Genomic DNA, 71,763 nt, shown 5'->3' with positions numbered 1-71,763 from the left:
GCCCCAAAGGCAACCTTTCATCTGACACCCAGACGCTGGGGAAAGGACTTCATTTTCCCCATGGAAAATGGGGTCAGTTTGAGGCCAATCGCCCTGGCCATCTGCATCGTTCCCGGTGTGAAATTTGCTATCATGGCTGATTTTCTCCAAAAGTAAAGCTGCTGGCAAGGAGGACCCTGCAACTCCTTAGGGCCCCAGATGCCACCTTTCATCTGACACCCAGACCCTGGGCCAATGACTTCATTATCCCCATGGAAAATGGCTTCCATTTGCGGCCATTTGCCCTGGCCAACAGGGCTGTGCCCAGCAAGAAATTTGCAATCTTTGCTGGATTGCTCCAAATCGAAAGCTGCCAATCAGTAGTACCCTGCAAGTCCTTAGAGCCCCAAAGGCCACCTTTCATCTGACACCCAGACCCTGGGGAAAGGACTTCATTTTCCCCATGGAAAATGGGGTCAGTTTGAGGCCATTTGCCCTGGCCATCAGCAGCGTTCCCGGTGTGAAATTTGCAAACTTGGCTGATTTTCTCCAAAAGTAAAGCTGCTGGCAAGGAGGACCCTGCAACTCCTTAGGGCCCCAAAGGCCACCTTTCATCTGATACGCAGACCCTGGGCCAATGACTTCATTTTCCCCATGGAAAATGGCCTCCATTTCTGGCCTCTCGCCCTGACCAAGAGGGTGGTGCCCAGCAAGAAATTTGCAATCTTTGCTGGATTGCTCCAAATCTAAAGCTGCCAATCAGTAGTACCCTGCAAGTCCTTAGAGCCCCAAAGGCCACCTTTCATCTGACACCCAGACCCCGGGGAAAGGACTTCTTTTTCCAATGGGAAATGGCCTCCGTTTGCAGCCACTCACCCTGGCACAAAGAGGGGAGCCAAGCTGGAATTACCAACTCTTTGCTGGATTTTTCCTAAAGTAAAGCTGGCAGCGACTAGGATCCTGTAAGTCCTTAGAGCCTCCAAGGCCACCTAGAACATAGTACTGAGACACTGAGGAAAGACATTTTTCCCATGGAAAAATCTGCATCGTTCCCGGTGTGAAATTTGCAAACGTGGCTGATTTTCTCCAAAAGTAAAGCTGCTGGTAACGAGGACCCTGTAAGTACTTAGGGCCCCAGATGCCACCTTTCATCTGACACCCAGACCCTGGGCCAATGACTTCATTATCCCCATGGAAAATGGCCTCCATTTGCAGCCATTTGCCCTGGCCAACAGGGCTGTGCCCAGTGAGAAATTTACAAACTTTGCTGGATTCCTCCACAACTAAAGCTGCCAGCAAGTAGGAGCTTGCAAGTCCTTAGAGCCCCAAAGGCCACCTTTCATCTGACACCCAGACCCTGGGGACATGACTTCATTTTCCCCATGGAAAATGGGGTCAGTTTGAGGCCACTAGCCCTGGCCATCTGCATCGTTCCCGGTGTGAAATTTGCAATCATGGCTGATTTTCTCAAAAACTAAAGCTGCTGGCAACGAGCACACTGGAAGTCCTTAGAGCCCCAAAGGCCACCTTTCATCTGATACGCAGACCCTGGGCCAATGACTTCATTATCCCCATGGAAAATGGCCTCCATTTGCAGCCATTTGCCCTGGCCAACAGGGCAGTGCCCAGTGAGAAATTTTTACACTTTGCTGGATTCCTGCTGAACTAACGCTGTTGGCAACTAGGAGCTTGCAAGTCCTTAGAGCCCCAAAGGCCACCTTTCATCTGACACCCAGACCCTGGGCCAATGACTTCATATTCCCCATGGAAAATGGCCTCCATTTCTGGCCTCTCGCCCTGACCAAGAGGGTGGTGCCCAGCAAGAAATTTGCAATCTTTGCTGGATTGCTCCAAATCTAAAGCTGCCAATAAGTAGTACCCTGCAAGTCCTTAGAGCCCCAAAGGCCACCTTTCATCTGACACCCAGACCCTGGGGAAAGGACATCTTTTTCCCATGCAAAATGGCCTCCATTTGCAGCCATTTGCCCTGGCCAACAGGGCTGTGCCCAGTGAGAAATTTTTACACTTTGCTGGATTCCTCCACAACTAATGCTGCCGGCAACTAGGAGCTTGAAAGTCCTTAGTTCCTCAAAGGCCAGCTTTCATCTGATAACCAGACCCTGGGGACATGGCGTCATTTACCCCAGGGAAATTGAGGTCAGTTTGAGGCCACTAGCCCTGGCCATCTGCATCGTTCCCGGTGGGAAATTTGCAAACGTGGCTGATTTTCTCCAAAAGTAAAGCTGCTGGCAAGGAGGACCCTGCAACTCCTTAAGGCCCCAGATGCCACCTTTCATCTGACACCCAGACCCCGGGGAAAGGACTTCTTTTTCCCATGGGAAATGGCCTCCATTTGCAGCCACTCACCCTGGCAGAAAGAGGGGAGCCAAGCAGGAATTACCAACTCTTTGCTGGATTTTTCCAAAAGTAAAGCTGGCAGCGACTAGGATCCTGTAAGTCCTTTGAGCCTCCAAGGCCACCTAGAACATAGTACTGAGACACTGAGGAAAGACATTTTTCCCATGGAAAAATCTGCATCGTTCCCGGTGTGAAATTTGCAAACTTGGCTGATTTTCTCCAAAAGTAAAGCTGCTGGCAACGAGGACCCTGTAAGTCCTTAGGGCCCCAGATGCCACCTTTCATCTGATACGCAGACCCTGGGCCAATGACTTCATTATCCCCATGGAAAATGGCCTCCATTTGCAGCCATTTGCCCTGGCCAACAGGGCTGTGCCCAGTGAGAAATTTGCAATCTTTGCTGGATTCCTCCACAACTAAAGCTGCCGGCAACTAGGATCTTGCGAGTCCATAGAGCCCCAAAGGCCACCTTTCATCTGACACCCAGACCCTGGGGACATGACTTCATTTTCCCCGTGGAAAATGGAGTCAGTTTGAGGCCACTAGCCCTGGCCATCTGCATCGTTCCCGGTGTGAAATTTGCAATCATGGCTGATTTTCTCAAAAACTAAAGCTGCTGGCAACGAGCACACTGGATGTCCTTAGAGCCCCAAAGGCCACCTTTCATCTGATACGCCGAACCTGGGGAAAGGACTTCATTTTCCCATGGGAAATGGCCTCCGTTTGCAGCCACTCACCCTGGCAGAACGAGGATCCCGGAAGTCCTTAGAGCCCTGTCATGGTTTGACACTGGCACAATGCCAGTGCCCCCATGAAAATACCTTCTCCCTGGTTTCTGCTGTGAGATGTGACCAGGAATAAGCAAAGCAGGCTCTTACTTAGGGAAAAAAGAACCAGAACTTTATTAACTACTCTACATAAAAAGGAACACACACACAGGGAAAATGAGAACCTCACAAATGCATTTCCTCCTCCCCCCACCAAATTTCCAACACAATACTTTTGTTTCTCAAATCACCAACTCTCGGTCCAGCACCACCCTTCAAACAATCAATCTTCAGTTCCTCAAGAGGAGAGGAGTCCTTCTTGTGCCATGGGCTTCCCCTGGAAACACAATCGAAGCCTCATGTGTTCCTGTGTCACTTGTGGCACCGCCCGGAGTACATCTGCCGTCGTGACCTCTTCCTTTTCATGTCCAGTGCTCTCACCACTGAAGACGGACCAGAACTGCTTCTAGGGTTGTCTTTTAAGGATGCTCTGTCCCGATCCACAAAAGGCACAGTCTCTCCTTTGGGACACCTGTCCCCACAATCTCTCCTTTGGGACACCTGTCCCCCCCATATTTTTTCACCCCCTGGGGCCGAGGGGCATCAACACTGAACCCTCTTGGTTCTGAGGCCATTGCCTCCCCCTAGAATGCAGTCTCTGTGTCACAAGGAACTTGGGTCTGTCCATCTCTCTGTTGGGACACCTGTCCCCACAATCCCTCCTTTGGGACACCTGTCCCCCCCATATTTTTCACCCCCTGGGGCCGAGGGGCATCAACACTGAACCCTCTTGGTTCTGAGGCCGTCATCTCTCTTCTGGGACACCTGTCCCCACAATCTCTCCTTTGGGACACCTGTCCCCCCCATATTTTTCACCCCCTGGGGCCGAGGGGCATCAACACTGAACCCTCTTGGTTCTGTCCATGGCTATACAAAAAGAGTCCAGCAAAAGCTACTCCATCATCTCTTCCCACTAGGATTCTTCTCTATTCTTCTACTATCTCTCACTCGCCCAGACCTCTCTCACACTGGCCCATTTTCTTCCTCATCTTCCACTCTATCTTCTAGGAAAGGTCAATGTTCTGTGAAGTTCTCATTTTCCAAAAAGGGGTTAAAAGCTCCTACAAGCAGCCGGCTGAACCCCACCCTCTTCTCTGTCCCAGCCGTGCTGCCGGCACAGGCCCATGTTTATCAAGCTTCAAGGTTACAGTCTCAGGCAGCGGCTCTTTCTCTCTCTCTCTCTGTCTCTCAGGGGGGGCTGCCCAATGGCTCCCGGTGTCTCTCTCTCTCTTTCTGTCTTCCACCCTTCCACCCCGGGGCTCAGGCCTACCTCTCTCGGCCACATAGCTTTCCCCTCCCCCTGCCCAGCCAGCAGCTGGGCCGGGGGAGAGACCCGAACACTTTCCCGCCGGAAACCCAAAAGGACCCTCCCAGGGGAGAGCTCTGCTTTTAACCCCGTGTTCTCAGAGGCGTGTCCATGTCCCAATGGCCAGGTTAAATGCCAATATTAAAGTCTGGATATACATTGGCCAAAAACACAGCATCCCAAAAAACACATTTCCTGTCAAACCACCACAAGCCCCAAAGTCCACCTTTCACTGATAGCCAGACCCTGGGGACATGACTTCATTTTCCCCATGGAAAATCGGATCAGTTTGAGGCCACTTGGCCTGGATATCTGCATCGTTCCCGGTGGGAAATTTGCTATCATGGCTGATTTTCTCCAAAAGTAAAGCTGCTGGTAACGAGGACCCTGCAACTCCTTAGAGCTCCAAAGGCTACCTTTCATCTGATACGCAGACCCTGGGGAAAGGACTTCATTTTCCCATGGGAAATGGCCTCCATTTGCAGCCATTTGCCCTGGCCAACAGGGCAGTGCCCAGTGAGAAATTTTTACACTTTGCTGGATTCCTGCTGAACTAACGCTCATGGCAACTAGGAGCTTGCAGGTCCATAGAGCCCCAAAGGCCACCTTTCATCTGACACCCAGACGCTGGGGAAAGGACTTCATTTTCCCCATGGAAAATGGAGTCAGTTTGAGGCCACTAGCCCTGGCCATCTGCATCGTTCCCGGTGTGAAATTTGCTATCATGGCTGATTTTCTCCAAAAGTAAAGCTGCTGGCAAGGAGGACCCTGCAACTCCTTAGGGCCCCAAAGGCCACCTTTCATCTGATACGCAGACCCTGGGCCAATGACTTCTTTTTCCCCATGGAAAATGGCCTCCATTTCTGGCCTCTCGCCCTGACCAAGAGGGTGGTGCCCAGCAAGAAATTTGCAATCTTTGCTGGATTGCTCCAAATCTAAAGCTGCCAATCAGAAGTACCCTGCAAGTCCTTTGAGCCCCAAAGGCCACCTTTCATCTGACACCCAGACCCTGGGCCAATGACTTCATTATCCCCATGGAAAATGGCCTCCATTTGCAGCCATTTGCCCTGGCCAACAGGGCTGTGCCCAGTGAGAAATTTGCAAACTTTGCTGGATTCCTCCACAACTAAAGCTGCCAGCAAGTAGGAGCTTGCAAGTCCTTAGAGCCCCAAAGGCCACCTTTCATCTGACACCCAGACCCTGGGGACATGACTTCATTTTCCCCATGGAAAATGGAGTCAGTTTGAGGCCACTAGCCCTGGCCATCTGCATCGTTCCCGGTGTGAAATTTGCAATCATGGCTGATTTTCTCAAAAACTAAAGCTGCTGGCAACGAGCACACTGGAAGTCCTTAGAGCCCCAAAGGCCACCTTTCATCTGATACGCAGAACCTGGGGAAAGGACTTCATTTTCCGATGGGAAATGGCCTCTGTTTGCAGCCACTCACCCTGGCAGAACGAGGACCCCGGAAGTCCTTAGAGCCCCAAAGTCCACCTTTCACTGATAGCCAGACCCTGGAGACATGACTTCATTTTCGCCATGGAAAATCGGATCAGTTTGAGGCCACTTGCCCTGGATATCTGCATCGTTCCCGGTGGGAAATTTGCTATCATGGCTGATTTTCTCCAAAAGTAAAGCTGCTGGTAACAAGGACCCTGGAAGTCCTTAGAGCCCCAAAGGCTACCTTTCATCTGATACGCAGACCCTGGGGAAAGGACTTCTTTTTCCCATGCAAAATGGCCTCCATTTGCAGCCATTTGCCCTGGCCAACAGGGCAGTGCCCAGTGAGAAATTTTTACACTTTGCTGGATTCCTGCTGAACTAACGCTGTTGGCAACGAGGAGCTTTCAAGTCCATAGAGCCCCAAAGGCCACCTTTCATCTGACACCCAGACCCTGGGGACATGACTTCATATTCCCCATGGAAAATGGCCTCCATTTCTGGCCTCTCGCCCTGACCAAGAGGGTGGTGCCCAGCAAGAAATTTGCAATCTTTGCTGGATTGCTCCAAATCTAAAGCTGCCAATAAGTAGTACCCTGCAAGTCCTTAGAGCCCCAAAGGCCACCTTTCATCTGACACCCAGACCCTGGGGAAAGGACATCTTTTTCTCATGCAAAATGGCCTCCATTTGTAGCTATTTACCCTGGCCAAGAGGGCAGTGCCCAGTGAGAAATTTTTACACTTTGCTGGATTCCTCAACAACTAATGCTGCCGGCAACTAGGAGCTTGAAAGTCCTTAGTTCCCCAAAGGCCAGCTTTCATCTGACAACCAGACCCTGGGGACATGACTTCATTTTCCCCAGGGAAATTGGGGTCAGTTTGAGGCTACTCGTCCTGGCCATCTGCATCGTTCCCGGTGTGAAATTTGCAAACGTGGCTGATTTTCTCCAAAAGTAAAGCTGCTGGCAAGGAGGACCCTGCAACTCCTTAAGGCCCCAGATGCCACCTTTCATCTGACACCCAGACCCTGGGCCAATGATTCATTTTCCCCATGGAAAATGGCCTCCATTTCTGGCCTCTTGCCCTGACCAAGAGGGTGGTGCCCAGCAAGAAATTTGCAATCTTTGCTGGATTGCTCCAAATCTAAAGCTGCCAATCAGTAGTACCCTGCAAGTCCTTAGAGCCCCAAAGGCCACCTTTCATCTGACACCCAGACCCTGGGCCAATGACTTCATTTTCCCTATGGAAAATGGGGTCAGTTTGAGGCCACTCGCCCTGGCCATCTGCATCGTTCCCGGTGTGAAATTTGCTATCATGGCTGATTTTCTCCAAAAGTAAAGCTGCTGGCAAGGAGGACGCTGCAACTCCTTAGGGCCCCAGATGCCACCTTTCATCTGACACCCAAACCCTGGGCCAATGACTTCATTTTCCCCATGGAAAATGGCCTCCATTTCTGGCCTCTCGCCCTGACAAATAGGGTGGTGCCCAGCAAGAAATTTGCAATCTTTGCTTGATGGCTCCAAATCTAAAGCTGCCAATAAGTAGTACCCTGCAAGTCCTTAGAGCCCCAAAGGCCACCTTTCATCTGACACCCAGACCCCGGGGAAAGGACTTCTTTTTCCCATGGGAAATGGCCTCCGTTTGCAGCCACTCACCCTGGCAAAAAGAGGGGAGCCAAGCTGGAATTACCAACTCTTTGCTGGATTTTTCCAAAAGTAAAGCTGGCAGCGACTAGGATCCCTAAGTCCTTAGAGCCTCAAAGGCCACCTAGAACATAGTACTGAGACACTGAGGAAAGACATTTTTCCCATGGAAAAATCTGCATCGTTCCCGGTGTGAAATTTGCAAACTTGGCTGATTTTCTCCAAAAGTAAAGCTGCTGGCAAGGAGGACCCTGCAACTCCTTAGGGCCCCAGATGCCACCTTTCATCTGACACCCAGACCCTGGGCCAATGACTTCATTATCCCCATGGAAAATGGCCTCCATTTGCAGCCATTTGCCCTGGCCAACAGGGCTGTGCCCAGTGAGAAATTTGCAATCTTTGCTGGATTCCTCCACAACTAAAGCTGCCAGCAAGTAGGAGCTTGCAAGTCCTTAGAGCCCCAAAGTCCACCTTTCATTGATACCCAGACCCTGGAGGCATGACTTCATTTTCCCCATGGAAAATTGGATCAGTTTGAGGCCACTTGCCCTGGATATCTGCATCGTTCCCGGTGGGAAATTTGCTATCATGGCTCATTTTCTCCAAAAGTAAAGCTGCTGGTAACGAGGACCCTGGAAGTCCTTAGAGCCCCAAAGGCTACCTTTCATCTGATACGCAGACCCTGGGGAAAGGACTTCTTTTTCCCATGCAAAATGGCCTCCATTTGCAGCCATTTGCCCTGGCCAACAGGGCAGTGCCCAGTGAGAAATTTTTACACTTTGCTGGATTCCTGCTGAACTAACGCTGTTGGCAACGAGGAGCTTTCAAGTCCATAGAGCCCCAAAGGCCACCTTTCATCTGACACCCAGACCCTGGGGACATGACTTCATATTCCCCATGGAAAATGACCTCCATTTCTGGCCTCCCGCCCTGACCAAGAGGGTGGTGCCCAGCAAGAAATTTGCAATCTTTGCTGGATTGATCCAAATCTAAAGCTGCCAATAAGTAGTACCCTGCAAGTCCTTAGAGCCCCAAAGGCCACCTTTCATCTGACACCCAGACCCTGGGCCAATGACTTCATTATCCCCATGGAAAATGGCCTCCATTTGCAGCCATTTGCCCTGGCCAACAGGGCAGTGCCCAGTGAGAAATTTTTACACTTTGCTGGATTCCTGCTGAACTAACGCTGTTGGCAACTAGGAGCTTGCAAGTCCATAGAGCCCCAAAGGCCACCTTTCATCTGACACCCAGACGCTGGGGAAAGGACTTCATTTTCCCCATGGAAAATCGAGTCAGTTTGAGGCCACTAGCCCTGGCCATCTGCATCGTTCCCGGTGTGAAATTTGCTATCATGGCTGATTTTCTCCAAAAGTAAAGCTGCTGGCAAGGAGGACCCTGCAACTCCTTAGGGCCCCAGATGCCACCTTTCATCTGATACGCAGACCCTGGGCCAATGACTTCATTACCCCCATGGAAAATGGCCTCCATTTGCAGCCATTTGCCCTGGCCAACAGGGCTGTGCCCAGTGAGAAATTTGCAAACTTTGCTGGATTCCTCCACAACTAAAGCTGCCAGCAAGTAGGAGCTTGCAAGTCCTTAGAGCCCCAAAGGCCACCTTTCATCTGACAACCAGACGCTGGGGACATGACTTCATTTTCCCCAGGGAAATTGGGGTCAGTTTGAGGCCACTCGCCCTGGCCATCTGCATCGTTCCCGGTGTGAAATTTGCTAACGTGGCTGATTTTCTCCAAAAGTAAAGCTGCTGGCAAGGAGGACGCTGCAACTCCTTAGGGCCCCAGATGCCACCTTTCATCTGACACCCAGACCCTGGGCCAATGACTTCATTATCCCCATGGAAAATGGCCTCCATTTGCAGCCATTTGCCCTGGCCAACAGGGCTGTGCCCAGTGAGAAATTTGCAATCTTTGCTGGATTCCTCCACAACTAAAGCTGCCAGCAAGTAGGAGCTTGCAAGTCCTTAGAGCCCCAAAGGCCACCTTTCATCTGACACCCAGACGCTGGGGAAAGGACTTCATTTTCCCCATGGAAAATGGAGTCAGTTTGAGCCACTAGCCCTGGCCATCTGCATCGTTCCCAGTGTGAAATTTGCAATCATGGCTGATTTTCTCAAAAACTAAAGCTGCTGGCAACGAGCACACTGGATGTCCTTAGAGCCCCAAAGGCCACCTTTCATCTGATACGCCGAACCTGGGGAAAGGACTTCATTTTCCCATGGGAAATGGCCTCCGTTTGCAGCCACTCACCCTGGCAGAACGAGGACCCCGGAAGTCCTTAGAGCCCCAAAGTCCACCTTTCACTGATAGCCAGACCCTGGAGACATGACTTCATTTTCCCCATGGAAAATCGGATCAGTTTGAGGCCACTTGCCCTGGATATCTGCATCGTTCCCGGTGGGAAATTTGCTATCATGGCTGATTTTCTCCAAAAGTAAAGCTGCTGGTAACGAGGACCCTGGAAGTCCTTAGAGCCCCAAAGGCTACCTTTCATCTGATACGCAGACCCTGGGGAAAGGACTTCTTTTTCCCATGCAAAATGGCCTCCATTTGCAGCCATTTGCCCTGGCCAACAGGGCAGTGCCCAGTGAGAAATTTGCAATCTTTGCTGGATTCCTGCTGAACTAACGCTGTTGGCAACTAGGAGCTTGCAAGTCCATAGAACCCCAAAGGCCACCTTTCATCTGGCACCCAGACCCTGGGGACATGACTTCATTTTCCCCATGGAAAATGGCCTCCATTTCTGGCCTCTCGCCCTGACCAAGAGGGTGGGTCCCAGGAAGAAATTTGCAATCTTTGCTGGATTGCTCCAAATCTAAAGCTGCCAATAAGTAGTACCCTGCAAATCCTTAGAGCCCCAAAGGCCACCTTTCATCTGACACCCAGACCCTGGGGAAAGGACATCTTTTTCCCATGCAAAATGGCCTCCATTTGTAGCTATTTGCCCTGGCCAACAGGGCAGTGCCCAGTGAGAAATTTTTACACTTTGCTGGATTCCTCCACAACTAAAGCTGCCGGCAACTAGGAGCTTGAAAGTCCTTAGTTCCCCAAAGGCCAGCTTTCATCTGACAACCAGACCCTGGGGACATGACTTCATTTTCCCCATGGAAATTGGGGTCAGTTTGAGGCCACTCGCCCTGGCCATCTGCATCGTTCCCCGTGTGAAATTTGCAAACGTGGCTGATTTTCTCCAAAAGTAAAGCTGCTGGCAAGGAGGACGCTGCAACTCCTTAGGGCCCCAGATGCCACCTTTCATCTGACACCCAGACCCTGGGCCAATGACTTCATTATCCCCATGGAAAATGGCCTCCATTTGCAGCCATTTGCCCTGGCCAACAGGGCTGTGCCCAGTGAGAAATTTTTACACTTTGCTGGATTCCTGCTGAACTAACGCTGTTGGCAACTAGGAGCTTGCAAGTCCATAGAGCCCCAAAGGCCACCTTTCATCTGACACCCAGACGCTGGGGAAAGGACTTCATTTTCCCCATGGAAAATCGAGTCAGTTTGAGGCCACTAGCCCTGGCCATCTGCATCGTTCCCGGTGTGAAATTTGCTATCATGGCTGATTTTCTCCAAAAGTAAAGCTGCTGGCAAGGAGGACCCTGCAACTCCTTAGGGCCCCAGATGCCACCTTTCATCTGATACGCAGACCCTGGGCCAATGACTTCATTACCCCCATGGAAAATGGCCTCCATTTGCAGCCATTTGCCCTGGCCAACAGGGCTGTGCCCAGTGAGAAATTTGCAAACTTTGCTGGATTCCTCCACAACTAAAGCTGCCAGCAAGTAGGAGCTTGCAAGTCCTTAGAGCCCCAAAGGCCACCTTTCATCTGACAACCAGACGCTGGGGACATGACTTCATTTTCCCCAGGGAAATTGGGGTCAGTTTGAGGCCACTCGCCCTGGCCATCTGCATCGTTCCCGGTGTGAAATTTGCTAACGTGGCTGATTTTCTCCAAAAGTAAAGCTGCTGGCAAGGAGGACGCTGCAACTCCTTAGGGCCCCAGATGCCACCTTTCATCTGACACCCAGACCCTGGGCCAATGACTTCATTATCCCCATGGAAAATGGCCTCCATTTGCAGCCATTTGCCCTGGCCAACAGGGCTGTGCCCAGTGAGAAATTTGCAATCTTTGCTGGATTCCTCCACAACTAAAGCTGCCAGCAAGTAGGAGCTTGCAAGTCCTTAGAGCCCCAAAGGCCACCTTTCATCTGACACCCAGACGCTGGGGAAAGGACTTCATTTTCCCCATGGAAAATGGAGTCAGTTTGAGCCACTAGCCCTGGCCATCTGCATCGTTCCCAGTGTGAAATTTGCAATCATGGCTGATTTTCTCAAAAACTAAAGCTGCTGGCAACGAGCACACTGGATGTCCTTAGAGCCCCAAAGGCCACCTTTCATCTGATACCCAGAACCTGGGGAAAGGACTTCATTTTCCCATGGGAAATGGCCTCCGTTTGCAGCCACTCACCCTGGCAGAACGAGGACCCCGGAAGTCCTTAGAGCCCAAAAGTCCACCTTTCACTGATAGCCAGACCCTGGAGACATGACTTCATTTTCCCCATGGAAAATCGGATCAGTTTGAGGCCACTTGCCCTGGATATCTGCATCGTTCCCGGTGGGAAATTTGCTATCATGGCTGATTTTCTCCAAAAGTAAAGCTGCTGGTAACGAGGACCCTGGAAGTCCTTAGAGCCCCAAAGGCTACCTTTCATCTGATACGCAGACCCTGGGGAAAGGACTTCTTTTTCCCATGCAAAATGGCCTCCATTTGCAGCCATTTGCCCTGGCCAACAGGGCAGTGCCCAGTGAGAAATTTGCAATCTTTGCTGGATTCCTGCTGAACTAACGCTGTTGGCAACTAGGAGCTTGCAAGTCCATAGAACCCCAAAGGCCACCTTTCATCTGGCACCCAGACCCTGGGGACATGACTTCATTTTCCCCATGGAAAATGGCCTCCATTTCTGGCCTCTCGCCCTGACCAAGAGGGTGGGTCCCAGGAAGAAATTTGCAATCTTTGCTGGATTGCTCCAAATCTAAAGCTGCCAATAAGTAGTACCCTGCAAATCCTTAGAGCCCCAAAGGCCACCTTTCATCTGACACCCAGACCCTGGGGAAAGGACATCTTTTTCCCATGCAAAATGGCCTCCATTTGTAGCTATTTGCCCTGGCCAACAGGGCAGTGCCCAGTGAGAAATTTTTACACTTTGCTGGATTCCTCCACAACTAAAGCTGCCGGCAACTAGGAGCTTGAAAGTCCTTAGTTCCCCAAAGGCCAGCTTTCATCTGACAACCAGACCCTGGGGACATGACTTCATTTTCCCCATGGAAATTGGGGTCAGTTTGAGGCCACTCGCCCTGGCCATCTGCATCGTTCCCCGTGTGAAATTTGCAAACGTGGCTGATTTTCTCCAAAAGTAAAGCTGCTGGCAAGGAGGACGCTGCAACTCCTTAGGGCCCCAGATGCCACCTTTCATCTGACACCCAGACCCTGGGCCAATGACTTCATTATCCCCATGGAAAATGGCCTCCATTTGCAGCCATTTGCCCTGGCCAACAGGGCTGTGCCCAGTGAGAAATTTGCAATCTTTGCTGGATTCCTCCACAACTAAAGCTGCCAGCAAGTAGGAGCTTGCAAGTCCTTAGAGCCCCAAAGGCCACCTTTCATCTGACACCCAGACCCTGGGGACATGACTTCATTTTCCCCATGGAAAATGGAGTCAGTTTGAGGCCACTAGACCTGGCCATCTGCATCGTTCCCGGTGTGAAATTTGCAATCATGGCTGATTTTCTCCAAAACTAAAGCTGCTGGCAACGAGCACACTGGAAGTCCTTAGAGCCCCAAAGGCCACCTTTCATCTGATACGCAGAACCTGGTGAAAGGACTTCATTTTCCCATGGGAAATGGCCTCCGTTTGCAGCCACTCACCCAGGCAGAACGAGGACCCTGCAAGTCCTTAGAGCCCCAAAGGCCACCTTTCATCTGACACCCAGACCCTGGGGAAAGGACATCTTTTTCCCATGCAAAATGGCCTCCATTTGTAGCTATTTGCCCTGGCCAACAGGGCAGTGCCCAGTGAGAAAGTTTTACACTTTGCTGGATTCCTCCACAACTAATGCTGCCGGCAACTAGGAGCTTGAAAGTCCTTAGTTCCCCAAAGGCCACCTTTCATCTGACAACCAGACCCTGGGGACATGACTTCATTTTCCCCAGGGAAATTGGGGTCAGTTTGAGGCCACTCGCCCTGGCCATCTGCATTGTTCCCGGTGTGAAATTTGCAAACGTGGCTGATTTTCTCCAAAAGTAAAGCTGCTGGCAAGGAGGACGCTGCAAATCCTTAGGGCCCCAGATGCCACCTTTCATCTAACACCCAGACCCTGGGGAAAGGACTTCTTTTTCCAATGGGAAATGGCCTCCGTTTGAAGCCACTCACCCTGGCAGAAAGAGGGGAGCCAAGCTAGAATTACCAACTCTTTGCTGGATTTTTCCAAAAGTAAAGCTGGCAGCGACTAGGATCCTGTAAGTACTTAGAGCCTCCAAGGCCACCTAGAACATAGTACTGAGACACTGAGGAAAGACATTTTTCCCATGGAAAAATCTGCATCGTTCCCGGTGTGAAATTTGCAAACTTGGCTGATTTTCTCCAAAAGTAAAGCTGCTGGCAAGGAGGACGCTGCAACTCCTTAGGGCCCCAGATGCCACCTTTCATCTGACACCCAGACCCTGGGCCAATGACTTCATTATCCCCATGGAAAATGGCCTCCATTTGCAGCCATTTGCCCTGGCCAACAGGGCTGTGCCCAGTGAGAAATTTGCAATCTTTGCTGGATTCCTCCACAACTAAAGCTGCCAGCAAGTAGGAGCTTGCAAGTCCTTAGAGCCCCAAAGGCCACCTTTCATCTGACAACCAGACCCTGGGGACATGACTTCATTTTCCCCATGGAAAATGGGGTCAGTTTGAGGCCACTAGCCCTGGCCATCTGCATCGTTCCCGGTGTGAAATTTGCAATCATGGCTGATTTTCTCAAAAACTAAAGCTGCTGGCAACGAGCACACTGGAAGTCCTTAGAGCCCCAAAGGCCACCTTTCATCTGATACGCAGAACCTGGGGAAAGGACTTCATTTTCCCATGGGAAATGGCCTCCGTTTGCAGCCACTCACCCTGGCAGAACGAGGACCCTGGAAGACCTTAGAGCCCCAAAGGCTACCTTTCATCTGACACCCAGACCCTGGGGAAAGGACTTCTTTTTCCCATGCAAAATGGCCTCCATTTGCAGCCATTTGCCCTGGCCAACAGGGCAGTGCCCAGTGAGAAATTTGCAATCTTTGCTGGATTCCTGCTGAACTAACGCTGTTGGCAACTAGGAGCTTGCAAGTCCATAGAGCCCCAAAGGCCACCTTTCATCTGGCACCCAGACCCTGGGCCAATGACTTCATTTTCCCCATGGAAAATGGCCTCCATTTCTGGCCTCTCGCCCTGACCAAGAGGGTGGTGCCCAGCAAGAAATTTGCAATCTTTGCTGGATTTCTCCAAATCGAAAGCTGCCAATAAGTAGTACCCTGCAAGTCCTTAGAGCCCCAAAGGCCACCTTTCATCTGACACCCAGACCCTGGGGAAAGGACATCTTTTTCCCATGCAAAATGGCCTCCATTTGTAGCTATTTGCCCTGGCCAACAGGGCTGTGCCCAGTGAGAAAGTTTTACACTTTGCTGGATTCCTCCACAACTAATGCTGCCGGCAACTAGGAGCTTGAAAGTCCTTAGTTCCCCAAAGGCCACCTTTCATCTGACAACCAGACCCTGGGGACATGACTTCATTTTCCCCAGGGAAATTGGGGTCAGTTTGAGGCCACTAGCCCTGGCCATCTGCATCGTTCCCGGTGTGAAATTTGCAATCATGGCTGATTTTCTCAAAAACTAAAGCTGCTGGCAACAAGCACACTGGATGTCCTTAGAGCCCCAAAGGCCACCTTTCGTCTGATACGCAGAACCTGGGGAAAGGACTTCATTTTCCCATGGGAAATGGCCTCCGTTTGCAGCCACTCACCCTGGCAGAACGAGGACCCCGGAAGTCCTTAGAGCCCCAAAGTCCACCTTTCACTGATAGCCAGACCCTGGAGACATGACTTCATTTTCCCCATGGAAAATCGGATCAGTTTGAGGCCACTTGCCCTGGATATCTGCATCCTTCCCGGTGGGAAATTTGCTATCATGGCTCATTTTCTCCAAAAGTAAAGCTGCTGGTAACGAGGACCCTGGAAGTCCTTAGAGCCCCAAAGGCTACCTTTCATCTGATACGCAGACCCTGGGGAAAGGACTTCTTTTTCCCATGCAAAATGGCCTCCATTTGCAGCCATTTGCCCTGGCCAACAGGGCAGTGCCCAGTGAGAAATTTTTACACTTTGCTGGATTCCTGCTGAACTAACGCTGTTGGCAACTAGGAGCTTGCAAGTCCATAGAGCCCCAAAGGCCACCTTTCATCTGACACCCAGACCCTGGGCCAATGACTTCATTTTCCCCATGGAAAATGGCCTCCATTTCTGGCCTCTCGCCCTGACCAAGAGGGTGGTGCCCAGCAAGAAATTTGCAATCTTTGCTGGATTGCTCCAAATCTAAAGCTGCCAATAAGTAGTACCCTGCAAGTCCTTAGAGCCCCAAAGGCCACCTTTCATCTGACACCCAGACCCTGGGGAAAGGACATCTTTTTCCCATGCAAAATGGCCTCCATTTGTAGCTATTTGCCCTGGCCAACAGGGCTGTGCCCAGTGAGAAATTTTTACACTTTGCTGGATTCCTCCACAACTAATGCTGCCGGCAACTAGGAGCTTGAAAGTCCTTAGTTCCCCAAAGGCCACCTTTCATCTGACAACCAGACCCTGGGGACATGACTTCATTTTCCCCAGGGAAATTGGGGTCAGTTTGAGGCCACTCGCCCTGGCCATCTGCATCGTTCCCGGTGTGAAATTTGCAAACGTGGCTGATTTTCTTAAAAGTAAACCTGCTGGCAAGGAGGACGCTGCAACTCCTTAGGGCCCCAGATGCCACCTTTCATCTGACACCCAGACCCTGGGCCAATGACTTCATTATCCCCATGGAAAATGGCCTCCATTTGCAGCCATTTGCCCTGGCCAACAGGGCTGTGCCCAGTGAGAAATTTGCAATCTTTGCTGGATTCCTCCACAACTAAAGCTGCCAGCAAGTAGGAGCTTGCAAGTCCTTAGAGCCCCAAAGGCCACCTTTCATCTGACACCCAGACGCTGGGGAAAGGACTTCATTTTCCCCATGGAAAATGGGGTCAGTTTGAGGCCACTAGCCCTGGCCATCTGCATCGTTCCCGGTGTGAAATTTGCAATCATGGCTGATTTTCTCAAAAACTAAAGCTGCTGGCAACGAACACACTGGATGTCCTTAGAGCCCCAAAGGCCATCTTTCGTCTGATACGCAGAACCTGGGGAAAGGACTTCATTTTCCCATGGGAAATGGCCTCCGTTTGCAGCCACTCACCCTGGCAGAACGAGGACCCTGGAAGTCCTTAGAGCCCCAAAGTCCACCTTTCACTGATAGCCAGACCCTGGAGACATGACTTCATTTTCCCTATGGAAAATCGGATCAGTTTGAGGCCACTTGCCCTGGATATCTGCATCGTTCCCGGTGGGAAATTTGCTATCATGGCTGATTTTCTCCAAAAGTAAAGCTGCTGGGAACAAGGACCCTGGAAGTCCTTAGAGCCCCAAAGGCTACCTTTCATCTGATACGCAGACCCTGGGGAAAGGACTTCTTTTTCCCATGCAAAATGGCCTCCATTTGCAGCCATTTGCCCTGGCCAACAGGGCAGTGCCCAGTGAGAAATTTTTACACTTTGCTGGATTCCTGCTGAACTAACGCTGTTGGCAACTAGGAGCTTGCAAGTCCATAGAGCCCCAAAGGCCACCTTTCATCTGACACCCAGACGCTGGGGAAAGGACTTCATTTTCCCCATGGAAAATGGATCAGTTTGAGGCCACTTGCCCTGGATATCTGCATCGTTCCCGGTGTGAAATTTGCAAATGTGGCTGATTTTCTCCAAAAGTAAAGCTGCTGGCAAGGAGGACCCTGAAACTCCTTAGGGGCCCCAAAGGCCACCTTTCATCTGATACGCAGACCCTGGGCCAATGACTTCATATTCCCCATGGAGAATGGCCTCCATTTCTGGCCTCTCGCCCTGACCAAGAGGGTGGTGCCCAGCAAGAAATTTGCAATCTTTGCTGGATTGCTCCAAATCTAAAGCCGCCAATAAGTAGTACCCTGCAAGTCCTTAGAGCCCCAAAGGCCACCTTTCATCTGACACCCAGACCCTGGGGAAAGGACATCTTTTTCCCATGCAAAATGGCCTCCATTTGCAGTCATTTGCCCTGGCCAACAGGGCTGTGCCCAGTGAGAAATTTTTACACTTTGCTGGATTCCTCCACAACTAATGCTGCCGGCAACTAGGAGCTTGAAAGTCCTTAGTTCCCCAAAGGCCAGCTTTCATCTGACAAGCAGACGCTGGGGAAAGGACTTCATTTTCCCCAGGGAAATTGGGGTCAGTTTGAGGCCACTAGCCCTGGCCATCTGCATCGTTCCCGGTGTGAAATTTGCAATCATAGCTGATTTTCTCAAAAACTAAAGCTGCTGGCAACGAACACACTGGAAGTCCTTAGAGCCCCAAAGGCCATCTTTCGTCTGATACGCAGAACCTGGGGAAAGGACTTCATTTTCCCATGGGAAATGGCCTCCGTTTGCAGCCACTCACCCTGGCAGAACGAGGACCCCGGAAGTCCTTAGAGCCCCAAAGTCCACCTTTCACTGATAGCCAGACCCTGGAGACATGACTTCATTTTCCCTATGGAAAATCGGATCAGTTTGAGGCCACTTGCCCTGGATATCTGCATCGTTCCCGGTGGGAAATTTGCTATCATGGCTGATTTTCTCCAAAAGTAAAGCTGCTGGGAACAAGGACCCTGGAAGTCCTTAGAGCCCCAAAGGCTACCTTTCATCTGATACGCAGACCCTGGGGAAAGGACTTCTTTTTCCCATGCAAAATGGCCTCCATTTGCAGCCATTTGCCCTGGCCAACAGGGCAGTGCCCAGTGAGAAATTTTTACACTTTGCTGGATTCCTGCTGAACTAACGCTCATGGCAACTAGGAGCTTGCAAGTCCATAGAGCCCCAAAGGCCACCTTTCATCTGACACCCAGACGCTGGGGAAAGGACTTCATTTTCCCCATGGAAAATCGAGTCAGTTTGAGGCCACTAGCCCTGGGCATCTGCATCGTTCCCGGTGAGAAATTCGCAAATGTGGCTGATTTTCTCCAAAAGTAAAGCTGCTGGCAACGAGGACCCTGCAACTCCTTAGGGCCCCAGATGCCACCTTTCATCTGATACGCAGACCCTGGGCCAATGACTTCATATTCCCCATGGAAAATGGCCTCCATTTCTGGCCTCTCGCCCTGACCAAGAGGGTGGTGCCCAGCAAGAAATTTGCAATCTTTGCTGGATTGCTCCAAATCTAAAGCTGCCAATCAGTAGTACCCTGCAAGTCCTTAGAGCCCCAAAGGCCACCTTTCATCTGACACCCAGACGCTGGGGAAAGGACTTCATTTTCCCTATGGAAAATGGGGTCAGTTTGAGGCCACTCGCCCTGGCCATCTGCATCGTTCCCGGTGTGAAATTTGCTATCATGGCTGATTTTCTCCAAAAGTAAAGCTGCTGGCAAGGAGGACGCTGCAACTCCTTAGGGCCCCAGATGCCACCTTTCATCTGACACCCAGACCCTGGGCCAATGACTTCATTATCCCCATGGAAAATGGCCTCCATTTGCAGCCATTTGCCCTGGCCAACAGGGCTGTGCCCAGTGAGAAATTTGCAATCTTTGCTGGATTCCTCCACAACTAAAGCTGCCAGCAAGTAGGAGCTTGCAAGTCCTTAGAGCCCCAAAGGCCACCTTTCATCTGACACCCAGACGCTGGGGAAAGGACTTCATTTTCCCCATGGAAAATGGATCAGTTTGAGGCCACTTGCCCTGGATATCTGCATCGTTCCCGGTGTGAAATTTGCAAATGTGGCTGATTTTCTCCAAAAGTAAAGCTGCTGGCAAGGAGGACCCTGAAACTCCTTAGGGGCCCCAAAGGCCACCTTTCATCTGATACGCAGACCCTGGGCCAATGACTTCATATTCCCCATGGAGAATGGCCTCCATTTCTGGCCTCTCGCCCTGACCAAGAGGGTGGTGCCCAGCAAGAAATTTGCAATCTTTGCTGGATTGCTCCAAATCTAAAGCCGCCAATAAGTAGTACCCTGCAAGTCCTTAGAGCCCCAAAGGCCACCTTTCATCTGACACCCAGACCCTGGGGAAAGGACTTCATTTTCCCATGGGAAATGGCCTCCATTTGCAGCCATTTGCCCTGGCCAACAGGGCAGTGCCCAGTGAGAAATTTTTACACTTTGCTGGATTCCTGCTGAACTAACGCTGTTGGCAACTAGGAGCTTGCAAGTCCATAGAGCCCCAAAGGCCACCTTTCATCTGACACCCAGACCCTGGGCCAATGACTTCATATTCCCCATGGAAAATGGCCTCCATTTCTGGCCTCTCGCCCTGACCAAGAGGGTGGTGCCCAGCAAGAAATTTTTACACTTTGCTGGATTGCTCCAAATCTAAAGCTGCCAATAAGTAGTACCCTACAAGTCCTTAGAGCCCCAAAGGCCACCTTTCATCTGACAGCCAGACCCTGGGGAAAGGACATCTTTTTCCCATGCAAAATGGCCTCCATTTGCAGCCATTTGACCTGGCCAACAGGGCTGTGCCCAGTGAGAAATTTTTACACTTTGCTGGATTCCTCCACAACTAATGATGTGGGCAACTAGGAGCTTGAAAGTCCTTAGTTCCCCAAAGGCCAGCTTTCATCTGATAACCAGACCCTGGGGACATGGCGTCATTTACCCCAGGGAAATTGGGGTCAGTTTGAGGCCACTAGCCCTGGCCATCTGCATCGTTCCCGGTGGGAAATTTGCAAACGTGGCTGATTTTCTCCAAAAGTAAAGCTGCTGGCAAGGAGGACGCTGCAACTCCTTAAGGCCCCAGATGCCACCTTTCATCTGACACCCAGACCCTGGGCCAATGACTTCATTATCCCCATGGAAAATGGCCTCCATTTCCGGCCATTTGCCCTGGCCAACAGGGCTGTGCCCAGCAAGAAATTTGCAATCTTTGCTGGATTGCTCCAAATCGAAAGCTGCCAATCAGTAGTACCCTACAAGTCCTTTGAGCCCCAAAGGCCACCTTTCATCTGACACCCAGACCCTGGGGAAAGGACTTCATTTTCCCCATGGAAAATGGGGTCAGTTTGAGGCCACTCGCCCTGGCCATCTGCATCGTTCCCGGTGTGAAATTTGCAAACTTGGCTGATTTTCTCCAAAAGTAAAGCTGCTGGCAAGGAGGACCCTGCAACTCCTTAGGGCCCCAGATGCCACCTTTCATCTGACACCCAGACCCTGGGCCAATGACTTCATTATCCCCATGGAAAATGGCCTCCATTTGCAGCCATTTGCCCTGGCCAACAGGGCTGTGCCCAGTGAGAAATTTGCAATCTTTGCTGGATTCCTCCACAACTAAAGCTGCCAGCAAGTAGGAGCTTGCAAGTACTTAGAGCCCCAAAGGCCACCTTTCATCTGACACCCAGACGCTGGGGAAAGAACTTCATTTTCCCCATGGAAAATGGGGTCAGTTTGAGGCCACTCGCCCTGGCCATCTGCATCGTTCCCGGTGTGAAATTTGCAAATGTGGCTGATTTTCTCCAAAAGTAAAGCTGCTGGTAACGAGGACGCTGCAACTCCTTAGGGCCCCAGATGCCACCTTTCATCTGACACCCAGACCCTGGGCCAATGACTTCATTATCCCCATGGAAAATGGCCTCCATTTGCAGCCATTTGCCCTGGCCAACAGGGCTGTGCCCAGTGAGAAATTTGCAATCTTTGCTGGATTCCTCCACAACTAAAGCTGCCAGCAAGTAGGAGCTTGCAAGTCCTTAGAGCCCAAAAGGCCACCTTTCATCTGACACCCAGACCCTGGGGACATGACTTCATTTTCCCCATGGAAAATGGAGTCAGTTTGAGGCCACTAGCCCTGGCCATCTGCATCGTTCCCGGTGGGAAATTTGCTATCATGGCTGATTTTCTCCAAAAGTAAAGTTGCTGGCAACGAGGACCCTGCAACTCCTTAGGGCCCCAGATGCCACCTTTCATCTGATACGCAGACCCTGGGCCAATGACTTCTTTTTCCCCATGGAAAATGGCCTCCATTTCTGGCCTCTCGCCCTGACCAAGAGGGTGGTGCCCAGCAAGAAATTTGCAATCTTTGCTGGATTGCTCCAAATCGAAAGCTGCCAATAAGTAGTACCCTACAAGTCCTTAGAGCCCCAAAGGCCACCTTTCATCTGACACCCAGACGCTGGGGAAAGGGCTTCATTTTCCCCGTGGAAAATGGGGTCAGTTTGAGGCCACTAGCCCTGGCCATCTGCATCGTTCCCGGTGGGAAATTTGAAACTTGGCTGATTTTCTCCAAAAGTAAAGCTGCTGGCAAGGAGCACACTGGATGTCCTTTGAGCCCCAAAGTCCACCTTTCATCTGATACCCAGAACCTGGTGAAAGGACTTCATTTTCCCATGGGAAATGGCCTCCGTTTGCAGCCACTCACCCTGGCAGAACGAGGACTCCGGAAGTCCTTAGAGCCCCAAAGTCCACCTTTCACTGATAGCCAGACCCTGGAGACCTGACTTCATTTTCCCCATGGAAAATCGGATCAGTTTGAGGCCACTTGCCCTGGATATCTGCATCGTTCCTGGTGGGAAATTTGCTATCATGGCTGATTTTCTCCAAAAGTAAAGCTGCTGGCAACGAGGACCCTGGAAGTCCTTAGAGCCCCAAAGGCCACCTTTCATCTGATAGGCAGACCCTGGGGAAAGGACTTCTTTTTCCCATGCAAAATGGCCTCCATTTGCAGCCATTTGCCCTGGCCAACAGGGCAGTGCCCAGTGAGAAATTTTTAAACATTGCTAGATTCCTCCACAACTAAAGCTGCCGGCAACTAGGAGCTTGCAAGTCCTAAGAGCCCCAAAGGCAACCTTTCATCTGACACCCAGACGCTGGGGAAAGGACTTCATTTTCCCCATGGAAAATGGGGTCAGTTTGAGGCCAATCGCCCTGGCCATCTGCATCGTTCCCGGTGTGAAATTTGCTATCATGGCTGATTTTCTCCAAAAGTAAAGCTGCTGGCAAGGAGGACCCTGCAACTCCTTAGGGCCCCAGATGCCACCTTTCATCTGACACCCAGACCCTGGGCCAATGACTTCATTATCCCCATGGAAAATGGCTTCCATTTGCGGCCATTTGCCCTGGCCAACAGGGCTGTGCCCAGCAAGAAATTTGCAATCTTTGCTGGATTGCTCCAAATCGAAAGCTGCCAATCAGTAGTACCCTGCAAGTCCTTAGAGCCCCAAAGGCCACCTTTCATCTGACACCCAGACCCTGGGGAAAGGACTTCATTTTCCCCATGGAAAATGGGGTCAGTTTGAGGCCACTTGCCCTGGCCATCAGCAGCGTTCCCGGTGTGAAATTTGCAAACTTGGCTGATTTTCTCCAAAAGTAAAGCTGCTGGCAAGGAGGACCCTGCAACTCCTTAGGGCCCCAAAGGCCACCTTTCATCTGATACGCAGACCCTGGGCCAATGACTTCATATTCCCCATGGAAAATGGCCTCCATTTCTGGCCTCTCGCCCTGACCAAGAGGGTGGTGCCCAGCAAGAAATTTGCAATCTTTGCTGGATTGCTCCAAATCTAAAGCTGCCAATCAGTAGTACCCTGCAAGTCCTTAGAGCCCCAAAGGCCACCTTTCATCTGACACCCAGACCCCGGGGAAAGGACTTCTTTTTCCAATGGGAAATGGCCTCCGTTTGCAGCCACTCACCCTGGCACAAAGAGGGGAGCCAAGTAGGAATTACCAACTCTTTGCTGGATTTTTCCTAAAGTAAAGCTGGCAGCGACTAGGATCCTGTAAGTCCTTAGAGCCTCCAAGGCCACCTAGAACATAGTACTGAGACACTGAGGAAAGACATTTTTCCCATGGAAAAATCTGCATCGTTCCCGGTGTGAAATTTGCAAACGTGGCTGATTTTCTCCAAAAGTAAAGCTGCTGGTAACGAGGACCCTGTAAGTCCTTAGGGCCCCAGATGCCACCTTTCATCTGACACCCAGACCCTGGGCCAATGACTTCATTATCCCCATGGAAAATGGCCTCCATTTGCAGCCATTTGCCCTGGCCAACAGGGCTGTGCCCAGTGAGAAATTTACAAACTTTGCTGGATTCCTCCACAACTAAAGCTGCCAGCAAGTAGGAGCTTGCAAGTCCTTAGAGCCCCAAAGGCCACCTTTCATCTGACACCCAGACCCTGGGGACATGACTTCATTTTCCCCGTGGAAAATGGGGTCAGTTTGAGGCCACTAGGCCTGGCCATCTGCATCGTTCCCGGTGTGAAATTTGCAATCATGGCTGATTTTCTCAAAAACTAAAGCTGCTGGCAACGAGCACACTGGCAGTCCTTAGAGCCCCAAAGGCCACCTTTCATCTGATACGCAGACCCTGGGCCAATGACTTCATTATCCCCATGGAAAATGGCCTCCATTTGCAGCCATTTGCCCTGGCCAACAGGGCTGTGCCCAGTGAGAAATTTACAAACTTTGCTGGATTCCTCCACAACTAAAGCTGCCAGCAAGTAGGAGCTTGCAAGTCCTTAGAGCCCCAAAGGCCACCTTTCATCTGACACCCAGACCCTGGGGACATGACTTCATTTTCCCCATGGAAAATGGGGTCAGTTTGAGGCCACTAGCCCTGGCCATCTGCATCGTTCCCGGTGTGAAATTTGCAATCATGGCTGATTTTCTCAAAAACTAAAGCTGCTGGCAACGAGCACACTGGAAGTCCTTAGAGCCCCAAAGGCCACCTTTCATCTGATACGCAGACCCTGGGCCAATGACTTCATTATCCCCATGGAAAATGGCCTCCATTTGCAGCCATTTGCCCTGGCCAACAGGGCAGTGCCCAGTGAGAAATTTTTACACTTTGCTGGATTCCTGCTGAACTAACGCTGTTGGCAACTAGGAGCTTGCAAGTCCTTAGAGCCCCAAAGGCCACCTTTCATCTGACACCCAGACCCTGGGCCAATGACTTCATATTCCCCATGGAAAATGGCCTCCATTTCTGGCCTCTCGCCCTGACCAAGAGGGTGGTGCCCAGCAAGAAATTTGCAATCTTTGCTGGATTGCTCCAAATCTAAAGCTGCCAATAAGTAGTACCCTGCAAGTCCTTAGAGCCCCAAAGGCCACCTTTCATCTGACACCCAGACCCTGGGGAAAGGACATCTTTTTCCCATGCAAAATGGCCTCCATTTGCAGCCATTTGCCCTGGCCAACAGGGCTGTGCCCAGTGAGAAATTTTTACACTTTGCTGGATTCCTCCACAACTAATGCTGCCGGCAACTAGGAGCTTGAAAGTCCTTAGTTCCTCAAAGGCCAGCTTTCATCTGATAACCAGACCCTGGGGACATGGCGTCATTTACCCCAGGGAAATTGAGGTCAGTTTGAGGCCACTAGCCCTGGCCATCTGCATCGTTCCCGGTGGGAAATTTGCAAACGTGGCTGATTTTCTCCAAAAGTAAAGCTGCTGGCAAGGAGGACCCTGCAACTCCTTAAGGCCCCAGATGCCACCTTTCATCTGACACCCAGACCCCGGGGAAAGGACTTCTTTTTCCCATGGGAAATGGCCTCCATTTGCAGCCACTCACCCTGGCAGAAAGAGGGGAGCCAAGCAGGAATTACCAACTCTTTGCTGGATTTTTCCAAAAGTAAAGCTGGCAGCGACTAGGATCCTGTAAGTCCTTTGAGCCTCCAAGGCCACCTAGAACATAGTACTGAGACACTGAGGAAAGACATTTTTCCCATGGAAAAATCTGCATCGTTCCCGGTGTGAAATTTGCAAACTTGGCTGATTTTCTCCAAAAGTAAAGCTGCTGGCAACGAGGACCCTGTAAGTCCTTAGGGCCCCAGATGCCACCTTTCATCTGATACGCAGACCCTGGGCCAATGACTTCATTATCCCCATGGAAAATGGCCTCCATTTGCAGCCATTTGCCCTGGCCAACAGGGCTGTGCCCAGTGAGAAATTTGCAATCTTTGCTGGATTCCTCCACAACTAAAGCTGCCGGCAACTAGGATCTTGCGAGTCCATAGAGCCCCAAAGGCCACCTTTCATCTGACACCCAGACCCTGGGGACATGACTTCATTTTCCCCGTGGAAAATGGAGTCAGTTTGAGGCCACTAGCCCTGGCCATCTGCATCGTTCCCGGTGTGAAATTTGCAATCATGGCTGATTTTCTCAAAAACTAAAGCTGCTGGCAACGAGCACACTGGATGTCCTTAGAGCCCCAAAGGCCACCTTTCATCTGATACGCAGAACCTGGGGAAAGGACTTCATTTTCCCATGGGAAATGGCCTCCGTTTGCAGCCACTCACCCTGGCAGAACGAGGATCCCGGAAGTCCTTAGAGCCCTGTCATGGTTTGACACTGGCACAATGCCAGTGCCCCCATGAAAATACCTTCTCCCTGGTTTCTGCTGTGAGATGTGACCAGGAATAAGCAAAGCAGGCTCTTACTTAGGGAAAAAAGAACCAGAACTTTATTAACTACTCTACATAAAAAGGAACACACACACAGGGAAAATGAGAACCTCACAAATGCATTTCCTCCTCCCCCCACCAAATTTCCAACACAATACTTTTGTTTCTCAAATCACCAACTCTCGGTCCAGCACCACCCTTCAAACAATCAATCTTCAGTTCATCAAGAGGAGAGGAGTCCTTCTTGTGCCATGGGCTTCCCCTGGAAACACAATCGAAGCCTCATGTGTTCCTGTGTCACTTGTGGCACCGCCCGGAGTACATCTGCCGTCGTGACCTCTTCCTTTTCATGTCCAGTGCTCTCACCACTGAAGACGGACCAGAACTGCTTCTAGGGTTGTCTTTTAAGGATGCTCTGTCCCGATCCACAAAAGGCACAGTCTCTCCTTTGGGACACCTGTCCCCACAATCTCTCCTTTGGGACACCTGTCCCCCCCATATTTTTTCACCCCCTGGGGCCGAGGGGCATCAACACTGAACCCTCTTGGTTCTGAGGCCATTGCCTCCCCCTAGAATGCAGTCTCTGTGTCACAAGGAACTTGGGTCTGTCCATCTCTCTGTTGGGACACCTGTCCCCACAATCCCTCCTTTGGGACACCTGTCCCCCCCATATTTTTCACCCCCTGGGGCCGAGGGGCATCAACACTGAACCCTCTTGGTTCTGAGGCCGTCATCTCTCTTCTGGGACACCTGTCCCCACAATCTCTCCTTTGGGACACCTGTCCCCCCCATATTTTTCACCCCCTGGGGCCGAGGGGCATCAACACTGAACCCTCTTGGTTCTGTCCATGGCTATACAAAAAGAGTCCAGCAAAAGCTACTCCATCATCTCTTCCCACTAGGATTCTTCTCTATTCTTCTACTATCTCTCACTCGCCCAGACCTCTCTCACACTGGCCCATTTTCTTCCTCATCTTCCACTCTATCTTCTAGGAAAGGTCAATGTTCTGTGAAGTTCTCATTTTCCAAAAAGGGGTTAAAAGCTCCTACAAGCAGCCGGCTGAACCCCACCCTCTTCTCTGTCCCAGCCGTGCTGCCGGCACAGGCCCATGTTTATCAAGCTTCAAGGTTACAGTCTCAGGCAGCGGCTCTTTCTCTCTCTCTCTCTGTCTCTCAGGGGGGGCTGCCCAATGGCTCCCGGTGTCTCTCTCTCTCTTTCTGTCTTCCACCCTTCCACCCCGGGGCTCAGGCCTACCTCTCTCGGCCACATAGCTTTCCCCTCCCCCTGCCCAGCCAGCAGCTGGGCCGGGGGAGAGACCCGAACACTTTCCCGCCGGAAACCCAAAAGGACCCTCCCAGGGGAGAGCTCTGCTTTTAACCCCGTGTTCTCAGAGGCGTGTCCATGTCCCAATGGCCAGGTTAAATGCCAATATTAAAGTCTGGATATACATTGGCCAAAAACACAGCATCCCAAAAAACACATTTCCTGTCAAACCACCACAAGCCCCAAAGTCCACCTTTCACTGATAGCCAGACCCTGGGGACATGACTTCATTTTCCCCATGGAAAATCGGATCAGTTTGAGGCCACTTGGCCTGGATATCTGCATCGTTCCCGGTGGGAAATTTGCTATCATGGCTGATTTTCTCCAAAAGTAAAGCTGCTGGTAACGAGGACCCTGCAACTCCTTAGAGCTCCAAAGGCTACCTTTCATCTGATACGCAGACCCTGGGGAAAGGACTTCATTTTCCCATGGGAAATGGCCTCCATTTGCAGCCATTTGCCCTGGCCAACAGGGCAGTGCCCAGTGAGAAATTTTTACACTTTGCTGGATTCCTGCTGAACTAACGCTCATGGCAACTAGGAGCTTGCAGGTCCATAGAGCCCCAAAGGCCACCTTTCATCTGACACCCAGACGCTGGGGAAAGGACTTCATTTTCCCCATGGAAAATGGAGTCAGTTTGAGGCCACTAGCCCTGGCCATCTGCATCGTTCCCGGTGTGAAATTTGCTATCATGGCTGATTTTCTCCAAAAGTAAAGCTGCTGGCAAGGAGGACCCTGCAACTCCTTAGGGCCCCAAAGGCCACCTTTCATCTGATACGCAGACCCTGGGCCAATGACTTCTTTTTCCCCATGGAAAATGGCCTCCATTTCTGGCCTCTCGCCCTGACCAAGAGGGTGGTGCCCAGCAAGAAATTTGCAATCTTTGCTGGATTGCTCCAAATCTAAAGCTGCCAATCAGAAGTACCCTGCAAGTCCTTTGAGCCCCAAAGGCCACCTTTCATCTGACACCCAGACCCTGGGCCAATGACTTCATTATCCCCATGGAAAATGGCCTCCATTTGCAGCCATTTGCCCTGGCCAACAGGGCTGTGCCCAGTGAGAAATTTGCAAACTTTGCTGGATTCCTCCACAACTAAAGCTGCCAGCAAGTAGGAGCTTGCAAGTCCTTAGAGCCCCAAAGGCCACCTTTCATCTGACACCCAGACCCTGGGGACATGACTTCATTTTCCCCATGGAAAATGGAGTCAGTTTGAGGCCACTAGCCCTGGCCATCTGCATCGTTCCCGGTGTGAAATTTGCAATCATGGCTGATTTTCTCAAAAACTAAAGCTGCTGGCAACGAGCACACTGGAAGTCCTTAGAGCCCCAAAGGCCACCTTTCATCTGATACGCAGAACCTGGGGAAAGGACTTCATTTTCCGATGGGAAATGGCCTCTGTTTGCAGCCACTCACCCTGGCAGAACGAGGACCCCGGAAGTCCTTAGAGCCCCAAAGTCCACCTTTCACTGATAGCCAGACCCTGGAGACATGACTTCATTTTCGCCATGGAAAATCGGATCAGTTTGAGGCCACTTGCCCTGGATATCTGCATCGTTCCCGGTGGGAAATTTGCTATCATGGCTGATTTTCTCCAAAAGTAAAGCTGCTGGTAACAAGGACCCTGGAAGTCCTTAGAGCCCCAAAGGCTACCTTTCATCTGATACGCAGACCCTGGGGAAAGGACTTCTTTTTCCCATGCAAAATGGCCTCCATTTGCAGCCATTTGCCCTGGCCAACAGGGCAGTGCCCAGTGAGAAATTTTTACACTTTGCTGGATTCCTGCTGAACTAACGCTGTTGGCAACGAGGAGCTTTCAAGTCCATAGAGCCCCAAAGGCCACCTTTCATCTGACACCCAGACCCTGGGGACATGACTTCATATTCCCCATGGAAAATGGCCTCCATTTCTGGCCTCTCGCCCTGACCAAGAGGGTGGTGCCCAGCAAGAAATTTGCAATCTTTGCTGGATTGCTCCAAATCTAAAGCTGCCAATAAGTAGTACCCTGCAAGTCCTTAGAGCCCCAAAGGCCACCTTTCATCTGACACCCAGACCCTGGGGAAAGGACATCTTTTTCTCATGCAAAATGGCCTCCATTTGTAGCTATTTACCCTGGCCAAGAGGGCAGTGCCCAGTGAGAAATTTTTACACTTTGCTGGATTCCTCAACAACTAATGCTGCCGGCAACTAGGAGCTTGAAAGTCCTTAGTTCCCCAAAGGCCACCTTTCATCTGACAACCAGACCCTGGGGACATGACTTCATTTTCCCCAGGGAAATTGGGGTCAGTTTGAGGCTACTCGTCCTGGCCATCTGCATCGTTCCCGGTGTGAAATTTGCAAACGTGGCTGATTTTCTCCAAAAGTAAAGCTGCTGGCAAGGAGGACCCTGCAACTCCTTAAGGCCCCAGATGCCACCTTTCATCTGACACCCAGACCCTGGGCCAATGATTCATTTTCCCCATGGAAAATGGCCTCCATTTCTGGCCTCTTGCCCTGACCAAGAGGGTGGTGCCCAGCAAGAAATTTGCAATCTTTGCTGGATTGCTCCAAATCTAAAGCTGCCAATCAGTAGTACCCTGCAAGTCCTTAGAGCCCCAAAGGCCACCTTTCATCTGACACCCAGACCCTGGGCCAATGACTTCATTTTCCCTATGGAAAATGGGGTCAGTTTGAGGCCACTCGCCCTGGCCATCTGCATCGTTCCCGGTGTGAAATTTGCTATCATGGCTGATTTTCTCCAAAAGTAAAGCTGCTGGCAAGGAGGACGCTGCAACTCCTTAGGGCCCCAGATGCCACCTTTCATCTGACACCCAAACCCTGGGCCAATGACTTCATTTTCCCCATGGAAAATGGCCTCCATTTCTGGCCTCTCGCCCTGACAAATAGGGTGGTGCCCAGCAAGAAATTTGCAATCTTTGCTGGATGGCTCCAAATCTAAAGCTGCCAATAAGTAGTACCCTGCAAGTCCTTAGAGCCCCAAAGGCCACCTTTCATCTGACACCCAGACCCCGGGGAAAGGACTTCTTTTTCCCATGGGAAATGGCCTCCGTTTGCAGCCACTCACCCTGGCAAAAAGAGGGGAGCCAAGCTGGAATTACCAACTCTTTGCTGGATTTTTCCAAAAGTAAAGCTGGCAGCGACTAGGATCCCTAAGTCCTTAGAGCCTCAAAGGCCACCTAGAACATAGTACTGAGACACTGAGGAAAGACATTTTTCCCATGGAAAAATCTGCATCGTTCCCGGTGTGAAATTTGCAAACTTGGCTGATTTTCTCCAAAAGTAAAGCTGCTGGCAAGGAGGACCCTGCAACTCCTTAGGGCCCCAGATGCCACCTTTCATCTGACACCCAGACCCTGGGCCAATGACTTCATTATCCCCATGGAAAATGGCCTCCATTTGCAGCCATTTGCCCTGGCCAACAGGGCTGTGCCCAGTGAGAAATTTGCAATCTTTGCTGGATTCCTCCACAACTAAAGCTGCCAGCAAGTAGGAGCTTGCAAGTCCTTAGAGCCCCAAAGTCCACCTTTCATTGATACCCAGACCCTGGAGGCATGACTTCATTTTCCCCATGGAAAATTGGATCAGTTTGAGGCCACTTGCCCTGGATATCTGCATCGTTCCCGGTGGGAAATTTGCTATCATGGCTCATTTTCTCCAAAAGTAAAGCTGCTGGTAACGAGGACCCTGGAAGTCCTTAGAGCCCCAAAGGCTACCTTTCATCTGATACGCAGACCCTGGGGAAAGGACTTCTTTTTCCCATGCAAAATGGCCTCCATTTGCAGCCATTTGCCCTGGCAGCCAGGGCAGTGCCCAGTGAGAAATTTTTACACTTTGCTGGATTCCTGCTGAACTAACGCTGTTGGCAACGAGGAGCTTTCAAGTCCATAGAGCCCCAAAGGCCACCTTTCATCTGACACCCAGACCCTGGGGACATGACTTCATATTCCCCATGGAAAATGACCTCCATTTCTGGCCTCCCGCCCTGACCAAGAGGGTGGTGCCCAGCAAGAAATTTGCAATCTTTGCTGGATTGATCCAAATCTAAAGCTGCCAATAAGTAGTACCCTGCAAGTCCTTAGAGCCCCAAAGGCCACCTTTCATCTGACACCCAGACCCTGGGCCAATGACTTCATTATCCCCATGGAAAATGGCCTCCATTTGCAGCCATTTGCCCTGGCCAACAGGGCAGTGCCCAGTGAGAAATTTTTACACTTTGCTGGATTCCTGCTGAACTAACGCTGTTGGCAACTAGGAGCTTGCAAGTCCATAGAGCCCCAAAGGCCACCTTTCATCTGACACCCAGACGCTGGGGAAAGGACTTCATTTTCCCCATGGAAAATCGAGTCAGTTTGAGGCCACTAGCCCTGGCCATCTGCATCGTTCCCGGTGTGAAATTTGCTATCATGGCTGATTTTCTCCAAAAGTAAAGCTGCTGGCAAGGAGGACCCTGCAACTCCTTAGGGCCCCAGATGCCACCTTTCATCTGATACGCAGACCCTGGGCCAATGACTTCATTACCCCCATGGAAAATGGCCTCCATTTGCAGCCATTTGCCCTGGCCAACAGGGCTGTGCCCAGTGAGAAATTTGCAAACTTTGCTGGATTCCTCCACAACTAAAGCTGCCAGCAAGCAGGAGCTTGCAAGTCCTTAGAGCCCCAAAGGCCACCTTTCATCTGACAACCAGACGCTGGGGACATGACTTCATTTTCCCCAGGGAAATTGGGGTCAGTTTGAGGCCACTCGCCCTGGCCATCTGCATCGTTCCCGGTGTGAAATTTGCTAACGTGGCTGATTTTCTCCAAAAGTAAAGCTGCTGGCAAGGAGGACGCTGCAACTCCTTAGGGCCCCAGATGCCACCTTTCATCTGACACCCAGACCCTGGGCCAATGACTTCATTATCCCCATGGAAAATGGCCTCCATTTGCAGCCATTTGCCCTGGCCAACAGGGCTGTGCCCAGTGAGAAATTTGCAATCTTTGCTGGATTCCTCCACAACTAAAGCTGCCAGCAAGTAGGAGCTTGCAAGTCCTTAGAGCCCCAAAGGCCACCTTTCATCTGACACCCAGACGCTGGGGAAAGGACTTCATTTTCCCCATGGAAAATGGAGTCAGTTTGAGCCACTAGCCCTGGCCATCTGCATCGTTCCCAGTGTGAAATTTGCAATCATGGCTGATTTTCTCAAAAACTAAAGCTGCTGGCAACGAGCACACTGGATGTCCTTAGAGCCCCAAAGGCCACCTTTCATCTGATACGCCGAACCTGGGGAAAGGACTTCATTTTCCCATGGGAAATGGCCTCCGTTTGCAGCCACTCACCCTGGCAGAACGAGGACCCCGGAAGTCCTTAGAGCCCCAAAGTCCACCTTTCACTGATAGCCAGACCCTGGAGACATGACTTCATTTTCCCCATGGAAAATCGGATCAGTTTGAGGCCACTTGCCCTGGATATCTGCATCGTTCCCGGTGGGAAATTTGCTATCATGGCTGATTTTCTCCAAAAGTAAAGCTGCTGGTAACGAGGACCCTGGAAGTCCTTAGAGCCCCAAAGGCTACCTTTCATCTGATACGCAGACCCTGGGGAAAGGACTTCTTTTTCCCATGCAAAATGGCCTCCATTTGCAGCCATTTGCCCTGGCCAACAGGGCAGTGCCCAGTGAGAAATTTGCAATCTTTGCTGGATTCCTGCTGAACTAACGCTGTTGGCAACTAGGAGCTTGCAAGTCCATAGAACCCCAAAGGCCACCTTTCATCTGGCACCCAGACCCTGGGGACATGACTTCATTTTCCCCATGGAAAATGGCCTCCATTTCTGGCCTCTCGCCCTGACCAAGAGGGTGGGTCCCAGGAAGAAATTTGCAATCTTTGCTGGATTGCTCCAAATCTAAAGCTGCCAATAAGTAGTACCCTGCAAATCCTTAGAGCCCCAAAGGCCACCTTTCATCTGACACCCAGACCCTGGGGAAAGGACATCTTTTTCCCATGCAAAATGGCCTCCATTTGTAGCTATTTGCCCTGGCCAACAGGGCAGTGCCCAGTGAGAAATTTTTACACTTTGCTGGATTCCTCCACAACTAAAGCTGCCGGCAACTAGGAGCTTGAAAGTCCTTAGTTCCCCAAAGGCCAGCTTTCATCTGACAACCAGACCCTGGGGACATGACTTCATTTTCCCCATGGAAATTGGGGTCAGTTTGAGGCCACTCGCCCTGGCCATCTGCATCGTTCCCCGTGTGAAATTTGCAAACGTGGCTGATTTTCTCCAAAAGTAAAGCTGCTGGCAAGGAGGACGCTGCAACTCCTTAGGGCCCCAGATGCCACCTTTCATCTGACACCCAGACCCTGGGCCAATGACTTCATTATCCCCATGGAAAATGGCCTCCATTTGCAGCCATTTGCCCTGGCCAACAGGGCTGTGCCCAGTGAGAAATTTTTACACTTTGCTGGATTCCTGCTGAACTAACGCTGTTGGCAACTAGGAGCTTGCAAGTCCATAGAGCCCCAAAGGCCACCTTTCATCTGACACCCAGACGCTGGGGAAAGGACTTCATTTTCCCCATGGAAAATCGAGTCAGTTTGAGGCCACTAGCCCTGGCCATCTGCATCGTTCCCGGTGTGAAATTTGCTATCATGGCTGATTTTCTCCAAAAGTAAAGCTGCTGGCAAGGAGGACCCTGCAACTCCTTAGGGCCCCAGATGCCACCTTTCATCTGATACGCAGACCCTGGGCCAATGACTTCATTACCCCCATGGAAAATGGCCTCCATTTGCAGCCATTTGCCCTGGCCAACAGGGCTGTGCCCAGTGAGAAATTTGCAAACTTTGCTGGATTCCTCCACAACTAAAGCTGCCAGCAAGTAGGAGCTTGCAAGTCCTTAGAGCCCCAAAGGCCACCTTTCATCTGACAACCAGACGCTGGGGACATGACTTCATTTTCCCCAGGGAAATTGGGGTCAGTTTGAGGCCACTCGCCCTGGCCATCTGCATCGTTCCCGGTGTGAAATTTGCTAACGTGGCTGATTTTCTCCAAAAGTAAAGCTGCTGGCAAGGAGGACGCTGCAACTCCTTAGGGCCCCAGATGCCACCTTTCATCTGACACCCAGACCCTGGGCCAATGACTTCATTATCCCCATGGAAAATGGCCTCCATTTGCAGCCATTTGCCCTGGCCAACAGGGCTGTGCCCAGTGAGAAATTTGCAATCTTTGCTGGATTCCTCCACAACTAAAGCTGCCAGCAAGTAGGAGCTTGCAAGTCCTTAGAGCCCCAAAGGCCACCTTTCATCTGACACCCAGACGCTGGGGAAAGGACTTCATTTTCCCCATGGAAAATGGAGTCAGTTTGAGCCACTAGCCCTGGCCATCTGCATCGTTCCCAGTGTGAAATTTGCAATCATGGCTGATTTTCTCAAAAACTAAAGCTGCTGGCAACGAGCACACTGGATGTCCTTAGAGCCCCAAAGGCCACCTTTCATCTGATACGCCGAACCTGGGGAAAGGACTTCATTTTCCCATGGGAAATGGCCTCCGTTTGCAGCCACTCACCCTGGCAGAACGAGGACCCCGGAAGTCCTTAGAGCCCCAAAGTCCACCTTTCACTGATAGCCAGACCCTGGAGACATGACTTCATTTTCCCCATGGAAAATCGGATCAGTTTGAGGCCACTTGCCCTGGATATCTGCATCGTTCCCGGTGGGAAATTTGCTATCATGGCTGATTTTCTCCAAAAGTAAAGCTGCTGGTAACGAGGACCCTGGAAGTCCTTAGAGCCCCAAAGGCTACCTTTCATCTGATACGCAGACCCTGGGGAAAGGACTTCTTTTTCCCATGCAAAATGGCCTCCATTTGCAGCCATTTGCCCTGGCAGCCAGGGCAGTGCCCAGTGAGAAATTTGCAATCTTTGCTGGATTCCTGCTGAACTAACGCTGTTGGCAACTAGGAGCTTGCAAGTCCATAGAACCCCAAAGGCCACCTTTCATCTGGCACCCAGACCCTGGGGACATGACTTCATTTTCCCCATGGAAAATGGCCTCCATTTCTGGCCTCTCGCCCTGACCAAGAGGGTGGGTCCCAGGAAGAAATTTGCAATCTTTGCTGGATTGCTCCAAATCTAAAGCTGCCAATAAGTAGTACCCTGCAAATCCTTAGAGCCCCAAAGGCCACCTTTCATCTGACACCCAGACCCTGGGGAAAGGACATCTTTTTCCCATGCAAAATGGCCTCCATTTGTAGCTATTTGCCCTGGCCAACAGGGCAGTGCCCAGTGAGAAATTTTTACACTTTGCTGGATTCCTCCACAACTAAAGCTGCCGGCAACTAGGAGCTTGAAAGTCCTTAGTTCCCCAAAGGCCAGCTTTCATCTGACAACCAGACCCTGGGGACATGACTTCATTTTCCCCATGGAAATTGGGGTCAGTTTGAGGCCACTCGCCCTGGCCATCTGCATCGTTCCCCGTGTGAAATTTGCAAACGTGGCTGATTTTCTCCAAAAGTAAAGCTGCTGGCAAGGAGGACGCTGCAACTCCTTAGGGCCCCAGATGCCACCTTTCATCTGACACCCAGACCCTGGGCCAATGACTTCATTATCCCCATGGAAAATGGCCTCCATTTGCAGCCATTTGCCCTGGCCAACAGGGCTGTGCCCAGTGAGAAATTTGCAATCTTTGCTGGATTCCTCCACAACTAAAGCTGCCAGCAAGTAGGAGCTTGCAAGTCCTTAGAGCCCCAAAGGCCACCTTTCATCTGACACCCAGACCCTGGGGACATGACTTCATTTTCCCCATGGAAAATGGAGTCAGTTTGAGGCCACTAGACCTGGCCATCTGCATCGTTCCCGGTGTGAAATTTGCAATCATGGCTGATTTTCTCCAAAACTAAAGCTGCTGGCAACGAGCACACTGGAAGTCCTTAGAGCCCCAAAGGCCACCTTTCATCTGATACGCAGAACCTGGTGAAAGGACTTCATTTTCCCATGGGAAATGGCCTCCGTTTGCAGCCACTCACCCTGGCAGAACGAGGACCCTGCAAGTCCTTAGAGCCCCAAAGGCCACCTTTCATCTGACACCCAGACCCTGGGGAAAGGACATCTTTTTCCCATGCAAAATGGCCTCCATTTGTAGCTATGTGCCCTGGCCAACAGGGCAGTGCCCAGTGAGAAAGTTTTACACTTTGCTGGATTCCTCCACAACTAATGCTGCCGGCAACTAGGAGCTTGAAAGTCCTTAGTTCCCCAAAGGCCACCTTTCATCTGACAACCAGACCCTGGGGACATGACTTCATTTTCCCCAGGGAAATTGGGGTCAGTTTGAGGCCACTCGCCCTGGCCATCTGCATTGTTCCCGGTGTGAAATTTGCAAACGTGGCTGATTTTCTCCAAAAGTAAAGCTGCTGGCAAGGAGGACGCTGCAAATCCTTAGGGCCCCAGATGCCACCTTTCATCTTACACCCAGACCCTGGGGAAAGGACTTCTTTTTCCAATGGGAAATGGCCTCCGTTTGAAGCCACTCACCCTGGCAGAAAGAGGGGAGCCAAGCTAGAATTACCAACTCTTTGCTGGATTTTTCCAAAAGTAAAGCTGGCAGCGACTAGGATCCTGTAAGTACTTAGAGCCTCCAAGGCCACCTAGAACATAGTACTGAGACACTGAGGAAAGACATTTTTCCCATGGAAAAATCTGCATCGTTCCCGGTGTGAAATTTGCAAACTTGGCTGATTTTCTCCAAAAGTAAAGCTGCTGGCAAGGAGGGCGGTGCAACTCCTTAGGGCCCCAGATGCCACCTTTCATCTGACACCCAGACCCTGGGCCAATGACTTCATTATCCCCATGGAAAATGGCCTCCATTTGCAGCCATTTGCCCTGGCCAACAGGGCTGTGCCCAGTGAGAAATTTGCAATCTTTGCTGGATTCCTCCACAACTAAAGCTGCCAGCAAGTAGGAGCTTGCAAGTCCTTAGAGCCCCAAAGGCCACCTTTCATCTGACAACCAGACCCTGGGGACATGACTTCATTTTCCCCATGGAAAATGGGGTCAGTTTGAGGCCACTAGCCCTGGCCATCTGCATCGTTCCCGGTGTGAAATTTGCAATCATGGCTGATTTTCTCAAAAACTAAAGCTGCTGGCAACGAGCACACTGGAAGTCCTTAGAGCCCCAAAGGCCACCTTTCATCTGATACGCAGAACCTGGGGAAAGGACTTCATTTTCCCATGGGAAATGGCCTCCGTTTGCAGCCACTCACCCTGGCAGAACGAGGACCCTGGAAGACCTTAGAGCCCCAAAGGCTACCTTTCATCTGACACCCAGACCCTGGGGAAAGGACTTCTTTTTCCCATGCAAAATGGCCTCCATTTGCAGCCATTTGCCCTGGCCAACAGGGCAGTGCCCAGTGAGAAATTTGCAATCTTTGCTGGATTCCTGCTGAACTAACGCTGTTGGCAACTAGGAGCTTGCAAGTCCATAGAGCCCCAAAGGCCACCTTTCATCTGGCACCCAGACCCTGGGCCAATGACTTCATTTTCCCCATGGAAAATGGCCTCCATTTCTGGCCTCTCGCCCTGACCAAGAGGGTGGTGCCCAGCAAGAAATTTGCAATCTTTGCTGGATTTCTCCAAATCGAAAGCTGCCAATAAGTAGTACCCTGCAAGTCCTTAGAGCCCCAAAGGCCACCTTTCATCTGACACCCAGACCCTGGGGAAAGGACATCTTTTTCCCATGCAAAATGGCCTCCATTTGTAGCTATTTGCCCTGGCCAACAGGGCTGTGCCCAGTGAGAAAGTTTTACACTTTGCTGGATTCCTCCACAACTAATGCTGCCGGCAACTAGGAGCTTGAAAGTCCTTAGTTCCCCAAAGGCCACCTTTCATCTGACAACCAGACCCTGGGGACATGACTTCATTTTCCCCAGGGAAATTGGGGTCAGTTTGAGGCCACTAGCCCTGGCCATCTGCATCGTTCCCGGTGTGAAATTTGCAATCATGGCTGATTTTCTCAAAAACTAAAGCTGCTGGCAACAAGCACACTGGATGTCCTTAGAGCCCCAAAGGCCACCTTTCGTCTGATACGCAGAACCTGGGGAAAGGACTTCATTTTCCCATGGGAAATGGCCTCCGTTTGCAGCCACTCACCCTGGCAGAACGAGGACCCCGGAAGTCCTTAGAGCCCCAAAGTCCACCTTTCACTGATAGCCAGACCCTGGAGACATGACTTCATTTTCCCCATGGAAAATCGGATCAGTTTGAGGCCACTTGCCCTGGATATCTGCATCCTTCCCGGTGGGAAATTTGCTATCATGGCTCATTTTCTCCAAAAGTAAAGCTGCTGGTAACGAGGACCCTGGAAGTCCTTAGAGCCCCAAAGGCTACCTTTCATCTGATACGCAGACCCTGGGGAAAGGACTTCTTTTTCCCATGCAAAATGGCCTCCATTTGCAGCCATTTGCCCTGGCCAACAGGGCAGTGCCCAGTGAGAAATTTTTACACTTTGCTGGATTCCTGCTGAACTAACGCTGTTGGCAACTAGGAGCTTGCAAGTCCATAGAGCCCCAAAGGCCACCTTTCATCTGACACCCAGACCCTGGGCCAATGACTTCATTTTCCCCATGGAAAATGGCCTCCATTTCTGGCCTCTCGCCCTGACCAAGAGGGTGGTGCCCAGCAAGAAATTTGCAATCTTTGCTGGATTGCTCCAAATCTAAAGCTGCCAATAAGTAGTACCCTGCAAGTCCTTAGAGCCCCAAAGGCCACCTTTCATCTGACACCCAGACCCTGGGGAAAGGACATCTTTTTCCCATGCAAAATGGCCTCCATTTGTAGCTATTTGCCCTGGCCAACAGGGCAGTGCCCAGTGAGAAATTTTTACACTTTGCTGGGTTCCTCCACAACTAATGCTGCCGGCAACTAGGAGCTTGAAAGTCCTTAGTTCCCCAAAGGCCACCTTTCATCTGACAACCAGACCCTGGGGACATGACTTCATTTTCCCCAGGGAAATTGGGGTCAGTTTGAGGCCACTCGCCCTGGCCATCTGCATCGTTCCCGGTGTGAAATTTGCAAACGTGGCTGATTTTCTTAAAAGTAAACCTGCTGGCAAGGAGGACGCTGCAACTCCTTAGGGCCCCAGATGCCACCTTTCATCTGACACCCAGACCCTGGGCCAATGACTTCATTATCCCCATGGAAAATGGCCTCCATTTGCAGCCATTTGCCCTGGCCAACAGGGCTGTGCCCAGTGAGAAATTTGCAATCTTTGCTGGATTCCTCCACAACTAAAGCTGCCAGCAAGTAGGAGCTTGCAAGTCCTTAGAGCCCCAAAGGCCACCTTTCATCTGACACCCAGACGCTGGGGAAAGGACTTCATTTTCCCCATGGAAAATGGGGTCAGTTTGAGGCCACTAGCCCTGGCCATCTGCATCGTTCCCGGTGTGAAATTTGCAATCATGGCTGATTTTCTCAAAAACTAAAGCTGCTGGCAACGAACACACTGGATGTCCTTAGAGCCCCAAAGGCCATCTTTCGTCTGATACGCAGAACCTGGGGAAAGGACTTCATTTTCCCATGGGAAATGGCCTCCGTTTGCAGCCACTCACCCTGGCAGAACGAGGACCCTGGAAGTCCTTAGAGCCCCAAAGTCCACCTTTCACTGATAGCCAGACCCTGGAGACATGACTTCATTTTCCCTATGGAAAATCGGATCAGTTTGAGGCCACTTGCCCTGGATATCTGCATCGTTCCCGGTGGGAAATTTGCTATCATGGCTGATTTTCTCCAAAAGTAAAGCTGCTGGGAACAAGGACCCTGGAAGTCCTTAGAGCCCCAAAGGCTACCTTTCATCTGATACGCAGACCCTGGGGAAAGGACTTCTTTTTCCCATGCAAAATGGCCTCCATTTGCAGCCATTTGCCCTGGCCAACAGGGCAGTGCCCAGTGAGAAATTTTTACACTTTGCTGGATTCCTGCTGAACTAACGCTGTTGGCAACTAGGAGCTTGCAAGTCCATAGAGCCCCAAAGGCCACCTTTCATCTGACACCCAGACGCTGGGGAAAGGACTTCATTTTCCCCATGGAAAATGGATCAGTTTGAGGCCACTTGCCCTGGATATCTGCATCGTTCCCGGTGTGAAATTTGCAAATGTGGCTGATTTTCTCCAAAAGTAAAGCTGCTGGCAAGGAGGACCCTGAAACTCCTTAGGGGCCCCAAAGGCCACCTTTCATCTGATACGCAGACCCTGGGCCAATGACTTCATATTCCCCATGGAGAATGGCCTCCATTTCTGGCCTCTCGCCCTGACCAAGAGGGTGGTGCCCAGCAAGAAATTTGCAATCTTTGCTGGATTGCTCCAAATCTAAAGCCGCCAATAAGTAGTACCCTGCAAGTCCTTAGAGCCCCAAAGGCCACCTTTCATCTGACACCCAGACCCTGGGGAAAGGACATCTTTTTCCCATGCAAAATGGCCTCCATTTGCAGTCATTTGCCCTGGCCAACAGGGCTGTGCCCAGTGAGAAATTTTTACACTTTGCTGGATTCCTCCACAACTAATGCTGCCGGCAACTAGGAGCTTGAAAGTCCTTAGTTCCCCAAAGGCCAGCTTTCATCTGACAAGCAGACGCTGGGGAAAGGACTTCATTTTCCCCAGGGAAATTGGGGTCAGTTTGAGGCCACTAGCCCTGGCCATCTGCATCGTTCCCGGTGTGAAATTTGCAATCATAGCTGATTTTCTCAAAAACTAAAGCTGCTGGCAACGAACACACTGGAAGTCCTTAGAGCCCCAAAGGCCATCTTTCGTCTGATACGCAGAACCTGGGGAAAGGACTTCATTTTCCCATGGGAAATGGCCTCCGTTTGCAGCCACTCACCCTGGCAGAACGAGGACCCCGGAAGTCCTTAGAGCCCCAAAGTCCACCTTTCACTGATAGCCAGACCCTGGAGACATGACTTCATTTTCCCTATGGAAAATCGGATCAGTTTGAGGCCACTTGCCCTGGATATCTGCATCGTTCCCGGTGGGAAATTTGCTATCATGGCTGATTTTCTCCAAAAGTAAAGCTGCTGGGAACAAGGACCCTGGAAGACCTTAGAGCCCCAAAGGCTACCTTTCATCTGATACGCAGACCCTGGGGAAAGGACTTCTTTTTCCCATGCAAAATGGCCTCCATTTGCAGCCATTTGCCCTGGCCAACAGGGCAGTGCCCAGTGAGAAATTTTTACACTTTGCTGGATTCCTGCTGAACTAACGCTCATGGCAACTAGGAGCTTGCAAGTCCATAGAGCCCCAAAGGCCACCTTTCATCTGACACCCAGACCCTGGGGAAAGGACTTCATTTTCCCCATGGAAAATCGAGTCAGTTTGAGGCCACTAGCCCTGGGCATCTGCATCGTTCCCGGTGAGAAATTCGCAAATGTGGCTGATTTTCTCCAAAAGTAAAGCTGCTGGCAACGAGGACCCTGCAACTCCTTAGGGCCCCAGATGCCACCTTTCATCTGATACGCAGACCCTGGGCCAATGACTTCATATTCCCCATGGAAAATGGCCTCCATTTCTGGCCTCTCGCCCTGACCAAGAGGGTGGTGCCCAGCAAGAAATTTGCAATCTTTGCTGGATTGCTCCAAATCTAAAGCTGCCAATCAGTAGTACCCTGCAAGTCCTTAGAGCCCCAAAGGCCACCTTTCATCTGACACCCAGACGCTGGGGAAAGGACTTCATTTTCCCTATGGAAAATGGGGTCAGTTTGAGGCCACTCGCCCTGGCCATCTGCATCGTTCCCGGTGTGAAATTTGCTATCATGGCTGATTTTCTCCAAAAGTAAAGCTGCTGGCAAGGAGGACGCTGCAACTCCTTAGGGCCCACCTTTCATCTGACACCCAGACCCTGGGCCAATGACTTCATTATCCCCATGGAAAATGGCCTCCATTTGCAGCCATTTGCCCTGGCCAACAGGGCTGTGCCCAGTGAGAAATTTGCAATCTTTGCTGGATTCCTCCACAACTAAAGCTGCCAGCAACTAGGAGCTTGCAAGTCCATAGAGCCCCAAAGGCCACCTTTCATCTGACACCCAGACGCTGGGGAAAGGACTTCATTTTCCCCATGGAAAATCGAGTCAGTTTGAGGCCACTAGCCCTGGGCATCTGCATCGTTCCCGGTGGGAAATTCGCAAATGTGGCTGATTTTCTACAAAAGTAAAGCTGCTGGCAAGGAGGACCCTGCAACTCCTTAGGGCCCCAGATGCCACCTTTCATCTGACAACCAGACCCTGGGGACATGACTTCATTTTCCCCAGGGATATTGGGGTCAGTTTGAGGCCACTAGCCCTGGCCATCTGCATCGTTCCCGGTGGGAAATTTGCAAATGTGGCTGATTTTCTCAAAAAGTAAACCTGCTGGTAACGAGGACCCTGGAAGTCCTTAGAGCCCCAAAGGCTACCTTTCATCTGATACGCAGACCCTGGGGAAAGGACTTCTTTTTCCCATGCAAAATGGCCTCCATTTGCAGCCATTTGCCCTGGCCAACAGGGCTGTGCCCAGTGAGAAATTTTTACACTTTGCTGGATTCCTGCTGAACTAACGCTCATGGCAACTAGGAGCTTGCAAGTCCATAGAGCCCCAAAGGCCACCTTTCATCTGACACCCAGACGCTGGGGAAAGGACTTCATTTTCCCCATGGAAAATCGAGTCAGTTTGAGGCCACTAGCCCTGGGCATCTGCATCGTTCCCGGTGGGAAATTCGCAAATGTGGCTGATTTTCTCCAAAAGTAAAGCTGCTGGCAAGGAGGACCCTGCAACTCCTTAGGGCCCCAGATGCCACCTTTCATCTGATACGCAGACCCTGGGCCAATGACTTCATATTCCCCATGGAGAATGGCCTCCATTTCTGGCCTCTCGCCCTGACCAAGAGGGTGGTGCCCAGCAAGAAATTTGCAATCTTTGCTGGATTGCTCCAAATCGAAAGCTGCCAATCAGTAGTACCCTGCAAGTCCTTAGAGCCCCAAAGGCCACCTTTCATCTGACACCCAGACCCTGGGGAAAGGACATCTTTTTCCCATGCAAAATGGCCTCCATTTGTAGCTATTTGCCCTGGCCAACAGGGCAGTGCCCAGTGAGAAAGTTTTACACTTTGCTGGATTCCTCCACAACTAATGCTGCCGGCAACTAGGAGCTTGAAAGTCCTTAGTTCCCCAAAGGCCACCTTTCATCTGACAACCAGACCCTGGGGACATGACTTCATTTTCCCCAGGGATATTGGGGTCAGTTTGAGGCCACTAGCCCTGGCCATCTGCATCGTTCCCGGTGTGAAATTTGCAAATGTGGCTGATTTTCTCAAAAAGTAAACCTGCTGGCAAGGAGGACGCTGCAACTCCTTAGGGCCCCAGATGCCACCTTTCATCTGACACCCAGACCCTGGGCCAATGACTTCATTATCCCCATGGAAAATGGCCTCCATTTGCAGCCATTTGCCCTGGCCAACAGGGCTGTGCCCAGTGAGAAATTTACAAACTTTGCTGGATTCCTCCACAACTAAAGCTGCCAGCAAGTAGGAGCTTGCAAGTCCTTAGAGCCCCAAAGGCCACCTTTCATCTGACACCCAGACCCTGGGGACATGACTTCATTTTCCCCATGGAAAATGGGGTCAGTTTGAGGCCACTAGCCCTGGCCATCTGCATCGTTCCCGGTGTGAAATTTGCAATCATGGCTGATTTTCTCAAAAACTAAAGCTGCTGGCAACGAACACACTGGATGTCCTTAGAGCCCCAAAGGCCACCTTTCGTCTGATACGCAGAACCTGGGGAAAGGACTTCATTTTCCCATGGGAAATGGCCTCCGTTTGCAGCCACTCACCCTGGCAGAACGAGGACCCCGGAAGTCCTTAGAGCCCCAAAGTCCACCTTTCACTGATAGCCAGACCCTGGAGACATGACTTCATTTTCCCCATGGAAAATCGGATCAGTTTGAGGCCACTTGCCCTGGATATCTGCATCGTTCCCGGTGGGAAATTTGCTATCATAGCTCATTTTCTCCAAAAGTAAAGCTGCTGGTAACGAGGACCCTGGAAGTCCTTAGAGCCCCAAAGGCTACCTTTCATCTGATACGCAGACCCTGGGGAAAGGACTTCTTTTTCCCATGCAAAATGGCCTCCATTTGCAGCCATTTGCCCTGGCCAACAGGGCTGTGCCCAGTGAGAAATTTTTACACTTTGCTGGATTCCTGCTGAACTAACGCTCATGGCAACTAGGAGCTTGCAAGTCCATAGAGCCCCAAAGGCCACCTTTCATCTGACACCCAGACGCTGGGGAAAGGACTTCATTTTCCCCATGGAAAATCGAGTCAGTTTGAGGCCACTAGCCCTGGGCATCTGCATCGTTCCCGGTGGGAAATTCGCAAATGTGGCTGATTTTCTCCAAAAGTAAAGCTGCTGGCAAGGAGGACCCTGCAACTCCTTAGGGCCCCAGATGCCACCTTTCATCTGATACGCAGACCCTGGGCCAATGACTTCATATTCCCCATGGAAAATGGCCTCCATTTCTGGCCTCTCGCCCTGACCAAGAGGGTGGTGCCCAGCAAGAAATTTGCAATCTTTGCTGGATTGCTCCAAATCTAAAGCTGCCAATCAGTAGTACCCTGCAAGTCCTTAGAGCCCCAAAGGCTACCTTTCATCTGACACCCAGACCCTGGGCCAATGACTTCATTTTCCCTATGGAAAATGGGGTCAGTTTGAGGCCACTCGCCCTGGCCATCTGCATCGTTCCCGGTGTGAAATTTGCTATCATGGCTGATTTTCTCCAAAAGTAAAGCTGCTGGCAAGGAGGACCCTGCAACTCCTTAGGGCCCCAGATGCCACCTTTCATCTGACACCCAAACCCTGGGCCAATGACTTCATTTTCCCCATGGATAATGGCCTCCATTTCTGGCCCCTCGCCCTGACCAAGAGGGTGGTGCCCAGCAAGAAATTTGCAATCTTTGCTGGATCGCTCCAAATCTAAAGCTGCCAATAAGTAGTACCCTGCAAGTCCTTAGAGCCCCAAAGGCCACCTTTCATCTGACACCCAGACCCCGGGGAAAGGACTTCTTTTTCCCATGGGAAATGGCCTCCGTTTGCAGCCACTCACCCTGGCACAAAGAGGGGAGCCAAGCTGGAATTACCAACTCTTTGCTGGATTTTTCCAAAAGTAAAGCTGGCAGCGACTAGGATCCTGTAAGTCCTTAGAGCCTCCAAGGCCACCTAGAACATAGTACTGAGACACTGAGGAAAGACATTATTCCCATGGAAAAATCTGCATCGTTCCTGGTGTGAAATTTGCAAACTTGGCTAATTTTCTCCAAAAGTAAAGCTGCTGGGAACGAGGACCCTGTAAGTCCTTAGGGCCCCAGATGCCACCTTTCATCTGACACCCAGACCCTGGGCCAATGACTTTATTATCCCCATGGAAAATGGCCTCCATTTGCAGCCATTTGCCCTGGCCAACAGGGCTGTGCCCAGTGAGAAATTTGCAATCTTTGCTGGATTCCTCCACAACTAAAGCTGCCAGCAAGTAGGAGCTTGCAAGTCCTTAGAGCCCCAAAGGCCACCTTTCATCTGACACCCAGACCCTGGGGACATGACTTCATTTTCCCCATGGAAAATGGATCAGTTTGAGGCCACTTGCCCTGGATATCTGCATCGTTCCCGGTGTGAAATTTGCAAATGTGGCTGATTTTCTCCAAAAGTAAAGCTGCTGGCAAGGAGGACGCTGCAACTCCTTAGGGCCCCAGATGCCACCTTTCATCTGATACGCAGACCCTGGGCCAATGACTTCATATTCCCCATGGAAAATGGCCTCCATTTCTGGCCTCTCGCCCTGACCAAGAGGGTGGTGCCCAGCAAGAAATTTGCAAACGTGGCTGGATTGCTCCAAATCTAAAGCTGCCAATAAGTAGTACCCTGCAAGTCCTTAGAGCCCCAAAGGCCACCTTTCATCTGACACCCAGACCCTGGGGAAAGGACATCTTTTTCCCATGCAAAATGGCCTCCATTTGCAGTCATTTGCCCTGGCCAACAGGGCAGTGCCCAGTGAGAAATTTTTACACTTTGCTGGATTCCTCCACAACTAATGCTGCCGGCAACTAGGAGCTTGCAATCCTTAGAGCCCGAAAGGCCAGCTTTCATCTGACAAGCAGACGCTGGGGACATGACTTCATTTTCCCCAGGGAAATTGGGGTCAGTTTGAGGCCACTCGCCCTGGCCATCTGCATCGTTCCCGGTGTGAAATTTGCAAACTTGGCTGATTTTCTCCAAAACTAAAGCTGCTGGCAATGAGGACACTGGAAGACCTTGGAGCCCCAAAGGCCACCTTTCATCTTACACCCAGACACTGGGGAAAGGACTTCTTTTTCCCATGCATAGTAACCTCTCTTTGCCGCCATTTGCCCTGGCCAACAGGGCAGTTCCCAGCCAGAAATTTTTAAACATCGCTGGATTCCTCCACAACTAAAGCTGCCAGCAAGTAGGAGCTTGCAAGTCCTTAGAGCCCCAAAGGCCACCTTTCATCTGACACCCAGACCCTGGGGACATGACTTCATTTTCCCCATGGAAAATGGGGTCAGTTTGAGGCCACTAGCCCTGGCCATCTGCATCGTTCCCGGTGTGAAATTTGCAATCATGGCTGATTTTCTCAAAAACTAAAGCTGCTGGCAACGAACACACTGGATGTCCTTAGAGCCCCAAAGGCCACCTTTCGTCTGATACGCAGAACCTGGGGAAAGGACTTCATTTTCCCATGGGAAATGGCCTCCGTTTGCAGCCACTCACCCTGGCAGAACGAGGACCCCGGAAGTCCTTAGAGCCCCAAAGTCCACCTTTCACTGATAGCCAGACCCTGGAGACATGACTTCATTTTCCCCATGGAAAATCGGATCAGTTTGAGGCCACTTGCCTTGGATCTCTGCATCGTTCCCGGTGGGAAATTTGCTATCATAGCTCATTTTCTCCAAAAGTAAAGCTGCTGGTAACGAGGACCCTGGAAGTCCTTAGAGCCCCAAAGGCTACCTTTCATCTGATACGCAGACCCTGGGGAAAGGACTTCTTTTTCCCATGCAAAATGGCCTCCATTTGCAGCCATTTGCCCTGGCCAACAGGGCTGTGCCCAGTGAGAAATTTTTACACTTTGCTGGATTCCTGCTGAACTAACGCTCATGGCAACTAGGAGCTTGCAAGTCCATAGAGCCCCAAAGGCCACCTTTCATCTGACACCCAGACGCTGGGGAAAGGACTTCATTTTCCCCATGGAAAATCGAGTCAGTTTGAGGCCACTAGCCCTGGGCATCTGCATCGTTCCCGGTGGGAAATTCGCAAATGTGGCTGATTTTCTCCAAAAGTAAAGCTGCTGGCAAGGAGGACCCTGCAACTCCTTAGGGCCCCAGATGCCACCTTTCATCTGATACGCAGACCCTGGGCCAATGACTTCATATTCCCCATGGAAAATGGCCTCCATTTCTGGCCTCTCGCCCTGACCAAGAGGGTGGTGCCCAGCAAGAAATTTGCAATCTTTGCTGGATTGCTCCAAATCTAAAGCTGCCAATCAGTAGTACCCTGTAAGTCCTTAGAGCCCCAAAGGCCACCTTTCATCTGACACCCAGACCCTGGGCCAATGACTTCATTTTCCCTATGGAAAATGGGGTCAGTTTGAGGCCACTCGCCCTGGCCATCTGCATCGTTCCCGGTGTGAAATTTGCTATCATGGCTGATTTTCTCCAAAAGTAAAGCTGCTGGCAAGGAGGACCCTGCAACTCCTTAGGGCCCCAGATGCCACCTTTCATCTGACACCCAAACCCTGGGCCAATGACTTCATTTTCCCCATGGATAATGGCCTCCATTTCTGGCCCCTCGCCCTGACCAAGAGGGTGGTGCCCAGCAAGAAATTTGCAATCTTTGCTGGATCGCTCCAAATCTAAAGCTGCCAATAAGTAGTACCCTGCAAGTCCTTAGAGCCCCAAAGGCCACCTTTCATCTGACACCCAGACCCCGGGGAAAGGACTTCTTTTTCCAATGGGAAATGGCCTCCGTTTGCAGCCACTCACCCTGGCACAAAGAGGGGAGCCAAGCTGGAATTACCAACTCTTTGCTGGATTTTTCCAAAAGTAAAGCTGGCAGCGACTAGGATCCTGTAAGTCCTTAGAGCCTCCAAGGCCACCTAGAACATAGTACTGAGACACTGAGGAAAGACATTATTCCCATGGAAAAATCTGCATCGTTCCTGGTGTGAAATTTGCAAACTTGGCTAATTTTCTCCAAAAGTAAAGCTGCTGGCAACGAGGACCCTGTAAGTCCTTAGGGCCCCAGATGCCACCTTTCATCTGACACCCAGACCCTGGGCCAATGACTTTATTATCCCCATGGAAAATGGCCTCCATTTGCAGCCATTTGCCCTGGCCAACAGGGCTGTGCCCAGTGAGAAATTTGCAATCTTTGCTGGATTCCTCCACAACTAAAGCTGCCAGCAAGTAGGAGCTTGCAAGTCCTTAGAGCCCCAAAGGCCACCTTTCATCTGACACCCAGACCCTGGGGACATGACTTCATTTTCCCCATGGAAAATGGATCAGTTTGAGGCCACTTGCCCTGGATATCTGCATCGTTCCCGGTGTGAAATTTGCAAATGTGGCTGATTTTCTCCAAAAGTAAAGCTGCTGGCAAGGAGGACGCTGCAACTCCTTAGGGCCCCAGATGCCACCTTTCATCTGATACGCAGACCCTGGGCCAATGACTTCATATTCCCCATGGAAAATGGCCTCCATTTCTGGCCTCTCGCCCTGACCAAGAGGGTGGTGCCCAGCAAGAAATTTGCAATCTTTGCTGGATTGCTCCAAATCTAAAGCTGCCAATAAGTAGTACCCTGCAAGTCCTTAGAGCCCCAAAGGCCACCTTTCATCTGACACCCAGACCCTGGGGAAAGGACATCTTTTTCCCATGCAAAATGGCCTCCATTTGCAGTCATTTGCCCTGGCCAACAGGGCAGTGCCCAGTGAGAAATTTTTACACTTTGCTGGATTCCTCCACAACTAATGCTGCCGGCAACTAGGAGCTTGCAATCCTTAGAGCCCGAAAGGCCAGCTTTCATCTGACAAGCAGACGCTGGGGACATGACTTCATTTTCCCCAGGGAAATTGGGGTCAGTTTGAGGCCACTCGCCCTGGCCATCTGCATCGTTCCCGGTGTGAAATTTGCAAACTTGGCTGATTTTCTCCAAAACTAAAGCTGCTGGCAATGAGGACACTGGAAGACCTTGGAGCCCCATGGCCACCTTTCATCTTACACCCAGACACTGGGGAAAGGACTTCTTTTTCCCATGCATAGTAACCTCTCTTTGCCGCCATTTGCCCTGGCCAACAGGGCAGTTCCCAGCCAGAAATTTTTAAACATTGCTGGATTCCTCCACAACTAAAGCTGCCAGCAAGTAGGAGCTTGCAAGTCCTTAGAGCCCCAAAGGCCACCTTTCATCTGACACCCAGACCCTGGGGACATGACTTCATTTTCCCCATGGAAAATGGGGTCAGTTTGAGGCCACTAGCCCTGGCCATCTGCATCGTTCCCGGTGTGAAATTTGCAATCATGGCTGATTTTCTCAAAAACTAAAGCTGCTGGCAACGAACACACTGGATGTCCTTAGAGCCCCAAAGGCCACCTTTCGTCTGATACGCAGAACCTGGGGAAAGGACTTCATTTTCCCATGGGAAATGGCCTCCGTTTGCAGCCACTCACCCTGGCAGAACGAGGACCCCGGAAGTCCTTAGAGCCCCAAAGTCCACCTTTCACTGATAGCCAGACCCTGGAGACATGACTTCATTTTCCCCATGGAAAATCGGATCAGTTTGAGGCCACTTGCCCTGGATATCTGCATCGTTCCCGGTGGGAAATTTGCTATCATAGCTCATTTTCTCCAAAAGTAAAGCTGCTGGTAACGAGGACCCTGGAAGTCCTTAGAGCCCCAAAGGCTACCTTTCATCTGATACGCAGACCCTGGGGAAAGGACTTCTTTTTCCCATGCAAAATGGCCTCCATTTGCAGCCATTTGCCCTGGCCAACAGGGCTGTGCCCAGTGAGAAATTTTTACACTTTGCTGGATTCCTGCTGAACTAACGCTCATGGCAACTAGGAGCTTGCAAGTCCATAGAGCCCCAAAGGCCACCTTTCATCTGACACCCAGACGCTGGGGAAAGGACTTCATTTTCCCCATGGAAAATGGGGTCAGTTTGAGGCCACTAGCCCTGGGCATCTGCATCGTTCCCGGTGGGAAATTCGCAAATGTGGCTGATTTTCTCCAAAAGTAAAGCTGCTGGCAAGGAGGACCCTGCAACTCCTTAGGGCCCCAGATGCCACCTTTCATCTGATACGCAGACCCTGGGCCAATGACTTCATATTCCCCATGGAGAATGGCCTCCATTTCTGGCCTCTCGCCCTGACCAAGAGGGTGGTGCCCAGCAAGAAATTTGCAATCTTTGCTGGATTGCTCCAAATCGAAAGCTGCCAATAAGTAGTACCCTGCAAGTCCTTAGAGCCCCAAAGGCCACCTTTCATCTGACACCCAGACCCTGGGGAAAGGACATCTTTTTCCCATGCAAAATGGCCTCCATTTGTAGCTATTTGCCCTGGCCAACAGGGCAGTGCCCAGTGAGAAAGTTTTACACTTTGCTGGATTCCTCCACAACTAATGCTGCCGGCAACTAGGAGCTTGAAAGTCCTTAGTTCCCCAAAGGCCACCTTTCATCTGACAACCAGACCCTGGGGACATGACTTCATTTTCCCCAGGGATATTGGGGTCAGTTTGAGGCCACTAGCCCTGGCCATCTGCATCGTTCCCGGTGTGAAATTTGCAAATGTGGCTGATTTTCTCAAAAAGTAAACCTGCTGGCAAGGAGGACGCTGCAACTCCTTAGGGCCCCAGATGCCACCTTTCATCTGACACCCAGACCCTGGGCCAATGACTTCATTATCCCCATGGAAAATGGCCTCCATTTGCAGCCATTTGCCCTGGCCAACAGGGCTGTGCCCAGTGAGAAATTTGCAAACTTTGCTGGATTCCTCCACAACTAAAGCTGCCAGCAAGTAGGAGCTTGCAAGTCCTTAGAGCCCCAAAGGCCACCTTTCATCTGACACCCAGACCCTGGGGACATGACTTCATTTTCCCCATGGAAAATGGGGTCAGTTTGAGGCCACTAGCCCTGGCCATCTGCATCGTTCCCGGTGTGAAATTTGCAATCATGGCTGATTTTCTCAAAAACTAAAGCTGCTGGCAACGAACACACTGGATGTCCTTAGAGCCCCAAAGGCCACCTTTCGTCTGATACGCAGAACCTGGGGAAAGGACTTCATTTTCCCATGGGAAATGGCCTCCGTTTGCAGCCACTCACCCTGGCAGAACGAGGACCCCGGAAGCCCTTAGAGCCCCAAAGTCCACCTTTCACTGATAGCCAGACCCTGGAGACATGACTTCATTTTCCCCATGGAAAATCGGATCAGTTTGAGGCCACTTGCCCTGGATATCTGCATCGTTCCCGGTGGGAAATTTGCTATCATAGCTCATTTTCTCCAAAAGTAAAGCTGCTGGTAACGAGGACCCTGGAAGTCCTTAGAGCCCCAAAGGCTACCTTTCATCTGATACGCAGACCCTGGGGAAAGGACTTCTTTTTCCCATGCAAAATGGCCTCCATTTGCAGCCATTTGCCCTGGCCAACAGGGCTGTGCCCAGTGAGAAATTTTTACACTTTGCTGGATTCCTGCTGAACTAACGCTCATGGCAACTAGGAGCTTGCAAGTCCATAGAGCCCCAAAGGCCACCTTTCATCTGACACCCAGACGCTGGGGAAAGGACTTCATTTTCCCCATGGAAAATCGAGTCAGTTTGAGGCCACTAGCCCTGGGCATCTGCATCGTTCCCGGTGGGAAATTCGCAAATGTGGCTGATTTTCTCCAAAAGTAAAGCTGCTGGCAAGGAGGACCCTGCAACTCCTTAGGGCCCCAGATGCCACCTTTCATCTGATACGCAGACCCTGGGCCAATGACTTCATATTCCCCATGGAGAATGGCCTCCATTTCTGGCCTCTCGCCCTGACCAAGAGGGTGGTGCCCAGCAAGAAATTTGCAATCTTTGCTGGATTGCTCCAAATCGAAAGCTGCCAATAAGTAGTACCCTGCAAGTCCTTAGAGCCCCAAAGGCCACCTTTCATCTGACACCCAGACCCTGGGGAAAGGACATCTTTTTCCCATGCAAAATGGCCTCCATTTGTAGCTATTTGCCCTGGCCAACAGGGCAGTGCCCAGTGAGAAAGTTTTACACTTTGCTGGATTCCTCCACAACTAATGCTGCCGGCAACTAGGAGCTTGAAAGTCCTTAGTTCCCCAAAGGCCACCTTTCATCTGACAACCAGACCCTGGGGACATGACTTCATTTTCCCCAGGGATATTGGGGTCAGTTTGAGGCCACTAGCCCTGGCCATCTGCATCGTTCCCGGTGTGAAATTTGCAAATGTGGCTGATTTTCTCAAAAAGTAAACCTGCTGGCAAGGAGGACGCTGCAACTCCTTAGGGCCCCAGATGCCACCTTTCATCTGACACCCAGACCCTGGGCCAATGACTTCATTATCCCCATGGAAAATGGCCTCCATTTGCAGCCATTTGCCCTGGCCAACAGGGCTGTGCCCAGTGAGAAATTTACAAACTTTGCTGGATTCCTCCACAACTAAAGCTGCCAGCAAGTAGGAGCTTGCAAGTCCTTAGAGCCCCAAAGGCCACCTTTCATCTGACACCCAGACCCTGGGGACATGACTTCATTTTCCCCATGGAAAATGGGGTCAGTTTGAGGCCACTAGCCCTGGCCATCTGCATCGTTCCCGGTGTGAAATTTGCAATCATGGCTGATTTTCTCAAAAACTAAAGCTGCTGGCAACGAACACACTGGATGTCCTTAGAGCCCCAAAGGCCACCTTTCGTCTGATACGCAGAACCTGGGGAAAGGACTTCATTTTCCCATCGAAATGGCCTCCGTTTGCAGCCACTCACCCTGGCAGAACGAGGACCCCGGAAGTCCTTAGAGCCCCAAAGTCCACCTTTCACTGATAGCCAGACCCTGGAGACATGACTTCATTTTCCCCATGGAAAATCGGATCAGTTTGAGGCCACTTGCCCTGGATATCTGCATCGTTCCCGGTGGGAAATTTGCTATCATAGCTCATTTTCTCCAAAAGTAAAGCTGCTGGTAACGAGGACCCTGGAAGTCCTTAGAGCCCCAAAGGCTACCTTTCATCTGATACGCAGACCCTGGGGAAAGGACTTCTTTTTCCCATGCAAAATGGCCTCCATTTGCAGCCATTTGCCCTGGCCAACAGGGCTGTGCCCAGTGAGAAATTTTTACACTTTGCTGGATTCCTGCTGAACTAACGCTCATGGCAACTAGGAGCTTGCAAGTCCATAGAGCCCCAAAGGCCACCTTTCATCTGACACCCAGACGCTGGGGAAAGGACTTCATTTTCCCCATGGAAAATCGAGTCAGTTTGAGGCCACTAGCCCTGGGCATCTGCATCGTTCCCGGTGGGAAATTCGCAAATGTGGCTGATTTTCTCCAAAAGTAAAGCTGCTGGCAAGGAGGACCCTGCAACTCCTTAGGGCCCCAGATGCCACCTTTCATCTGATACGCAGACCCTGGGCCAATGACTTCATATTCCCCATGGAGAATGGCCTCCATTTCTGGCCTCTCGCCCTGACCAAGAGGGTGGTGCCCAGCAAGAAATTTGCAATCTTTGCTGGATTGCTCCAAATCGAAAGCTGCCAATAAGTAGTACCCTGCAAGTCCTTAGAGCCCCAAAGGCCACCTTTCATCTGACACCCAGACCCTGGGGAAAGGACATCTTTTTCCCATGCAAAATGGCCTCCATTTGTAGCTATTTGCCCTGGCCAACAGGGCAGTGCCCAGTGAGAAAGTTTTACACTTTGCTGGATTCCTCCACAACTAATGCTGCCGGCAACTAGGAGCTTGAAAGTCCTTAGTTCCCCAAAGGCCACCTTTCATCTGACAACCAGACCCTGGGGACATGACTTCATTTTCCCCAGGGATATTGGGGTCAGTTTGAGGCCACTAGCCCTGGCCATCTGCATCGTTCCCGGTGTGAAATTTGCAAATGTGGCTGATTTTCTCAAAAAGTAAACCTGCTGGCAAGGAGGACGCTGCAACTCCTTAGGGCCCCAGATGCCACCTTTCATCTGACACCCAGACCCTGGGCCAATGACTTCATTATCCCCATGGAAAATGGCCTCCATTTGCAGCCATTTGCCCTGGCCAACAGGGCTGTGCCCAGTGAGAAATTTACAAACTTTGCTGGATTCCTCCACAACTAAAGCTGCCAGCAAGTAGGAGCTTGCAAGTCCTTAGAGCCCCAAAGGCCACCTTTCATCTGACACCCAGACCCTGGGGACATGACTTCATTTTCCCCATGGAAAATGGGGTCAGTTTGAGGCCACTAGCCCTGGCCATCTGCATCGTTCCCGGTGTGAAATTTGCAATCATGGCTGATTTTCTCAAAAACTAAAGCTGCTGGCAACGAACACACTGGATGTCCTTAGAGCCCCAAAGGCCACCTTTCGTCTGATACGCAGAACCTGGGGAAAGGACTTCATTTTCCCATGGGAAATGGCCTCCGTTTGCAGCCACTCACCCTGGCAGAACGAGGACCCCGGAAGTCCTTAGAGCCCCAAAGTCCACCTTTCACTGATAGCCAGACCCTGGAGACATGACTTCATTTTCCCCATGGAAAATCGGATCAGTTTGAGGCCACTTGCCCTGGATATCTGCATCGTTCCCGGTGGGAAATTTGCTATCATAGCTCATTTTCTCCAAAAGTAAAGCTGCTGGTAACGAGGACCCTGGAAGTCCTTAGAGCCCCAAAGGCTACCTTTCATCTGATACGCAGACCCTGGGGAAAGGACTTCTTTTTCCCATGCAAAATGGCCTCCATTTGCAGCCATTTGCCCTGGCCAACAGGGCTGTGCCCAGTGAGAAATTTTTACACTTTGCTGGATTCCTGCTGAACTAACGCTCATGGCAACTAGGAGCTTGCAAGTCCATAGAGCCCCAAAGGCCACCTTTCATCTGACACCCAGACGCTGGGGAAAGGACTTCATTTTCCCCATGGAAAATCGAGTCAGTTTGAGGCCACTAGCCCTGGGCATCTGCATCGTTCCCGGTGGGAAATTCGCAAATGTGGCTGATTTTCTCCAAAAGTAAAGCTGCTGGCAAGGAGGACCCTGCAACTCCTTAGGGCCCCAGATGCCACCTTTCATCTGATACGCAGACCCTGGGCCAATGACTTCATATTCCCCATGGAAAATGGCCTCCATTTCTGGCCTCTCGCCCTGACCAAGAGGGTGGTGCCCAGTGAGAAATTTGCAATCTTTGCTGGATTGCTCCAAATCTAAAGCTGCCAATCAGTAGTACCCTGCAAGTCCTTAGAGCCCCAAAGGCCACCTTTCATCTGACACCCAGACCCTGGGCCAATGACTTCATTTTCCCTATGGAAAATGGGGTCAGTTTGAGGCCACTCGCCCTGGCCATCTGCATCGTTCCCGGTGTGAAATTTGCTATCATGGCTGATTTTCTCCAAAACTAAAGCTGCTGGCAATGAGGACACTGGAAGACCTTGGAGCCCCATGGCCACCTTTCATCTTACACCCAGACACTGGGGAAAGGACTTCTTTTTCCCATGCATAGTAACCTCTCTTTGCCGCCATTTGCCCTGGCCAACAGGGCAGTTCCCAGCCAGAAATTTTTAAACATTGCTGGATTCCTCCACAAGTAAAGCTGCCAGCAAGTTGGAGCTTGCAAGTCCTTAGAGCCCTAACGTCCACCTTTCATCTGACACCCAGACTCTGGGGAAAGGACTTCTTTTTCCCATGGGAAATGGCCTCCGTTTGAAGCCACTCACCCTGGCAGAAAGAGGGGAGCCAAGCTAGAATTACCAAATCTTTGCTGGATTTTTCCAAAAGTAAAGCTGGCAGCGACTAGGATCCTGTAAGTACTTAGAGCCTCCAAGGCCACCTAGAACATAGTACTGAGACACTGATGAAAGACATTTTTCCCATGGAAAAATCTGCATCGTTCCCGGTGTGAAATTTGCAAACTTGGCTGATTTTCTCCAAAAGTAAAGCTGCTGGGAACGAGGACCCTGTAAGTCCTTAGAGCCCCAAAGGCCGCCTTTCATCTGACAGCAAGACCCTGGGGAAAGGACTTCTTTTTCCCATGCATAGTAACCTCTCTTTGCAGCCATTTGCCCTGGCCAACAGGGCAGTGCCCAGTGAGAAATTTTTAAACATTGCTGGATTCCTCCACAACTAAAGCTGCTGGCAACAAGGAGCTTGCAAGTTCATAGAGCCCCAAAGGCCACCTTTCATCTGACACCCAGACCCTGGAGACATGACTTCATTTTCCCCAGGGAAATTGGGGTCAGTTTGAGGTCACTCGCCCCGGCCATCTGCATCGTTCCCGGTGGGAAATTTGCAAACTTGGCTGATTTTCTCGAAAAGTAAAGCGGCTCGCAACGAGGACCCTGGAAGTCCTTGGAGCCCCAAAGGCCACATTTCATCTGACACCCAGACCCTGGGGACATGACTTCTTTTTCCCATGCAAAATGGCCTCTCTTTGTAGCCATTTGCCCTGGCCAAAAGGGCATTCCCCAGTGAGAAATTTCTTAACATTACTGGATTCCTGCAGAACTAACGCTGTTGGCAACAAGGAGCTTGCAAGTCCTTAGAGCCCCAAAGGCCTCCTTTCATCTGACACCAAGACCCTGGGGAAAGGACTTCTTTTTCCCATGCAAAATCCCCTCTATTTGTAGCCATTTGCCCTGGCCAAAAGGGCAGTGCCCAGTGAGAAATTTTCACACTTTGCTGGATTCTTGCTGAACTAACGCTGTTGGCAACTAGGAGCTTGCAAGTCCTAAGAGCCCCAAAGGCCACCTTTCATCTGACACCCAAACCCTGGGCCAATGACTTCATTTTCCCCATGGAAAATGGGGTCAGTTTGAGGCTACTAGCCCTGGCCATCTGCATCGTTCCCGGTAGGAAATTTGTAAACTTGGCCGATTTTCTCCAAAAGGAAAGCTGCTGGGAACGAGGACCCTGGAAGTCCTTAGAGCCCCAAAGGCTACCTTTCGTCTTATACGCAGACCCTGGGGAAAGGACTTCTTTTTCCCATGGGAAATGGCCTCCGTTTGCAGCCACTCACCCTGGCAGAAAGAGGGGAGACAAGGCAGAATTACCAAATCTTTCCTGGATTTTTCGAAAAAAAAAGCTGGTAGCAACTAGGACCCTGGAAGTACTTAGAGCCTCAAAGGCCACCTTGAACATATTACTGAGACCCTGGGTAAAGGATATTTTTCCCATGGAAAATGGCCTTCATTTGTGACCACTTGGCCTGGCAGGCAGGGCAGTGCTAAGTGAGAAATCTGTAAACTGTTCTGGATCCTTCCAAAACAAAAGCTGCCAGCAACTAGGACCCTGCAAGTCCTTAGAGCCCCAAAGGCCACCTTTCATCTGACACCCAGACCCGGGGGAAAGGACTTCTTTTCCCATGGGAAATGGCCTCCGTTTGCAGCCACTCACCCTGGCAGAACGAGGACCCCGGAAGCCCTTAGAGCCCCAAAGGCCACCTTTCATTGATAGGCAGACCCTGGAGACATGACTTCATTTTCCCCATGGAAAATCGGATCAGTTTGAGGCCACTCGCCCTGGCCATCTGCATCATTCCCGGTGGGAAATTTGCAAACATGGCTGATTTTCTCCAAAAGTAAAGCTGCTGGTAACGAGGACCCTGGAAGTCCTTAGAGCCCCAAAGGCTACCTTTCATCTGATACGCAGACCCTGGGGAAAGGACTTCTTTTTCCCATGGGAAATGGCCTCCGTTTGCAGCCACTCACCCTGGCAGAAAGAGGGGAGACAAGGTAGAATTACCAAATCTTTGCTGGATTTTTCCAAAAGTAAAGCTGGCAGCAACTAGGACCCTGTAAGTACTTAGAGCCTCAAAGGCTACCTTGAACATATTACTGAGACCCTGGGTATAGGACATTTTTCCCATGGAAAATGGCCTTCATTTGTGGCCACTTGGTCTGGCAGGCAGGGCAGTGCCAAGCGAGGAATCTACAAACTGTGCTGGATCCTTCCAAAACAAAAGCTGCCAGAAACTAGGACCCTGCAAGTCCTTAGAGCCCGACGCTTTCTAAGCAGAGAAGCACAACAAGGAACAATCTGAAACAATCCTTAAAAAAATCTGCCAGTTTTATTTAGCATGTATGCAACTGATTTCCACCCTATACCTTCTCTGTTGGATTTGTCTGTAGGTTCAGGAAGATGATAGTGCATACTCTACCTTCCCTGAACCCCCCCACACCAGTTGAGCGCTGCTCAGCGTGTTCAGATAATCGGGAACTGGGTTACACACACCCAGATGGACCGGAACTCCGCTGCTGGAGATTCAGGAGACGAGAGCAGAGAGGCGCTGGCCGAGGCGTTGTCCCAATTCTATTTCTGTGTGATGAGAAGTAGCTTGTTTCTAACAGCTGCAACAATCCTCAGCTCGCTCCCATGGTGAGTATTAATGGCATACAGATGGCAGCCTGAGGAAATAATGGTCTAGGCTCTAAGTGGCTGGGACTGTTGCCACCACTTGGGGTGTGGTGTCCCGGGTCGAGGACGGTTCAGTGGCGGCGCCTCTGCCACATGGGCCAAGCACATGCATATACCAATGTGGTGGACAGTAACTGGCATTTATTATTGGTTATGCAGGGTCTTTTATAACAGGGGGTAACGGTCAGTAACAGTAAAAGGGGAGGGGTTCTGCGTGACCTCGTGATATCTCCCCACATTTCCCCCCCCTTTTATGACCAGTTAAAAACATAAAGCAAAACTGACAAGTAGGAAACATGTGTAACTGGCAAAATGCAATTAACTTGAACAACATAACACAACTGCAATAAACTTGCAACTGCAAATGTTTAACAAACGAAAAGCTAACTATCTCTAACTGTTTTTTTCTAAGAAAAAAAAACAACACAAACTTTTTTCACATGTAAGGCAATCAGTCATGGGGGCTGACTGAACCCTGTCTTTGAATATCTTTGTAGGACCTCCTCAGCTTTTTTTTTTTTTTTTTTTTAGTTGACCTCCTAGGACTGAATTATTTTCCCAGAGTCTGCAACCTGTTTGATCTTAAACTAGAGAGGATTTGGAGAGTCCATGTCCGGACTTATGTTCCCTCCAAATCGCCCTTTGATCCTTTGACGCAGGGAAGAACTCTGGGTTACTTGGCATTCCATCCAAGTAGAGCCAGAACCTGGCCAGAGCTCGAACTCTACTTGATGGATACCTCTTAACATTTTTGCTTAGCTGTTTTTCCCCCCTGTCCTTCTCTGTGCCAGCCACTCCTTTAGTTCGGTCACTGAGTTCATTCACGACCCTGGTATGGTCTGCCATCAGGCTGCTTGATGATTCGTCGTAGCCTTTAGGAAGCCGGGTATACGGGCCGCGGGGGTGTCTGAGGATTCAGTCCTGCAAAACAAACTTTACAAAGTTCATTAGTTTTTGCCCTGAAGGTATGGTTTTATCGACTTAAGCGGGCACCATTTGATTTTACTATTTTTCTTGATGGCTTCGTACCCTCACCCTGTGAGTACCAGCCTCCAACCCTGTTCTCATTCCCCTAGTTCATTTTTAATTATGACCTGTGAGCCTTCCTCAAGTGCTTGGGTGGCCCAGTGTCACAATGTTAAGGTGTTCTTCTGGCCAGAAAGATCTGTTCACTGTATAGTTTGCTAAACAGTAGGCTGCTGCAGCAATTTGTGAAGGAAGGTACTCCAGAAGAGGATCAACTTGAAGGAGACTCAGCTCTGCAAGATACCTTGCAAAGTTCTCTGTCCTCATACAGATTCCATGTCTCTGAATATACTGAAGGAGGAACTGGTTGACAGTTGGGGCTGTTAGGTCAAAACCCAGCACTTTGAGAAGCAAGTGTTCCGTTCTTAGCAGCTGCTTCTTTGTGTAGGTATCCTCTGTTATATAGACAAATTCATCCACATCTGGTGGGTAGATCTCTTCATACTTTGCAGCCAGAAGAATTGCTGCTGTTGCCACAAGCTGTAACTTCCCTCTGAGAGCAGACATGCAGGAAAGAAACCTCTCCAGGAAGTTCACTGCCAAATACAAAGTCTCTGTCCAAAGTTTATACTCTTCCCCTACTTCCTCCAGCCAGTCTACCAGGATAGCATGCATTCCTGTTGTGATATCTGGCTGCTTCTTCATGTAGTAGGGCTTGGGCCTAAATCTTACTTCTGCCTCTCAGAGGTACTGAGAGGTACTAAATGTCTTCTGCATACTCTCCCACAGCCAGAGTTACAACATCTTCCACTACCGTAGGAGAGCCTGAACTCAGATCCAGCTGCCGATGAATACTGGATATCAGTGCACTGGTATCCAGTTCACAGTGGCTTAATTCCAGCTCTTCAGACACTTGGCAGCTGTAGTTTTCTTTATCTTCTGAATCATCTATGTAGATAGCAAAACCTTGCTTTGATGCAGCACTGATGATGCAGTTAGGCACTTCATTTTTTCTACATGAAGTGATAGTGTTTTCAAAGCCAGAAAAGCAATTGATAACAGCAGCACCCTGGCCACCGGGCCACTGCTGCCTGTTCTCCGTCAGCACCCCCAGCACGGCCCAGCCGCCGCTGCTGTGGAGGGCGGCGGGGCAGGACTCCCGCCGCCCCGCACGGCTCTTCTCTCCGGTGCGATGCATCGCCCCGACGTCGGTACCGCACTGCCCCGCTCCGCTCGCCACCAGCCCACGGAAGGGTCCAGCCGCCCCGTGCCACCCAGGCTGCCCGCCGGCCCTGCGTAGGCGCGGCCCCTGGAGGCAGCGTCTGTTGGCCGCGGCTGGTTGGGAGGCCGGCGGCTCAACCCCCGGCACGCCACTTCACCAGCCACGCCGGCTGCGGGCCCCCATGGTGACACCGCCCCTCTGGGGCTTGTCACCCTGCGGCGCGTAAGGCGGAGGCCCCGCCCAGGCTCCCTTCAACCTCCCTTCGGAGGTGCCTCACACCTCCGAGTTAATGGCAGGGCTCTGCACCTCTGAGCTAACGGCCGCGCCCTGTGCCTCTGAACCAACAACCGCGCTCTGCGCCTCTGAGTTAACGGCCACGTTCCATGCTTCCTTTAGCAGCCCGTCCCAAAATGACAGCTTTTTCCCGGTAGATGGGGTGCCTGGGCTCGGGAGCTGCGAAGAGTGCTCCCGCAGCTGCGAATCCCCACACTCAGCGGACCCACGATCATCCGCACCCTGCCAGGGACCCTTCCACAAGCAGTCCTGGGTGGCCTTCCACTTCCCCCACTCCTGCTGGACCGGCTGAGCCTTTTTCAGAGCCCGCATGACCCATGATTTTAGACTCCGCCCCAAGCCTGAGGACATAGCCTCCTCCGCTAGGGCCCCAGTACAATTATCCCATACTTCCGGGCAGAAGATATCCTCCAGATGCCTGATTACCCCAGCGCGCAGGAGCCTCGACACTGTGAGGACAAAATCTCCTGGCTCACAATCTATGCCCCAATCTCTGAATTTTAAAAATTACCTTAGCAAGGGGCTCCATCCTCTCCACCGCTGGCTACTGACACTGGACTTCCTCCTTCACCAGGTCCTGGGGCGAGACTTCCTCCTTTGCTGAATCACGACATGAGACCTCCTCTTCCGCCGGCTGCAACACAAGCCCTCCTCCTTCGCCAATTTTCTGGTGCAAGACTTCCTCCTTCGCCACTCCGGCGTGAGCCTTCCTCCTTCATCGGTCCTAGGTGCGAGCCTTCCTCCTTCGCCACTCCGGCGTGAGCCTTCCTCCTTCATCGGTCCTAGGTGCGAGCCTTCCTCCTTCGTCGGTCCTAGGCGCGAGCCTTCCTCCTTCGTCGGTCCTAGGCGCGAGCCCTCCTCCTTCGCCGAATGCCAGTGGGAGACCCTTCCCTCTTGCCAGTCCTCTGGGAGCATCCTCCCTGCCGGAGACAGTCCTGCTGCTCCGGCTGCCGTCCACTCGCCCAGGCGATTCCCGCTTCCCGGATTGTTCCCGGGTTTCAGCACCACTTGTTGCTGCCGCTTGGGGCGTGGCGTCCTGGGTCGAGGACAGTTCAGTGGTGGCGCCTCTGCCACATGGGCCAAGCACATGCATACACCAATGTGGTGGACAGTAACTGGCCTTTATTAACGGTTATGCAGGGTCTTTTATAACAGGGGGTAACGGTCAGTAACAGTAAAAGGGGAGGTGTTCTGCGTGACCTCGCGATATTTTCCCACATGCAACAGGGTCTGATTTTTTTCTTTTGTATTTGTATGATGATCGGTACAACAGGGCTCTGATGGATGACTCGGCAACACGCAATTAAAAACTCCTCCATAGGATTACATGGACTTGTAGGAAAAGACAAAAGCCTATCACCCTTCTGAAATCTCCTTTTAATCCAAAGCATGTGGATTGTCACTGTACTGCAACTTCCAGGTTTTCAAAGCAGCTTACTTCTGAAGACCAGGAAACATTTATTTCTACAGAAACAATGGGCAACACCCAGGCTAATCTAAGCACTACTGTTTGTTAGGGGATCTGCAAGTGTGCCAGTCCAGCTTAAAGTGGGCTTTACACCAGTGTAACATCTCCACAAAATTCTTCCCGGATCTCCCGACCCCAAAATCTTATTTTTTCCTAAAGCTTCTCATCATTAGTGATTTCCAAGTAACATGGTTTTTTTACAACATTCAAAAATGTCATGCTGGACTGAACTAGAGAGTAATTTTCAAATATAAGCTTAGCAAAGTTTGAATTGACTCGTCCAGACAGAAAACCTACAAGTGAACACCTACACCTGCCTAAAAAGACCTAATGAGCCCCTGGCAGCCACTGGCATCAAAGCATAGCGGATGTTTCTAATACAGAGTAAGGATAACAATATCACCTTTTGTTCTCTCCAGTTTGTTTCCTCTGCAGTCATATTTGCTTCTTATGATTTTTACAGTCTCTGTATCTTCTCGGACAGCACTGAGTCTGACGACCAGGATACGAGAGTCTTTCCCTGCCCTATGGAGAGAACCAGGAAGAAAAGTTAAAAAAAGAACACGGCAGTTTGAAGTTAATACTTCCGATGAGAAGCAGCACCTAACAAACAGAGCAACAGTGAACAAAGCATGATACCTCCCTGGGGACAGAAGACTTACAAACTCTCCAGGTTTTACAATTCTAGTAACCAAGCCCTTCAGCACAGCAGCCAAGTGTCCCATTAGGTGGTGCTGCACCAAAGAATGATCCCAGAGGTTCCAAAGAGTGAAATGCACATTATTTTCCAAAGACATAAAATCTTGCAAAATAACAAAACTACAATAGATATAAACTACAGGGCAAGAGTACAAGTGTTAACTTGAGGAGCTGGAACCATCCAGGTGAGCAACTGATAACTGGATCCTCAACAGAGTTTGAGGAACCCTTCAGGATACAGAAGGGTTTTCCCCAGAAATTTCACAGGCTGAGTTTTGATATAAGTACACTTGCCAGATGCTCAGAAATGTCACCCATTCTCCGGGTGTCTTGAGAGAGCTGTGAATGGCTCTCACGTAGTTTGAGCTGGTTCTGTAAGGTCTCAGGGTGAATTTCACCAGATGCAACCAAATTGGGCAACTCCCAGTGGGACAGAAGGAACCCAAAGCTTGTTTTACCCAAAGCTTGGGTAAGCAAAGCTCCAGCAAATACTGAGGAAACGGACGCAACAGGGTAACAAATTATAAACCTACTTTTTTTTTTTTTTAAATATTGCTTTTTTTTTTTCTTTTCGGATGAGCAAAACAATTAAGGAGAAGGTGAAAAACTCACCATGACTGAACATTTCATCATCTGTAAGCTGACCATCCTTAGCATAGAGGACTCCAAATTTAAAATTCACCGCTCCCTGGGAAATAAAACCAGATATTGTATGATAAACAGTCAAACAGAAGACGTAAGAATTTGTTTCCTCCAAGGACTTTCACGTATGTATGTATCTTTGTATACATTCTACGCATTAGAATGTACATTTTATACCATTTCCCAATACATAACAATTTACCTTTAAACTTTGATAGTATAGCATCAAATCATTAACTTAAATCGTTGCTCTATTATTGTTAAGTTGGTGCTTAAAGTTATTTTTGCTGTCATGTTCAAAAAAACATTACTTATTTTTACTGTAACGAGCAATTGATTTCCAAGTAATCATAAGCCCATCAAAATACAAAGCTGTATTCACTGGACGGGTCTGTGAGCTAGAAGTAGTTAGGCTTATATTTACCTCTTGCTCTTCCAGAACCAATAAATCCTGTCAACAAAACCAGTATCTTTAGCCCCCTCCTATTAAAGATTCTGCAAGGATGATGGTTTTATTTCCGTTTAGAAGTTTGGATTTGAAATGGCCAGTTCAATGGATAAAGACAGTTTAAGTAGTATTACATTATTATTATTATTATCCTCATTATTATTATTATCTGCTACTGGAAGAGACAAACTAGTAGTATCTATACTTAATTACTTCTATTTCCCAAAAATAATAAAGAAAAAGAACCAAACAAAAAAAAGTCACTTCCTACCTTTTGTATCTCAGGATGAAAAATTTCTCTTGGGCTCTTCTCCAATTTATCAAGACTCATAGCACTGAAATGCAAATGAACGAGTGCTTTATAGGAGGGCAAGTGCACATTTCAACCCCGACCACCAACCGATTGCAGTTGCAGTGCTTACAAAATGAATCATTCCCAGAGCCTCTGGGAAATGGAATGGTTTGTGCAACTGCCATTTCTTTCCCAAAATACTAATTTCCAACACTTCCTAAACTTAGTTTGCATTTTAAAAACAGAAGTTAGGGAGACTCTGGGTGGAGATCAGGTTTAAATTGATTTCCTTCTAAAGCACAGGGCTCTGTTCCATCACCCTTCACCTTTGGCTCCACACAGAATCACCGGGAGCATTTTAGGAGGGCTCAATAACCAATTCTATTTGTCTTTTTCTAGTTCTCTCTCTTCCTAAATAATTCAAGGCAAGTCAAATGAGAAATGACAAGTTCAGCATCAAATTCACACTTTTTCCCTTTGTCTGCTCAAGAACAGGCTTTAAAACCACTTCTTGCTGCCTTCAACGATTAAGACTTGCAAAACCATTTTTACGTGTTTTATAGATTTATCATAAAAAACACAGAACACAAGCTCTGAATTACAGGAAAAGGTACACAGGCAAATATCTAAACTGATGGCTTATTTGACAATCCATACCTTAACAGAGATTGCACTGAGAATGGTTTTGTGGGACTCTAAGGGAGACAGATTTTGTGAGTGCCCTGTAAACAAGAAAAGCTAGGATATATTACAGGACATACCCACTTGTCCTGCATATTCAAACAGGATTATCAATAAAAACATTTCAGTAAAAAAAGAAGGAAGAAAACCAAGGTAATTTTACTCAGCTATATTTACTGCCGATTTAGAGAAAAAAAAAAAGTCACGGGTGCTGCAAAGAAAAAAAAAGTGAACCATAAACGCCTACAGTAGTACTTTAAAACAATTGCTTGGATAAAAGCAGCTCGTGGAACATGAAGTAGAAAAAAAGCGAAACCAGTATCAGACCTGCCTGTTTTCTTACCATTGCACAAGAAAATCCGACAAGCAGTATAAAGTCACTGCCTAAAACCGATCCTAGGATGCAACCAAGAATAATTGAGGCATTTGCTAATCTAAACGGAAACTTTTTCTGGATCCTAGTGTCAAATCACACGTTTTGTCTTTCAGAAGCTCGAGGCGGGAGAGCATTTCCCCTGGGGGTCGGGAGGGTAGGGGCACAAGGGGCTGAGTTTGCCGATCGCACCTGTGCCATCAGAAGGATCCAGCCCGGCGCTCCTTGCGCTCGCCATTCTCCGGGCCATCGCTGTGTTTTACTGCTCAGCGATGCCGCTCCATCTGTTTGCGTGGAAGAAAGAGCCACGAGCACTGAGGCACTCAGCAGCCGTGTCATTCCAGCGATATCGAGCGCCCTCTGCTCGCAAGGCTGAGCACGCCGCGGAGCCGCCTCCGCAGCCGCTCGTCCGCCCCCGCCCGCAGCAGCGGCAGCAGCCCGAGGGAGACGGCTGCAGCTCGGCGGCTCCCGCGCCTCCGCCAGCCCGAGGGCAGCCGCCGCACAGTGACCGCGGCAGCGCCCGGCGCCGCTCGCCCGGGGCGGCTCCTGCAGCTCCCGGCCCGCGGCAGCAAAGCACCGCCTGGCGCTCCGCCATCGGCGGGCGGCAGCGCGCCCCGCCCGAGCTGAGCCCCCGCCACCGGGACCGCTGAGCGAGGTCGAGGAACCGGGCGGACGCCCCTTCCGCGCCGCTCGGCTCCGTGCGGGGGGCCGGACGGAGGCTTCGCCCCTCCAGCGTCGCTGCCGCGGCTCCGTCCCGCGTGGGACAGGCGCCGGGAGCTCCCCGCGCACAGCCCCCTCCGCCGGCGCGCGGCTGCCTTGGCCCGCCAGCCACTCATATGGCGCGTCGGCCGTTGCGTCAGACGCCGCGCTTTACGGCCGCAGGGCCTGACGGGAGTTGTAGTCTCGGACTGACAGCTACCGCTCCGTTTTCCGCCACCGGGAGCTGCGGTCCCGCCAGGGGATCAAACGGCTCCTTCGCTCCTGGGCGGGGGAGGACCTTAGGCAGCACCGCCCCTCCCGAATGTCCTTTCTTTTCCACTCCAACTCTTTTTTTCCTTTTTTCACTCTGTTTTTCACCCCCTTTTCCACTCTAACTCTTCCTTTTTCACTCTCACCCTTTTCCTTTTTCACTTTTCTTTCTTCCTTTCTCTTCCTTATTTTCTTTCTCTCTCTCTCTTTCTCTCTCTTTCTTTCTCTCTCTCTTTCTTTCTCTCTCTCTCTTTCTTTCTCTCTCTCTCTTTCTCTCTCTTTCTCTCTCTCTTTCTCTCTCTCTCGCTTTCTTTCTCTCTCTATCTTTCTCTCTTTCTTCCTTTCCCTGTATTTCTAATCTTGGCTTTCCATTCTAGCTTTAGAATAAAACAGCAGCAGTAGAAACGTTCAGGCTACCTGGGAGTGCAAAAAACCCCAAAACGGTAATGATTTTAGGAAAACTATTTCCTCTATGGGAGCCTGAAATTTTCTACAGCTGCAGGTGACATAGAGCTTTTATTTCTTCTTCTATATAGTTTATTTATACAGCGCCCCCTGCCGTCTGCACCGGCGAACTGCAGGCAGAGTGCCGCCTAATGACGTCACCTCGTCGACACGGCGCCCCGCCCCGGCCACGCCCCCAGCGTTCCTTGGAAAGACCCCAAGGCGTAGCCGTTTTGCCAGCTGCCTGATCAAAATGCCGACACCCACCTCGAGCTCTAGAAACGATTTCCCGCGACGCCTAACCCTGCAGGCGAACCGGAATGCCATCACCGCAATTGAAACGCCACAGAAAATCTCGTCGGGGCCTCGCCGGCGTCGGTTTCCGTGCAGGCATTCCGGATAGACCGCCGGGGGTCCTCCATTTTCCCGCCCTTTTGGCCGCCCTTTTGAGAAGGTCAAACAAAGTCCGCCACGCGCCGCTCCCAAGAGGGCGGCCTCTCGGCTGCCTGTCGGCGGCGGGCTGCAGTACCGCGCTCTGCCCACAAGGCGGCAGCACTGCCTCCCACCCCAGCCGGGGGCGCCGCGCGCCTTGGGGCTGCGGGCAGGGAAGGCGGCAAAAAAGAACATGGGCGATCTCCCCCCAAAACTGCTCTGAAATAAATGCCCCAAAACAACCAGGAAGAAGAAAAAAACCCGCCTGCCTCTAACTAATAGGATAAAAAAAAAAAAACCAACCCCAAACCCAACAATTTATTTTAAAAATATTTAAATATTTTTAAAATATTTTTTCATATTAATATTCACCTTTCTATTTATAATGTATATTGATGTATATTTATACATTTCTATTTATAAATAAATTTATATTCTATATTACATCTACTTGAATTTATTTCTATATTTTTATACATATTTTTACATAGTAAGTATATATTTGTTAGGATTTTTGCTTCTGTAATGCTTACATTATTTAAAATAATTCCACTGCCTCTACCCGTATAAAAGCCAAAAAGAACCCCTTTAATTTTGACTGTATTTAAATTTGTAAAATTTTTTTTTTTTTTCATATTTATATCCTAACCCTAACCATTGAACCCAAATACCTCTCAGTTACTGGCAACATTAGCAATCACAAGGGATATCAGGTCTTTACTGATTTTCAGCTCCTTTTGATTCTGGTATTTGGCTTGCTAAAGTTCCTCAGGTAGGCCAGCAGACACAAAATGAGAGAGGAAAAGGCTATTATGGCATTCTTCAGTGATGTCTTATTGTGTGGTCTGCAAAGGGTTCCAGCGACAGCTCCTCTGCCGAACCGGGCTAAAACAGCCCCTTATATACGAGATAGGGGGATCCGAAATTGTCCAATAGCAGGGATTAAGGAGCCGTCACCTATGAGCTTACAGAGAGGTAAGCATGAGTCCGAAAGGCAGAAGACATGGGCTTCCTGCTATTCACTATGAGTTGGCATTTCTATCTTTATACCTCTGCTCTCCACGGGGCCTTTACAGTCCCTGTGCCTGCTGCATGGCAGTGCTCTCCAGAGTTCACCGAGCCCTGTCCTTCTCAATAGTGCATTTGTAATGGTAGAAGGTGTTGTGCTAATGAATCTTTGCAGCTGGATACTCTCATTTCCCAGCACAGGGGAACCATGCTTGACACACCTCTGGAAAGCAAAACTGTGCAAAAAGGGTAGAAGAGGGGAATGCTTTGAAAAGCTGTGATTTCTTGCACTAGAATTTCAACTGAGATTGCTGGTCTGGCACAAAGCCAGTGGGAGCAGCACTTCAACCTTTCTGTGATGCTCCTTGGTTATGCCACCAGCAGCTGAAGGATAACTGTGGGGAAGCTCTGGTATTGGTGCCTTGTTCAGCAGCAGTCCAGTGGGATGATCAGCACTTGAGCACCTGCTATGTTGTGTTTAACTCTTCTTCCCGAGGTTACTTGATGTTTTAGTACAGAAGAAAAGCCAAAAGAACAGTGCCCAGCTGTGAACTCACCTGCTGCCTCCATCCTGGCCCCACTTTCAGCTCTCCAAGCCAAGGGCTCTCAGCTACCCCTGTCCAGGGCTGCTGAAAGCAACGTCGCCCTCTCCTCTGAGGTGAAGGTCACTGGGACATGGGGTCTTGGGACACCATGCATCCTCTTACTCCAGATGCTCCCATGGACTCATAGCCCTGGAAGTCTTTCCAGATGGAAAGCCTTGCTCCGGCAGTGTGTGAAGATTTCAAAATGATGAAGGAACATGAGATGTGGAGAGTGGAAGTGTGTAAGGTGGGAATGAATATACTGGAAACAAGGAGAAGACCCCATCAGACAGTAATTAAGGTCTGACCATTGTGGTACTGTGCTGGACAGAGTAAATTAGGGACTGAAGGGTTGTCCTCCATCCCACAGGGGCAGCTGCTTTCTTGGAGTCCTTATTTCAGCAATGACAGAATACTTCACCTGCTGAGAGAAACATCGTCATAACTTTGCCAAGCAAGGAATTGCAGGGATCTACCAAAAAGGCAATTGTCTCCTCTGCTCCCCTTGACCATAGAATTTTCCCAAGAAAAGTCTTCATGGCCCCAAGTAAAATAGTACAGACTACCCCATCCCTAGTACATACATATTTCTCCTCCTTACCATAGGGAAAGGAGTAGCAGGGACTCTCCCAGCCAGATCAGCATCAACTTCCCCTCGACCCTCATGCACAAGTTCCTCAGAAGACAGAAAAATGGACAGCAAGACAAAATCAGAGGGAAAAATAGGCTGTTGTGGACACAATTCCCTCATCTGTTGCCCTGTCCACACCAGCTCCGGAGAGACAACAAAGCGCTGAGGAGGAACATTACGTGCAGCCTCATCAGAACTATTGGAGGCAACTAAAGAATTTATTGATGTTTGAAATAAGCCAAAAGATCCCGAGCAATATGACAATGCGTAACCTAACTGATGAATAACCTAACCTAACCCAACCGATGAATTTATTGATGTTTGAAATAAGCATAGATGAATGAAAAACATCCCAAGTGATATCGCAGTGCAGTGTAGCACAGAGGCTGAGAAGGGGCAAAACTGAATAACCTCACTCAGCTTCAGTCCTGTACAGATCACAGAAGGGGAAGAATGGAGCAGCAGAGCATCGAGTTTTTGTGCTGAGTGAAAGGAAATGCAAAAATCTAGCAGCTGCTCATGCACAAGCGCAGTCAGCTGCATATGATTTTGCTTTTTGAAAAACTCACCAGTGCCTTTGATCTTCATCCAGATCTTGATCTCTGGATCCTGGTACTTTTCCCAAGTGTTCTGATTTGCATGTTTATACTTTCTTATGTGACTTTCAGAAACTTTTGGTCCAAACTAGAACTTGCGGTTTTCTGAGACCACTACATTTTCTGACTACAAACGATACATATCTGCAGTTTACCAGCCTGTCTATATCTGCTCTTTTACAGTATAAAACTGGTAATTTGAATAATTCACCACCTGAATTTCAATGATTGAAAAAGTCTTCTTACTCAGTTCTATTATTCTCTATATTTCCTTCTCTTTATCATGTTACTTTGGCAGTTATGTGCACACACAATGGCTACTGTGCTGCCATGGTGAGACATCACATGTGCAGGCTCTTCTAATTTTTTCACAGATTAAATAGTTCATAATCCTCGTAGGAAACTTGCTGGATGTCTCTCATTGTCACTGCTTCTGTTTAGATTCCTTGCTCTTCTGAATCATTCCCTGTCTTCCTGCTCACACTGTGAGTAACCAATTTCTAATTTTCTTTCCTATCTGGCTTTACCAATCTTTCTCTGAATTAGATGCTTTTTAAATCAGCCATGTGAAGTTAAATAAATTTAAATAACTTTGTAGCAAGAAGAGTGCTAAATTCAAAAAACAAATATAGTTTGGGCGTTTTATTCACTGAGGAGTTAAAAGGTATTATGCACTCAATTGCTATAGTCATTTCTCTGGCAAATTTTACAGAACTGCAGCATTCTGTGTTTTGAGCTTATAGGGAGAGGTTTCCAGGCCGTAATCTCACATAACTTTAGACATCTGAAATTAATCTATGTATCCTAAATAGTCAATAGAAATAC

The 71,763-nt window shown here is 50.3% G+C and overlaps 1 pseudogene; it reads right to left on the bottom strand.

Annotated features, from left to right (window-relative positions):
* Positions 1-58,823: 58,823 nt before the first annotated feature.
* On the bottom strand, positions 58,824-62,054 carry LOC129126469 (cyclin-A1 pseudogene; annotated as a pseudogene).
* Between the last annotated feature and the right edge of the window lie 9,709 nt (positions 62,055-71,763).

This window comes from Agelaius phoeniceus, chromosome 13, assembly GCF_051311805.1.
Source record: "Agelaius phoeniceus isolate bAgePho1 chromosome 13, bAgePho1.hap1, whole genome shotgun sequence".
Taxonomy (NCBI): domain Eukaryota; kingdom Metazoa; phylum Chordata; class Aves; order Passeriformes; family Icteridae; genus Agelaius; species Agelaius phoeniceus.
This window is presented reverse-complemented; position numbering and strand designations above follow the sequence as displayed.